Source organism: Glycine soja, chromosome 2 (genome assembly GCF_004193775.1).
Source record: "Glycine soja cultivar W05 chromosome 2, ASM419377v2, whole genome shotgun sequence".
Classification (NCBI taxonomy): Eukaryota; Viridiplantae; Streptophyta; class Magnoliopsida; order Fabales; family Fabaceae; genus Glycine; species Glycine soja.
This window is the reverse complement of record NC_041003.1, coordinates 28393590-28465678: the sequence shown is the minus strand read 5'-3', so window position 1 is coordinate 28465678 and position 72089 is coordinate 28393590. Positions and strand designations below refer to the sequence as shown.

Below are 72089 nucleotides of genomic sequence, written 5' to 3'. Positions count from 1 at the left end.
GAAATTATGATGTACCCAATGTATAGAACGATTTAGTCATTTTAATGCGCATTATGTTAGTTTAATCTATATATTTATTTAGTCTATTATGTTTGGTAATGTCACATGAACCAAGTGAGAGAATGTAAAAATTAATGTCTCATCAAGGAACTTCTCTTATATATTGTTTCACTAAACATAACCTTTTGAATCTTTACAAAATTAGAAAAACTTGTCCTGTATGGTTTGTTCCTCTCCATATCCTTATATGGAAGGGAAAAAAATGGTATACATAATAACTGCATCTAGTTCTTGCTTTCAGCTAAACTCATTGAATATAACTAAATAAATGACTTGTTGTTTACCTATGGTCTCTTCTGCTGATTCTGATACTGTTTCAACAGAAGTTCGGCATAAAGAATCTCATTCCATGCATCTGGAACACCAGGGAGGCACCAGTGGCTGCAGTCTTGGTACCTCAATGGAGATTTCCTCTCTTCTGGTGATAGGTTTTGCTTCCTATATATCGAGGGATGACCATCCTTTCTGAAATCTGTCATTTTAGTGACATTTAGGTAGGTGACATGGGCTTTCATGTTCTTCAAAACCTTTTCCAATACCCTCATCTTAGGGGGGTATTCCCTCAAGTACTTCTCATTCTTGATAGGCACGGTTTCACTGTCACATTGTCCACCAGAATTCCATTGTCCCCCACTGCAGTATGATAGAATTAGAAACAAATGTTTATGAGTCAGTCTTCTAGTTCTATGATAATAATGTGCTTAAGGAAAATTCAATGTCAAAGTGAATGATATTGAAACTGAAAACTGAAGTAATGTGAGACCAAAATTAACACAATAAGCACCAATTCATTTGTAGTGTGTTTGGATTTACATCGGATCATCCAACATCATATGATGAAATACTAGTTAAGATGATTTTAGGTAAATGTTGATATGCTTGGTCTCACATTGAGAAATTGATTTTGAGTTGTTGCAATTTTAGATAGCTTTTGTGTTGGATAAATTGCTTTTAGTATAAAAATATCCACCACATATTACTTCACCTCAAAATCAATTTTGCAAACATTCACCCAAACACGAGTATTGTACCTGAAATGTGAAGCAGAATAGCCTCTGAAGAATACCATAGACTTCGATTGATTTATGTTGGCATCAATCCATCTACTCCAAGTTGTTATAGCCCTTCGAAATGCCTCCAAAACATTCAGTTCATCATAGACATGGCTACCCTCTTGGTAATAGTCCTTCCTAGAAATTTTCATGGACAAGTTAGTTAACAAGGTTTTGGCTTGTAATCTTAGAAAACAGAATTAGAATAAGAAGGTTGAGAATGAAGAGCCAGAACTGCAATCACATCTAAGAGAAATTGTAATGCATTTACCCTTTAGAAGTTTTATCATGAGTCCACCAGTGGCCAGTGTTGAAGATGATTATATCCGCATTTTTATATTGAACTGAAGATTTACCAACTAAATCAAGACGAAGTGTTTCCTTCTTTGTTCCATTCTTGACTTGAACTTCCCATTCCTGAACTAAGAAAGGGGATACGAAAAGCTCCACGGAGAAGTTATAATCCTAGCAAGCAATTGATACTATTATTAAAAAAACACCATGAAAAAGAAAAATTGAACACTACAGCATAGAAGAACTTGGTATTTACTTTGAATATGAATGAATAAGAGGCTTCTCCTCTGAAATGGACTCTTCCATTTGCTTCATAAACTTTGCTTTTGTCTTTCACAGCGTTTCTCAGGATGCAAATTAGAGATTCCCACATATTCCTATTGATGGAATCACCAACAAAGATAAGCCTCTTGCCTCTCAACATATCCAGCATTCGATGTCCATCCAACCTATTAGCAAATACATGAACAAATATTATAGCAAATCAACAAACTAGGATCCAAAGAAACAAAGAGAATGGATCAATTAAGGCAAAATACCAAAGAAACATTCACAAAGCAACTTTGAAGATCATCATAACAAGACACCAACATTAATATGAAAAACAAAATATTACCAATTGCCAAATCTGGACAGAACAAGAGCACTCATGAAATGTAAAACCTTAAAAATTGAAGGATAAAACTCAAGTGCAATTCTATAGGTGTTTTTTGTATTGTTATCTAATCGTAATTGAAGTTATAACTAGGAAACTAATATTGATATTAAATGGCCAACTTCACTATGCATATGATTGAGGTGAAATTCCAATTTCAATTCAACCAAATCAAAATTGGACAAAACTCAGTTGCAGTTTCTTAATCAAAACTAGTGTTTCACCTCAGCAATCTGCACAATAAAGATTTGCATTAAATGTCAACTTATATTGCTGTGATAAAAGTCAATTCTGATTAGAGAACAATACCATCATGTTCTAGAACAACATAAATTCACCAAGTTCTCGTATACCTTGGGAGGCTGCACCCCTTTGGCTTCCACTTATATTTCTGAAAGGCTTTATCAGGCCTTCCATTTTGGATACAATTGAATTGTTCATCGATAATATTGCAAGAACCAGGTTCATAGAGAGGATATGAATCCTCCTTGATCCATTCCCCATCAAAAAATTCACACTTGATCAAAGACTCCATGAATTCATCCTTCACCCTTGAATCCGTTTCATTGCTCCCATTCTTCTGCTTCTTCGACCAAGAAACCGTGTAATTACTATGCCCAACACCCTTCTCTGTGCCCCCTCCATTCACCAAAGAACTCAAATTCTTATTCGGACTATGCCCAACACCATTAGAAGATTGATTTGTCTTCTTTACAGCTTTATCCTCATCAGAAACTTGGGTATGATTGTTACCACTCGATGGTTCCTTATTTACAACATGATCAGGTGGTTTTGCAGTGTGATGATCACTTGGTATCTTGCTTCTGGTTGGAGGAGTAGTTTGAGTTTGGTTTTCAAAAGGGGTGGTTTTGAATGTCTTTTTACTTGTTTGAGGAGATTGAGAAGTGCTATTGCTAGATCTAGTGGTGTCGGTGTGAAGAGTAGCACTTGATGAAATTGTGGTGTTGGGGAAGAAGAAAGAGAAAATGGAAGAGAGTTGGGACTTGTAGGAGCTGGCAGAGGAAGCGGTGGTGGCAGTGGAGGAGAATATGCTGGTGAAGAAGGGAGAGGAGGTGTTTGGAGAGGGGCAAAACGCAAGGAAAACAGTGAGAGCAACAAAGGCAAAGGTGAAGCAATAAGCAACAGTGAGTGTTTTTCTGGCTTTGAGAATGGGGAAGAGGGTGTTGAGGTGTGAGTTGAGGGTTGTGCCTGTGCCACCTATGGGAATGTACTTGGTGGAATCAGCCATTACATGAGGGTGAAAGGTTTTGTTTTGTTTTTTGAGTTTGAGTCCCTATTTTAGATGAGAGAGAGAGAGAGAGAAAGGAAGAACATGTGGACTTATTATAAAGATGTTGGAAACAGGGGTACTTCAACTTACAAAGTGTGAAATGAAGGAAGAGATAGTGGTGTTGTGACTGTTTGGTTTGGCCGGTGGTGAATCGAAAAGACAACAGAGGAAAGGAAGATTTTTGGTTCCTTCCTGAAATAGTGGATACCGACGAATTTGGGTGTTATGATTATGATTATACGATCTAGTCGATGTATTAACAAGTAAGGTTATGAATGGAATGTTTCATATGATTGAGCTTAAAATTAGATTAAGCTATATGTTTTTTTAAGAGAGTTTAAGCTATATGTTTGGTCATTTTCATGATTGAGAATAAATTTTGTTTTTTATAAATAACATATTGAATAGTTTTGTAAATTTTAATATAAATATGCATTAATTTTAGTATTCGATTTGGATTTTAAAAAAAATACTTAGATATAAATTTTTTGTAATTTTTAAAAGATTATAAGTTTAAATATGTTTTTAGTTATTGTAATATATTGTTTTTTTTTCTTATAAAATTATTTTTTCAAAAAAATCCTTGTATATATTTTTTATTTTGATCTTTGTTGACGTTTTGTTTTAGTCTTTGTAATTTTTTGTCTTTTTTTATCCTTATAATATACCATTCATTTATTTTTAGTTTTTTACTTTATAAAATTAAAAGATTTAAAATGATCCCATGATTTTAGCAAACATTAAAAGTTATATGATTTTTACAAGATAGATAAAAATTATGGAGAATTTTTTTTACTCGGTATCATATATGTATTAGATATTTATATATTGATTTTAATTCCATATCAAAATCATTAATGAACTATCTTATAAAATATGTATAACGATCTATTTTTTTTTTTTGCCACATGTATATAAATCTCTGATTTTGACCCACCTCACAAAATAACAACTTGGATAAGATATTTTAATTATTTTTTAAATTTTTTTATTAGTTGAACTTTTTTTTAATTTTTCAATAAATAATATTTTTTAATAATTTTTTAGTAGTTTTCAACATTTTTTGAAATGCTAAGAGGAACATTTTTTAAAATGCTGGCTTTTAGCTTCTAGTTTCTTAAATTTATTTTTCATTTTTATTCTCAATATATTTATTTAATTTTTTAGTTATTATTTTTAAATAAATCATGATTTATTATTTTTTTATTCTTTTACATTTTTCAGTTACTTTAACGGTTAATTTTATCAAATACTTATAATTTAATAAACTAACTTTTTTACATTTAACTATCAATTAAGTTTTCAACTAGTTTTACCCAATATTATCTAAATAAGGTAAATACTTTTTCATAATGTAGACCAAAATGTCTTCGTAATAATGGTTTGAATAGGAATGGAATTAAAAAGGCAATAAAAATGAAAAATGGTGACTTAATCAATGTAATTGTGTTTAAAAAAACACATTAAGGCAAATATTCCTACAATAGAACTAATTTACAATACACTCTTTATAAAGTAGAATATTGTATTTAGGCATTTTGATCAAGTAGAGAAAAAAAGGTCAAGTATCTAAAAGATTTTATGCGTTTTTTATATTATCTTTTTGGTGACACACCCAATGAATTTATTAAAGAAAAATAAAATGGATTAATTACCTTATTGTAAAGAATGTGAGTAGAATTGGAAGACACATATGGAATGACCAACATCTTAATTGTTTTCATAAAAAGATAAGAAATTATGTGCATGTGGTGAAAAAAGAAAAGTATAACAACTATAAAAAAAATGAATGAAAGAGTATTAAAGTTTTAAAGTAGAATTGTTGGATGGGCGTGATATTTTTACATTATAAAAAATACAAATATATGCTTTAAAATATTTTTTATTTTTTACTTTATTTAACATCTTGCTATATAAGCATTATTAAAGTTAATGTTTGATTTTTGATAACCAACTAACGGCGGATCAAAATTATTTATTTTAAAAATGTGAAGACTAAATATCTTAATTTAAAAATATAAAAATCAAAATCATAAATTTAAAATTATAGAAAAACTAAAATTACAATTTAACATTTTTTATTTAGAAAAGAAATCCCACCTAAATACATCTCAATAAAAAATAATTTATTTACAATATCCTAAGGAGTATAAATATTTTTTACCTTGGCATTCAATCACACATTCACATATCAAGAAATTATTAATCACAGTAAAAATCAATTCAAATTCCTAAAGTAAAATATTAGATAGAAAAAATATAACTTTTTTTAAGGAGAAAACATATAATTAGAGTAAAAATTTCACTAAAAAGTGATTCCTCTCATTCTTAACAAAGATGAATCATTAATAAAATTCCTTAATATTTCATACTTATAATATGTTTCTTATTTTTTATAATACAACAACAACAACAACAACAACGCCTTATCCCACTAGGTGGGGTCGGCTACATGGATCAACTTCCGCCATAATGTTCTATCAAGTACCATACTTCTATCCAAACCATTAATTTCGAGATCCTTTTTTATAACCTCTCTTATAGTCTTTTTGGGTCTTCCTCTGCCTCGAATTGTTTGTCTTCTCTCCATCTGGTCTACTCTCCTCACTACAGAGTCTACCGGTCTTCTCTCTACATGCCCAAACCACCTAAGTCTATTTTCCACCATCTTCTCTACAATAGGCGCTACTCCAACCCTCTCTCTAATAGCTTCGTTTCTAATTTTATCCTGTCGAGTCTTACCACACATCCACCGCAACATCCTCATCTCCGCTACACCGACTTTATTCTCATGTTGGCTCTTGACCGCCCAACATTCTGTTCCGTACAAAATCGCCGGTCTTACCGCAGTCCGATAAAACTTTCCCTTTAGCTTGATCGGTACCTTTGCATCACATAACACCCCCGATGCTTTTCTCCATTTCATCCATCCTGCTTGAATGCGATGATTCACATCCCCTTCAATTTCCCCATCATCCTGTATTACAGACCCAAGATATTTAAACCGTGTGACTTGAGGGATAATATGGTCTCCTATTTTCACCTCTGAGTTAGAAACCCTCCTTCTTTTGTTGAACTTACATTCCATATACTCCGATTTGCTTCTGCTTAGGCGAAAGCCATGTGTTTCTAGAGCTCGTCTCCAAGTTTCCAACCTCTCATTCAATTCCTCCCTCGACTCTCCAAGGAGGACTATGTCATCTGCAAAAAGCATGCATCTCGGCGCTATCTCTTGGATTTGTTCCGTGAGGACATCCAAAATTAAGGTAAAAAGGTAGGGGCTAAGGGTTGACCCTTGATGTAAACCAATTGTGATGGGAAAATCGTCTGACTCTCCACCCTGTGTCCTAACACTAGTCGATACCCTATCATACATATCTTGGATAGCTCGAATATATGCAACCCTAACCCCTTTCTTCTCTAGAGCTTTCCACAAAATCTCTCTAGGCACTCTATCATACGCTTTCTCCAAGTCAATAAAAATCAAGTGCAAGTCTTGTTGGGCCATGCGATATTGCTCCATCACCCGCCGTAATAAATAAATCGCTTCCATGGTCGACCTTCCCGGCATGAAACCAAATTGATTCTCAGTAACTTGAGTCTCCTTTCTTAATCTCCGTTCGATCACTCTTTCCCATAATTTCATGGTATGACTCATGAGCTTGATTCCCCTATAATTTGCACAATTTTGTATATCCCCCTTGTTCTTATAGATTGGCACTAACGTGCTTCTCCTCCATTCCTCCGGCATGCGTTTTGACCTCATAATTTCGTTAAAGAGTTCGGTGAGCCACTCAAGACCTCTATCTCCAAGAGTTTTCCACACTTCAATAGGTATGTTGTCTGGCCCCACCGCCTTACCATTACTCATTCTTTTCAACGCTTCCTTTACTTCCTGTTTCTGAATCCGACGATAGTACTTATAGTTCCGGTCCTCTTCTCTTGTGTCTAGACTGCTAGAGTCATATCCATATCCATCATTAAATAAGTTGTGGAAATACGCCTTCCACCTTTCCTTGATATCTTTTTCATGCACTAAGACTTTGCCTTCTTCATCCTTAACACACTTTACTTGATCCAAATCTCTAGTCTTCCTCTCTCTACCCTTAGCAAGCCTATATATAGATCTTTCTCCGTCCCTGGTTCCTAGAGCTTGGTATAGTCCGTCAAAAGCTTGGGCTCTTGCCTCACTCACCGCCTTCTTGGTTTCATTTCTAGCTATCTTATACTTATCCCAAGTTTCAGAATTTCTACACCTAGACCACTCCTTGAAACACTCCTTTTTTACTCTAACTTTACTCTGAACATTTTCATTCCACCACCACGATTCTTTACCCCTAGGTCCAAAACCTCTAGATTCACCCAACGTCTCTTTAGCCCCTTTAATAATCTCTTGGGACATCTTGTTCCACATATCATTTGCACTTCCTTGTGATTGTCCACACCAACCCTCCCATATCTTTTGTTGGAAGATTCCTTGTTTCTCACCCTTCAAGTGCCACCATTTGATCCTTGGTGCTACCAGAGGACTTCTTCTCTTTGCCCTATCTCTAATTCTTACATCCATAACCAAAACTCTATGTTGGGTAGTCAAGCTCTCTCCCGGGATAACTTTACAGTTCAAGCAATACTTCCTATCAGACTTCCTGATAAGGAAGAAATCTATCTGAGAACATGTCCCTCCACTTTTGTAAGTGATAAGATGTTCCTCTCTTTTCTTAAACCATGTATTGGCTATAGAAAGATCCAAAGCCTCCGAAAACTCCAAGATGGATTTACCCTCCCCATTCATCTCCCCTAGGCCAAAACCCCCATGCACCCCCTCAAAACCTCTAGCCACGCTACCTACATGTCCATTGAGATCCCCTCCTAGGAAAACTTTCTCTCCTTGGGGTATATCCTGAAGTACCCCTTCTAGATCCTCCCAAAATTTTACCTTAAAGTGTTCTGCTAACCCAACCTGAGGTGCGTACCCACTAATAACATTAAAGGTGTCCTGTCCCACTACCAATTTTAAGACTATGATACGATCTCCTACTCTTCTTACATCCACGACATCCTTCTTCCACTCCTTGTCCACAATAATCCCTACCCCATTTCTTGATCTGATTTTTCCCGTATACCACAGCTTAAATCCCGAGTTGTCTAATTCTTTCGCTTTTTCACCTGTCCACTTAGTTTCTTGTAGGCACATAAAATTGATCTTCCTCCTCACCATAACATCCACTATTTCCATAGATTTTCCAGTAAGTGTGCCTATATTCCATGTACCAAAGCGAATCCTCCTGTCATGAACTAGCTTCTTTACCCACACCCGTTCACGAAAATGTGGGAACCCTTGCTTACTTTTCACTACATCCGGGCGGCGATGCAGCGGCTCTTGCTCTTTTGACACTGTACTCGAGCCATACAGCGCGTTGCTTCCGGGCAACGACCTAGCATTCACATTATTACGTAATTGATCCATGTCATAGAGATTCGACAAAGTTTAACGTTGGCTGTCGAAAGCCTAACACAACCCTCTCCTTTTATAATAAATATTTTAAAAATTAATTTAAAATATTTTTATTAATTGATAGTATAAATATGTATTATGTATATAAATTAAACATTTGTAATAAATTTAAGAAACTAAAAGTAAAAATTTGAGTAAAAGTTTTTAAAAAAGGTTAAAATATTAAAATTAAACATTTTTTCAGAAACTAAAATAAATATGTATTATATATATAAATTAAAAATATATGTAACCTTTTTTATTTTATTCTTGGCTAATAGATTCCGTGCCCCCAGACCGATTCAAGTCCACTTCAATGGTGAAAATCAATATCATGACTCATTCCGTTTTAAGGAGATTGAAATACGCCCCGTCACTCTCTCTCTCTCTCCCTTTATTTAAGTGATTATATTTTGGTAATTTTTTTAACATTTAATTAATGCTTTTCTTTCTTTTATCTCTTTTTTTTTCTATTAAATTTCATCATTAATCAAATCAATTACTTATCTTTTATCTTTTTATTTTATTCTGTTGAGAATGGAGATTATGGTCCGTGACGCGTTGCAGTTAGAATGGTAGGGTCACAAATAGCACACCATAGCCGAAAATGATGTGAATTTTATTATAAACTGTGAATAGTTCGAAGAAGGTGATGTTTGGAATCTGAAAACGTGCTGTCCCATTGTTTCTTTTATCCTCTAAGATGAGGCAGTGAGCACTATATTATTCTTGTTTAAGTTATTTTCATTTTTCTTAACAATATGTCTTAATGCATGGATTGAATTTGCATACGTCCTATGATCCACATGGAAACGTGTGTCTCTCTGGAGTATAGCGTAAGAGAAAACAGTAGCGTAATTTTGGGTTTAAGCAGTACTAGTGAAACAAGCTACTGCAAATTAAGAGAGACTGATATGAATCTAGATTGAAGTGTATGAATTTTATATACATATATTTAAAATATTTCAACAAAATAAAAAGAGAACAAAATTGGTCTCCCTTGAGTTATAAAAGCAAAAAAAATACACAAATTTGACTCACTTTATTCAAGTTTAATTTAGACATATGATAATTCTTTCTATTAAGTCTATGTTCGGTTGAAAATTACAAAAGTACTTCTATGAATCTCAATATAAAATTGTACATTCTAATTACAAAAGTACTTTTATGAATTTCAATATAAAGTTTTACATTAATGTATGAATTGAGAAGAAGAAAATTGTTAACTTTTAAATTTTCTTAACTTTAATCCAAACATGCATGAAATAAATTTAATACAGATTGATTTCTAAAACTTAAACTCAAAATTAATAATTAAATTATAATTTATGTTTTCAAAATCTAACTAGATTATTAATGTGGGTGAAATCTCACATGGATAAGAATGAAAAAGTTGAATATTATATCAGTAAAGGACCCATAAATTTGAATTTTAAGGTTTTGAATTAAAGTGTGCTGTTAAGGTTCATTTATATGATTATTCAAGATCGATGGTTTGACTTGGTGATCAACTTAGACGAGTAAAATAGAGGTAGTGGATTCATGGACATGGAGATTTCTTTAATCGAGAGTCTACTTGACAGGTGAGTCCATGCATGGAGGTCAGGTAACAGGTCTCACAAGTACTGCGACGATGTAAGGTATTAGAGCATGTTGGCGGCAATAGTGTTGAGACAACCACAATTAAGTTCTAAGGGTCACCATAAAATACTCATGGATAAAAATGATTTCTGCTCTAGGAAAAGACTATCATGTGAAATGGACTTATATTTGAGAGGAAAATTATTGGAGTATAAGTGTAAGGTGAAGTCTCATATTGATAGGAATGAGAAAGTTAAACACTATATAAGTGAAAAAAAGATCCATAAATTTGAGTTTTAAGATTTTTTGTTAACGTGTGGTATTAGATTCACTTATATGTATGATTGCTCATAACCGATTGTTGAAAATCTTCCTAATATTTAACCCCTTTGATTGCCCAACAAAAACCAATTTAATATTTAGTCAAAATAAACTACAAAATCAACCTAGGGAAAATTGATGAAAAACAATAAAACCCGTAAACACTAACCAAAAATCGGTTTCAAAGAAAATTGGAGAAAAAACCTTAATATGACATCATTTTAACTTTTTCTTAAAAATTAAAACATCGACATATGGTATTTGTCATATTTTTAATCCATATTTAAATTGATATTGATAATCGACATTATTGTCTACTGTTGAAACTTAAACCTAAATATATCATGATATATTTGATTTGGACTTTTGGGTGTATTTTGATTGTTAAGAACTATTAAAATATGTATTTTTTTATATACTTTTTAATGTTAAGAACTATTAAAATATTATGTATGTTTAATATTATTTTATGTACTTCCAACTGCACTTTTCAATTGTGATTCATATTACTAATAAAAATTAGGAAGATAACCTTTAATCATGTTTTTCATTGTCTTTTTATACTTCATATAAATGTTCAAAAACTTTTCCTTCTTCATTTGAAAACTTATTCAATTCAAAAACTTATTCAATTCAAATCCAGGTTAGCTTAAGAAACCTAATTACATCTATGCGCGTAATCAAACATGAGTGCATGATCTAACGGTTCATGCCTATTTATTAAGTGTTAATTGACCCACCTATCATGAAGAGTGATGTAAACTTGAGTAGTAGCGAATCGTTTGTTACAGACTACGCAGATTTGGATGACGTCACTTCCAGTGAAGGAAGATAAGTCAGGGTAGACGCCACAAAGATTACCTTGATAAGTCTTAGATTGGTTCAACAAGGAACTCAGAGAGAAACTCTTACCAACTTTTATCAAATGCCAAAAATCCTTTATTGAAAACAAAAACCAATACTTATAGTGTATTTGAACAAAAAGATAAAAATAGACATGTGCCTTCTAAACAGTTTGGGCCAAAATTACAATAAATAAAAATTATAACTAAAAACATATTTAACTTGAGCCTTTAAATTAGTTTGGGCATTCAGCAACAATTAATAGTTTTGGTAGTGCCTTTGCCTCTGGGCCTTCATCCTTCTCCACTTGGGCCTTTAGCTTGTATTTGACCAGTTTCAGGATTCTCATAGAGTCTTCAATCAGTCGATCCAATTGAATGCAATTATGCCCATCCAGTTGAATGTAATTGTGCCCAAGCATCAAATATCTACTTAACATACATCATATCATCTATAATCCCTCAAGCAATGAACCTGAAGCGCTTAGGCACTTATTATGTTTTACTTAATTAGTGAATTTATTTGGAATTTACTTTCCCTCAATTATTAAGACTGAAAGGCATGGACGTCTGCCAAACTATGTTTTGTCAATCTATTTGGACATTCTTCATAATTGTGACTATGTGGAGAGTCGATCAACATGTTAAATTTATTATAATTATTATCATATGCTTAAAAAGTCACTTTTTACACTTATTTATGGATCTAATGCAGAAAGTACTGACTTTCTGTATTGGTTGATTATCTATTCTTACACAAAAATCAATCTAAAATATTATAAATAACTAATATAAAAAAGTATTTCTTTTAGTAGTATATTTTGCTAAGTTTGAATGCCAGAGAACTTGTAAATTTCTCCCTAACATGCATGCAAGTCCGACATCTTGAACGAGAAAAGAATAAATGAAACTTTAAATGGTTGGGTCTTAGACAAGAAACAAAAATTAGTTCATACAAAATGTGATTCATTTAAATATATCTTAAGTTAGGGAGAAATATATCTTAAGTTATATTTTTTTAAAAAAAAATTGGATTCATTTAAAAATTAGTACATACATACAAAATGAAACTTTCTATATTATTTTTTTCACCTTTTATATTTTTTAAGAAATTTTTTATTTAAAAATATAAATATATCTTAAGTTAACAATTTAACACGGATTAATTTAAATATAATTTCATTAGTTCGAGTTAAATTATTTTATAAGCACCAGACTAGAATATTCACTAAAAAAAAATAGAACCATCTAAATTTTATATGATTTAAATCTGGCCCCTCCCGGCTCAAACTAAGCCGGATTACTTGGGTCTTGGGTGGAACTACTTTAATTTAATTTAATCCCTCCACTGTAGCATGCAACGCATAATTGGATTAATTAGTTAAATTAAATTATTAATGATTTTAATTAATAAATTTGACCGTATAGCTAAAGCACGGACTTAGCTGGACTAGTGTTCTGCATAGAAGAGAATCTCTAGGCCACATGCATGTCGGTATATAGTTGGCTCATATGAACCTTTGCGAAACATTTCATTGGCACCAGTTTTCTGAATAAAATGACACTTGGTTCTTTGAACTTGAAGCCTTTGAAGTTTGAACTGTAATGAATAATAAATAATCTTGAGCTTTTCCCCTCAACAAGCAAAACATGACTGCAAGAAATTCAACTTTTAAAATGATGATGGAAAAGAAGAAAAATAAAAATAAGAAACTTGAACTCCATCACTTATTAGTATAGTTGTGAAATCCGGTTCGGCACGGTCGATCAGACCGGTTCAACTGAGATCCAATAACCTAATTGGATCAGTTTTATATTAGATCGGTCACACAATTGATCTGAGATGATTCGATTAAAATCGATCGGTTAGGTACCGGATCTCAGTTGAACTGGTCCAACTCGATCGATTTTACAAAAAAAAAAAGGATCACCTCTAGGATATCATTTTGATATCTCATTATTATCAATTGTTATTTTAAATTTTGGACTATGGATGAATTTTTCTTACTCTAGCTATATGCTTATATATAATAAATACATATATAATTTTAAATTTTTAATATATACTAGATTAAACCGGATTAATTATTGGCTCACCGATTGGACCAATAACCCATTATCTCACCGAGTTAATGACCAGACTGAAATTGACAACTTTTCTTATTAGTAATGATAATATACTTTAATTATGTTATTTCAGTCAATAATTTTAAAATTACAGTTTTGTTAATACTTATTATTTAAATTATATGAAAAAAGTTTTATATTAATCATATGTTATGGAATACGACACATATAAAATTTTTATAATTTATCTGAAAAATCATTCATAATTAATTTACATAAAATTTCATTGAAAATAAAGTGACTTTTTGCTATTAAAATGGTAAAGTCATTTAAAATTATAAAAATAATTTATATCATACAAAATTAATATTTAACTCAGGTGTATAATAATTTTCACTACAGTATATAATATTTTTAATAAGTAAAATAAATATAACTACTTATTTTATAAAAAATATAAAAAAGTAAAATAAAATTATTAAGCTCATGTACTGCTACAATTACAAATATTATATTATTTTTTATTTTTTAAAATTTTATATAATTTTACTGTAAATTAAAATATTTAACTTTTACTTTTATTTTATATTGATTTTAACATACTTATGACATACAATATTACCTAATATCATTAAAAATAATTAACGAAAAATTAATTGAAATGAACTAAAAAATTCACTCCTTTTGTGAATCGATCTATAACAACTAATATATTATACTATGATTAATTATATTGTATGATTATTTAAGGAGAAAAAAATACCCGTATCAAAGAAATAATTAGTACATTTTATTATCACAACTAATAATATTAAACACCTATAACAACTCATCTTACAAAGTGTTAATGAAATATTATTTGTCCATTAATAATTTATTTAAATTATTATTCGATTTTAATAGTTTTCTCTTGACTTTTATATTTTAAATTATTCGGATGAACAACTCTTTGGATGAAGGATCTAAAGAAGAATATTACGAGAATGATGAGTTGACTTTCATCTTGAGAAAAATTAGGAAAATATAGAATAACAAGAGTGGTTCATATGGAAGAACTCCTCTAAGAAGGTGTTCAAAGAGAAGAAAAATAGAAAAGAACTCCATTATATGCTATGAGTGTAAGAAACATGGACACTTCAAGTAAGAGTATTCGAAACTTGAGAAGTCCAAGGACAAGTACAAGAGTTACAAGTCCAAGTACAAAAATAACAAATATAATGAAATTGGGTTCAAAAGCTCTCTCTTTAACTTGCTTACTTGAAGCTACTAACTAACTCCTCTTATAGGAGTGTACAAATAACAAAATAACCGAAAAAAAGTTACAACTAGATAAAAGAGATACAACACAGAACATTGTTAATGAACCATCTAAATAAATTAACTAAACATACTGGATGATACATAGGTAGACTAGACTAGATGTGCTGGACAAAAGACAAATTCCAACATAGAGGGCAAGACTGGATGATACAAACAGTGTCATCCAATCAACTCTTTCAGAGTTGTCCACTCATTCTTCTAACAATCTCCACCTTGGTTGAATAAAAATTTTGAATTAGAAGTAACACAATTTTATTTCCAGTAATCTACATTAAGTAGATCCAAACAGTGTATGAACTTGCTTCAAGGAACACACTTTGTGAGCATATTGGTTGGATTCTCCTTCGCATCAACTTTCTAGACTGTAATCCTCTTCTCAGTTTGAATGAATTGGTTTTTGATGTCAATATGTTTAATCCTTTCATGATAGACTTGATCCTTGGCTAAACAAATTACACTTAAACTGTCATAGAAAATGATAGCTTTATCCTATAGAAACCTGAGATTTCTAATAAGACCTTTCAACAATACCTTCCTTTGTTGCTTCTGCCAGAGCCATGCATGCAGCCTTTGAAGTGGAAAAGGAAACTACGAGCTGAAGTGTAGCCTTCCAACTGACAAGAGAATTGCCAATTGTGAATGCATAGCCTGTCACAACTCATCTTGCATCCAAATTTGCAACGTAGTCAGAATTTGAATATCCAGCAAGGCCACAAGATTTGTCACCTTGGCCTTGATAGACCAATCCAATATCTGTTGTACCCTTAAGGTACCTGAATATACGTTTTATAGCTTGCTAGTGTTCCTTCCTAGGTTTACCCATATACCTACTCACCACGTCGACTACTTGTGCTAGTTATTTGAAAACATGAGACTACCTACAACACTTGCATAAGGAACACAAGCGATGTATTTCCTTTCTAATTCTTACTAAGTGGCATTAACTTTAGTGAGATGAATGGACACTGTCAAAGGAGTACAAACTAGTTTTGCATATGTCATCCCAAAATGATTCAACACTTTTTTGAATGTATTCCTTCTGACATAAGAAAATCTTCTGACATAAGTACAAACTACCTAAAGTAAAATAACATGTTCGGAACATCATGCAACTAAAACAGAAACCCATACCCCACTGCCACATCCTATCAGAGCATTGTGTCCCGACGTCCTCCAACACGAGGTTCCTTAAAGCAATTCACCTAGCCATCTCCTCTAACAAACACAAGGTTTGAGATCATCATAGGATCCAAACACAAAGAACACACAGGGAATGAGTTATCAAATTTCTAAATAAAATACGAGTAAACAAAGACATAAGCAAAATACATTATGAAAATATTTATCACATAATTCAACTTAATACAATCCATGTCACTTCACCACTTTATCATTTAAAATTCATTTTTCAATCACCAATCACATTACACATGAATCACACACTTGACTCAAGACATAACAACACTCACCAATTTCATAATAAATAATTCACATGCGTTATGCAACAATTATACTAAGACTCAAGCCTATATGCAATGTGGTACCATGTCAGTGAAAAACAACACTAGGGTGCCTAGGAGTACATAACAAGATATGCCTCATAATGGGTATGTCAGGTTACTCTTACTAAGTGAAATCATAAGGTGACCAGTCAGGGTCACTCTGTTTTGCGAGAATGCTCCAACCATATAAGATCAACATAGACTTAAAGGAGTACTCAAACTGAGTGTATTTACCCCCAAAGCCTAGACCCCGAAGAATCCGTTAGGGTCTCACCTTTCTGATTAAAGTCCAACCCCTAAAACAACTTTTGAATGAATACATTGCTCATGAATTATAGAATACCCATGACCTTAGACTTGTTTTCAAACACGTTTAACATATTATGCTACAATTTAACACTTCAGGTTCCTAACTTCACTTATTTACAATCATATCGCATGTCCATAATTTAATATCTCACAATGTCAGAATTCACTGTCACATGTTCACGTGTATCTCACAAATTAAGACATGCTCAACTTGCTACTTATACTCAATCTCAATCACAATTTCATAATCCAAAAATGACATGTCATTACGCCTCAAGAATCATATACACATCACACAATAGTAATATATACATGGCATAAAACATATATATATATATATATATATATATATATATATATATATATATATATATATATATATCATACAATAACAATCTTTCAACATTTAAGGCATATAATTATTCACTTATTCATTCGGTTGATAGCAACCACACATACATGTATAGTAAAAAGGTATATCCTTACATTTCCTCCTAAGTTACTACGAACTTTGTAGAGTAAACTTACAAGTACTGAGGATGTAGTAGCCCTATTAAGTTCATACTTATCTTGTTTGAAAGCTAAGGGTGTGTTTGGTTTACATTTTCATTTTTTGTTTTCATTTTCAAAAGATTAGAATTCTGAAAGCATGTTTGGTTTGACTTCTTGTTTTCTGCTTTCAAGAAATGAAAACACTGAAAATGTATTTTTAGACCTCAAAATTAACCCCAATTTGATCCTTTAAGGATCCCTATACATGTTCACTCTAACTCCAATTGTGATAAACTCATCCCTTACCTCTAAGTGGGCTTAAGTGTATATTCCAGCAGTGATATCGGTATCTCTAGCAGTTTCCTAAGATTTCTCAAGCTTTTCCTCTAGTTGCTTTGCTAAGGTTTCCAAGCGTTAGAGAGAAGGAGAAGGGATTGGAGCATGAGGGCCATTTTTATCTCTACAAACATAATTTTGCAAATTCCAACGGTAGGAATGTGGGTACATGAGTGCTGAAGGTGATGTCTAAATTTTAGGATGATCCAATAGTTAATAGTTCCAGGATCATAGTTTTACTAGGACAAATTTGGGTGTATGTGAGAAAAGAGAGGGTTTTGGGAGAAGAAGAAGGGAAAACAAATTTGGGAGGAAGAAAGAGTGTAGAGACGCATCGTAATTATAAAAATTGACCTAGTATGTCTTTATTTATAATTAGGTAATCTGAGCCTATTATCTACTATATTTTTCTTTATTTTATTATTTTATAAAAATGAACTCTATTTTACTCTTTCCTTAAATAAATATCCACTTAAAATATCCATTTATTTTCTAAAATATCATTTTATTCTATTTATTTTCTAATACTACTAAACATTTATTTTAATTAACAAAAACTATTTCCTCTCATTTATTTAATTTCTAAAAATCCTATTAATTTTTAAATAATTTTTTTTATTTTATGAAAAATGGGGTGTTACAGTAATAAATATATGTGGTAACCATCCTCCACCTTACTTTGATAGACATATGAATCATAGGGACTTATATTGTACCTATGAGAAACAATGAACTCATCCAATCTCTTGTACCACTAGTGTTGAGTTCAGATGTTGACGTTGCATTTGAAGTTCCTAATCAGTCTCATCAAGTGCTTCAAATAGTTTTTTATCACTCAAGTTTCTGATTATTGGGCTCTCAAACTCCACTTTCTTAGTGACATCATTAGCCTTGTTCGAATCTTCTTCAGATTTGGAATGCAACATAGAGAGTTAATGAAAGATGATATCTTTACTCATAATGATCTTTCTTTCTGACAGAGACCAGATTCTGAATCCTTTGATTCCATCTTCATACTCCATAAAGACATTCTTCTTGGCTTTGGGATCCAGCTTACCTTCACTTGCGTGATAGTATGTTGGACAACCAAACACCTTTAACATTGAGTATTCAATAGTTTCGTTAGATCATACCTCAATAGAGGTCCTAAAACCTAAAACAATGAATGGGGAACAATTCACGAGATAACATGTTGTATTGATTGCCTTAACCCAGAAACTCCTATTCAACCCTGAATTGGATAACATGCATTTGGAATTTTCCAACAAGGTTATGTTCATTCTTTCAACTACTCTATTCTGTTGCATAGTATAGTGTACAATATGTTGTCTTGCAATGTCTTCATCTTTACAAAATTCATTGAATTTTGTAGAATAGAATTCCAAGTCATTGTTAGTGCTAAGACACTTCATTGTCTTTCCTATTTGATTCTTCATAAGAATCGTCCAATGCTTGAAACATTTGAAAGCTTCAAATTTATGCTTCATCATGAGCCTCCATGTCATCCTAGAGTAATCATCAATGATGGAAAGTAAGTACCTTGCCCCTCCCAATGATGAAACTCTTGAAGGCCTCTAACAGTCAAAATGGATGTAAATCAATATGCCCTTTGTAGTGTGTGCAACCTTTGGAAATTTCATCCAATGTTGTTTCCCACAGACACAATGCTCATAAAACTAAAGAGGTTCCGCCTTATGATTTCCAAGTAAGCCTTACTTGCTCAGAATTTCCAGTCTTTTTTTCACTCATGTGGCCCAGACGCAGATGCCATAGAGAATTATTATTGGACGCATGGTTGCCAACTTGTGAAACAGTTGAGATAGAGCCTATCATAGCTGGCCCTTGAAGGATGTACATATTTCCTTCCTTGGTCCCCTGCATTACCACAAACTTTCCTTTCCCTCTGATTTGCATAACTTCACCTTCAACCCAATAAGAAAAACCTTTTGAATCCATGGAACCCACAAAGACTAGATTTTTCTTAAGCTCTAGAACATGAAGAACCTCAATTAAAGTTCTAACAATCCCATTGTGCACTCTAATCTATGCAGAACCTATACCGACTGACTTGCAAGGAGCATTATTACCCATAAGAACATTACCACTAGACTTTTCCTCATATGTTACAAACCAACTTTTGTGTGAACACATATGATAAGAACACTCTGAGCCCATTACCCATTGTTTAGAATGTTGTTGAGGTTGTTCACCAAAAACTAGAACCAAATCATTTTCTAATGAGAAATTATTCTAAACCACGACAACAACATAATCTTTCTTTGCAATAAATATAGATGTCCTTTGAATCAACTTTCTCTTCTTGCTACCTTTTTCTTTCTTCTTCTTCTTCTTCTGCCCTCTAGCCGAATGAGCCACCAATAATTTGGACGCAGAGGCTTCATCACCATTTCTAGATGTTTTCAGTCAAAACTCTCTTGAATAGAGACTAGACTTGACTTCTTCAAGTGTAATGGAGTCTTTTCCAACACTAAGATAACTCACAAAATTCTCATAGAAAGAAGCGAGAGAGGCTAACAGAAACATTTCTAGATTTTCATCTTCTATCTTGACATCAATGTCATAAAGCTCCATCAGAACAGAGTTTAACTCATCAAGATGTTCTTGTATTGGCATACATTTTCTCATTCGAAGGCCAAACAAACATTATTTTAAAAAAAACTTGTTGTAGATAGATTTCTTCATGAAGAGTTTCTCCAGCTTGAGCCATAACGCAAAAAAGGTTTTTTTTTTTAATTCATAAAGAACTTCATAAGATAGTGACAAGAGAATCAACAAGTGAGCTTTTTTTTTTATCTTGCAACTGAAGAACTAACTTATCAACCTTTGATGGTTGACTAGAGAGAGCTGCCCAGATTCCCTATTTTTTCAACAAGGCACACATCTAAATGCGCCAATTGTTGAAGTTATTCTTCCCAGTGAATTTCTTAATCTTGATTATGTTGACCATCTTATTGATAAAATATTGAAGATGTAGCACAAGTAGGACATAATGGTTGATCTCTGATGACTTAGACCCACCATGAAACAGATGCAGAGCTGATCTGAACCAAAGCTTTGATACCAATTTGTTGGGCTTAAGACTGAGAAATACACAAATAGATAGGGAAAACAAATGATAGAAGGACAAGAGAGATGTACAAAAATGGAAGTTCCATTTCAAATTATAGAAATAAAAAATACAATGAAATTGGGTTTAGAAGCTTTCTTTCTAACTTGAACCATGTTAACTAACTTCTCTTATAGCAACTTACAAATAACAAAATAACCGAAAATGGTTACAATTGGATAAAACAGTTACAACATAGAACATTGTTAATGAACCATCTATTGAACTTAAAGAAGTCCATCAATTTAGAGATATCAGTTCTTTGACACAAACTACTCAAAGCAGTAAAGCTTATGAAACCCTTAAAAAGGAAATTTGTCTGAAAAATGAAAAAGTTTCCAAAGAACAAGATACTCTAATGAAGGACTTTCATATTTTGGAATGTAAAATTAAATTTATACAAAAGTAGTAAAAAGGACTTAATAAACTTCAATATCACCTTACTAAAGAGAGGTATGATCTCTGGAAAGAATGCGCATAAGCTCACCAAGATTGCATGGACTTGAAAAGGAGTAAACATGATCTTTAGATAGAGTGTGAAAATCACAAAAAGTATGTGAAATTCTTAAATAATAATCTTTTAAAGAATGAAGTCTTAAAGGATCAACCTCAAGATGTTATAAAACTTAATGAGGAGATTGGTACTTTAAAGACAACCTTAGCCAAATTCATTGGAGGAATTGAAAATCTTTATAATTAGTTAAGATACAATAGATGTCCTACAGATAAATCTGGTCATAGGTATGAGGGAGAAATGTATGTTCATGATGAGGATACTATTGTTTTTTTTTTTTTTTATGTTTGTGGCAAAGTAGGACATATGACATCCAGGTTCAAGGACTTACCTAAGAAGGATGCATCAAATGCATTCAGAACTAACAAGAAAGGACCCACGAATATTTGGGTACCTAAGGACAAGATAATTCTTGTTGCAGATGTCCATGATAGCAAGAAAGATACACCTATCGTGGTACCTAGACAGTGGTTTCTCACAACACATGAAAAGAGAAAGGTGTATGTTCTAATGTCTCTCCCTATGCATGGTGGAACTGTAACTTTCAAAGGGAATAAAAAAGGGATAATAACAACAATGGGTAAGATAAGTGTACCTCTATATCCACCTATTGATAATGTTTCATTTGTGGAAGGGTTAAAACACAATCTATTGAGCATAAGTCAATTATGAGACAATGGATATCATGTTTCCTTTAACAAGGATAAGTGTATAATCTAGAACAATGATGCATCCTTACTCTTTTCTACCAAGAAGAAAGGTAATCATTACAAGATTAGACTAGGTCAGCTATCAAATCAAAAAGTATCGTTTTTGTTGTCTATCAAAGAAGATAACTAGGTATGGCATAAAAAACATGGTCATGCTAGCTTGAGGTTAATCTCAAAGCTACAAAAGCATAACCTTGCAAGAGGCATACCAAGTATGTCATACAAAGATGATTTACTTTGTGAAGCTAGTCAAAAGGGGAAACAAGTTAAAAATTCCTTTTCTAGCAAAAACATTATTTCCACCTCAAGACCATTAAATCTGGTACATCTTGATTTGTTTGGCCCAACTAGAATTGACTCTGTAAGTGGTAAAAGGTATAGAATGGTCATAGTGGACGATAACTCTAGATGGACTTGGGTTATGTTCCTAGCCCACAAGGATGAGTCCTTCGGTGTCTTCTTTAAATTTTGTAACCATGGAGGAGAATTTGAAAATGAAAATTTTCAACTGTTTTGTGAGGAAAATGGTATTCTTTAGAACTTCTCGACTTCAAGAACACCTTAACAGAATGGTGTAATTGAGAGAAAGAACATATCATTACAAGAAATGGCTAGGACCATGATTAATGATAATTCTACTCTTGTTATTTAAAAAATAGAATTTACATAAGACCTATTCTGAAAAAGACTCCCTCTGAATTGTGGAAAGGCCAAAAAACCAACATATCATATTTCCTTCCCTTTAGATGTCAATGTTTCATCTAAAACACTAAGGAAAACTTAGGAAAGTTTGATTCTAAGAGTGATGATGGAATGTTGTTTAGGTACTCTAAAACATCCAAGGCATATAGAAGTTGTAACTCTAGAACCTTAGCAGTTGAAGAAGCTATCCATATAAGGTTTAATGACACCAAAGCTGATTAGGAACTATCAGAGCTAGACAAGTCCTTTGTAGATTTAAGATTGGAAGATGGAATAAAAAATTGTGTAATCTAGTCACAACATAGAAGCTACAACGTCCAATTCACCACGAATGGTCCTCAAGAAGAGATAAGAGAACCAACTGGATGCAACATGAGAAAAAAAAATCTAGGAAGTCAAATCATTAATGATCCAACATAAAGAATCCAAACCAGAACACCTCTTAGGCTTCAAGGGCATACTACTCTAATATCAGATGTTGAGCCCAAACACATAGATAAAGCCATGCAAGATGAAAACTGGTTTGACACCATACAAAAAGAGCTTGACCAGTTCCAAAAAAATGAAGTACAAAATATTGTAGAGCTACCCAAAAACAAGTAGGTTGTTGGAGCAAAGTGGGTGTTTAGAAATAAATTAGACGAGAATGGTAAGATAGTGAGAAATAAGGCAAAGTTAGTTTCCAAAGGTTACTTTCAACAAGAAGACTGAGTTTGAAAAGAGTATGATGGGAGAACTAAAATTCTTCCTTGGTCTACAAATCAAGAAAAGAACCAAAGCTATATACATTCATTAGACTAAGTATGTGAAGGAACTATTGAAAAAATTCAATATAAACGATGTAAAGGAAATGAATACCCCAATGCATCCAACCATATATCTTGGATTGGACGAGGAATCTATGCAGGTGGATGGAACCCAAAACAGGGCTATGATTAGGTCTCTGTTGTATCTTACTGCATCTAGACCTGACATTATGTTCAGTGCTTGCTTGTGTGAAGTATTTAAGAAAAAACCAAGGGAAGTTCACTTAATTGTTGTTAAAAGAATCTTTAGATTTCTTATTGGTACTTCTAATCTTGGTTTTTGCTTTAAGAAAAAGAATGATTTCAAATTGATAGGATATTGTGATGTTGATTATGCTAGAGACAAACTTGAAAGAAAGAGCACCAGTGGAAACTACCATTTTATTGGTGGTAACTTGGATATGTAAAAAACAAGGATCAACTGCACTATCCACTACTAAAGTAGAATACATATCAGCTACAAGTTGTTGTGCTTATTTGCTTTGGGTAAAGAATCAACTAGAAGATTACAACAACAGTGAGAGTAACATTCCTATCTTCTGTGATAACAAAGTTGCCATTAGTCTTTCTAAAAATCCCATATTGCATTAAAGGGCAAAAAATATAGAGATTAAGCATCAGTTTATAAGAGACCATGTTCAGATAGTGATAGTGGACTTACAATGATGCAATCCTACCCCGCAAGGGAATTGGATAAAAGACTTTAAGAAGATTGGGTCAGAGATGTAGGAGAAGGCCCTAGGGTTATTGATGTAAGCTCCATTGGAGCTTGTAGGCCTAGGATCTTCTTCATCAATGGATTCCTTTGCTTCTTGGAAGATAAATGGCAGCGGAATGGATAAGACGCCACTTCAAGGAGAAGATGAGTCTAGAAGAAGCTCACCACCATAGGAGGCCATGGATAAGAGCTTTGAGGAAGAAGGAGATGAATGAAGGGAGAGGGAGAGAAGAGCACGAAATTTTGTGCTCTAAAAGAGCTATGAAATCTGAAGTTAATATTCAAATGATCAAAGTTGAAAAAAATGCACGCACAAGGCCTCTATTTATAGCCTAAGTGTCACACAAAATTGGAGGGAAATTTGAATTTCTATTCAAATTTCACTTGAATTTGAAATTGAATTTGTGGAGCCAAACTTTGGAGCCAAAATTTCACTAACTATGATTAGTGAATTTTATCTATGGTTCAGCCCACTAAATTCAAGATCAAGTCCAAGATTCTCCACTAAGTATGCTTAGGTGGCATGAGGCATGTAAAGCGTGAAGCACATGCACAAAGTGTGACTATATGATGTGGCAATGAGGTGTAGCAAGCAAATGCTCACCTCCCCCTCTAAAATTTAATTGGATTGGGCTTCTCCCAATTCAATTAAATTTATTTTCCAACACACATCAAATATTCACTTAATGCATGTGAAATTACAAAACTACCCTTAATACAAAAACTAGTCTAGGTGCCCTAAAATACAAGGACTGGAAAATCCTACATTTCTAGGCTACCTTACCTACATTATGGAGCCCTAAATACAAGGCCCAAAAATAATGAAACCTTAATCTAATATGTACTAAGATAAGTGGGCTCATACTTAGCCCATGAGCCCGAAATCTACCCTATGGCTCATGAGAACCCTATGGCCTTCTCTTGCATCTCTCTGGCTCAATCTTCTTGGAGTTTTCTATCCAATGCCCTGGCGGGGTAGGATTGCATAAGTTATCATGAGCCTTAGGGTAGATTTTGGGCCCATGAGCTAAGTATGAGCCACTTTTCTTTGTAAATATTAGAATAGGTTTTCCTTCTTTTGGGCCTTGTATTTTGGCCATTCTAGTAGTATAGGGTTTTAGCCATGTATTTTGAGGGCCTTTTGAGTAGTCTTTGTAGTAAGGATTTTTTTTTTGTATTTTTGTGTATTTTGGCATGGGTGTCAGTTTAGCTATTGGAGGGGTGTGTGTAGTTTTCCACCCTTTGGCATATTCTTGTGGCATATTCCTTTCTCATGTGCTAGAGTCACATCTTTCATTCTTGTGGCATCTAAAGGGAATATGCTAAGATGCCTTTGGCATATCCTTAGAATATTCCTCTTAGATTCACATGAAATGAAAATTAAATTCACAAAGTGAATTTGATTTAGTTAGTGACCTTGGCTATAAATAAAAACATGTGTAACACTTGTCACAACTTTGATGAATGAGAGTTTTGTGAGACACACTTCAAAGTTCAACTTGTATCCCTTTGTTCCTTCAATTTTTCATGCCACTTTCTCCTTCTCTCCCTCATTCTCTTCCTCCATTGAAGCTTCCACTCTAAGCTTCTTATCCAAGACACTCTCTTGGTGGTGAAGCTCCTCCTTCCATGGCTTATTCCCTTGTGGATGCCGTATTCTGTCACCTCTTCTCCTTTATCTTCCGCTGCATATCCATGGTTGAAAATCACCATTGAAGGACCTCATTGAAGCTCAAAGATCTAGCCTCCATAAAAGCTTCTCAAGCAAGCTTCCATCAAGTCCCATCAAGTGGTAATCAAAGCACAAGAGCTTCAAGTAGATGCTCCTTAAACCTCCATTGTTGCTTATTCATTTTTTATTCATGTATTTCCTCACATATCCTGTGTTGAATGTTGTTAACAAGATTATGTAGAATTTCCACTGATTTAACTTGCTATAGAAGCTAGATTTGATTTTCTATGATTCAAATTTTTTGTTTTTGTTCTTGAACCATGAATTGTGTTGAGTTTAGGTTCCTTTGAGTTTTTTTTTCTTGTTATTTTTTTGTGACTGAAACCTAAACCATAAAATTCTTACAAAATCATTAAAGTAGAAGTAAATTTCAAAAATCTAGAGTGACATGTTCACCTATTGTAGTTTTGTCATAGAAGTCATGTCTAGATGAAACTTGTCACAAAAGATTTCTTATGTTGTGTTGAATTTTATTTTTTCCTTTTTCTTTATCTAACTCATTTGTTCATGAGTGTATGAAATTTTTTTAGCCTATTTTTTGATTTGAGTCAAATCTTGCATGTTAATTAGTCCTTAACATGTTCATACAAAATTCTTAGAGAGTCTTTGATTATGAACCTTTTCTTGAATTTTAGGTTTTCTTATGATTGTGTCTACTGTGAATTTGAGTTTTGGTGATTGAATTGCTGGCTGAAATTTCGATCCTAAGTGTATATTGAACTCCTAAAACTTTGTTAAACAAGCCTAGTGAGTTTAACATACATAGGAAAGTTGAAAGTAAGTAAGGAAATCAATATACCATTCTTAGCAAATTCGAAGCCTGAAATTGCTGGTGCTGACAGCTTGAACATACGAACTTGTAAAAATTACTGGGAATTGGTCACTGTGAATTTTTGTAGAAGCAAATATATCATGAAGTTTTGATGATGCCAAAGAAACGCTCTTCTCATGTTTGATCCAAGAAAAGACTCCAAGAAATCCAAGATAAATGATGAATTTAGTCTCTAGAGTCTTAGAAAGAGTTTCTAAATTGATGATGCACAAGGTTTGGCCAAAGGATTTTTTTCAAAAGTTTTTAAGATTTTATAAAACTTCAATTTACTCTCTAGTAATCGATTACCAGAGAATTACAATGGCCAAAGTGCTTTCTAGAATGCTTTAAAATGTTTTTGAAAGCTTGTAATCAATTACCAAAAGTTTTGACCGTTTTAAAACAACCTTTAGAAATTTGAATTTAAATTTCAAAGTCTATAATCGATTACAGAGTGTATATAATTGATTACCAGAGTTAAAATTCAAATTTCAAATATGAAGAGTCACAACTCTTTAGAAAACAACTGTGTAATCGATTACACCATTTTGGTAATCGATTACTAGTGAGGAATTTTCGAAAATAACTCCCAACAGTCACATATTTTCAAATGTTTTTGAATGGCCATCAAAGGCCTATATATATGTGACTTGGGACACGAATTTCTAGAGAGAGTTTTTCTGAACTGAAATGTCTTATCCTCTCAAAAAGATTCCTTGGTCAAACACTTGCATATTCAATAAGGAATCTTGATTGATCTTCAATTGTAATATCCTTCTCTTAAAGTGAAAAACTTATTCTTCTTCTTATTCAAAGAGATTGATTAAGGGACTGAGGGTCTCTTAAGTTGTAAGGATTTCAAACACAAGGAAAAAGTTGTCCCTGTGTGGTTCAGACTTTGCAAAAGGCATTTTACAAGATAGTGGAAATCCCAAGAGGGTTGCTTGGGGACTGGATGTAGGCACAGGGTGTGGCCGAACCAGTATAAAAACTGAGTTTGCATTCTCTCTTCCTTTAAACTTCTTTTATTTATTGTCATTTATCTTTTACGTTAAAGAAGTTTACTTTGAATTTTCTTTTTAGTAATTCATATTAAGGTTGCATTAATAGTTCAAAAAAAGAGTGAAATTTTTAGTTGGGGAATGGTTTTTTGTTATCTTAATTCAACCCCCCATTCTTAAGATAACCGAGGCCACTTGTTTAACAATTTTGAGCTGAAATGTTTATTGAATTTTATAGACATCTGTAAAAAAAATTCGAAAAAAAGAAACAAGTGATTTGGATAAAAGGAAAAAAAATAATAAAAATCATACAAGTTGGTAGAAAAATCAGTGTCTAGGAAAAATTAAAAAAAAAGTGAAAGGGAAGTGTGCTTGTTGTTTTGGCTCAAAATTTGTTCTATAATTAGTGCCTATTTTAGACCAATCTTAGTTATGAAATTTCAATTGAAAAGTAGTATGAAAACAAGTGCCAAAACTTGAGATTTCTTGAGTTTTTTTTTTGTATTGTTTACTCTACTCTAGAGCCATTCTAGGTTTCTCTTTGAGTCCTAGCTTGCTTTTATGTGTTTTTCATTGCTTTAATTGTTGAATAATCCTTGAAAATTTGTCTTGTTAAAACTCTATTGGTTTAACTTTCATTTCATTTTTGGTCTTTGGTTATTGCTTGTCTCTTTGTTTCCTTGTTTGTGAGTTGCCATGTAGGGAATTGGAAACGAGGATTGGTGCCATCAATTGGAGAATTTGAGTCAAGAAGCAAGGGGCCAACCACCTTAAGAGCTATTGGAATAAGAAGCACTCCAAATTAAGTGAAACACCAAAGAGAGAACAACCACCAAAATTGAGGACTTTTTTGTAATTTTGTAATTGGCAATTTACTTACCTTCATTGCTTTCAAATTTTGTAACAAAAAGGTCTTTCATTGGAAGTGTGTTGGGAGCCTCCAATAGGTTACTTAACTTCCATTTGTGTGTAATAATTTTAGGAAATTTTTTCTTAGGATAGTGAGTGTTTTGTTGGGAACCTTAAATGAGGTCATCTAAACACTCTTAGGATCCGCATAGTTTACATTTCTTGCACTTTAATTTCTTGCTTACCTTCATAGCTTATTTTCTTTACTAGTCATCCCTAGTTTATCTTGTTATTGCATAATACTTTCTTCTTGCTTATCACGCTTATCTTCAGTTCTTTTGAACCCTAGCTTTTACCTTTTGCAAACCCCCAATAAGAAAGAACCACAACTTAGGAACCAACATGAGTCATCATTCATCTAGTATTAATGGTGAGGGTACTATTCATAGGGACCCTCTATCTTGAATCTTAGATGAGTTAAGTTCCCTCAAGTTATGGAAAGAAAAACTAGAAAGAAAAGAAAAAGGAAAAAATAGGGTAAAAATAAATCAAGATGAGAGGGAACAAATAAGGGAAGAAGAAAGAAGGAAAATACTAAAATAGTTAATAAAAGAAAAACATGCCTCCTATAGTAGTCATAACTCTTGCCAGAGCCTAAGTGAAGAACTTCGTGACTATTGTGAAGGAAGACATAGGTCACATCTTAGACCTCACTCGCATAGGAAAGAAAAATAAATAAATCCTCAAGATTCTAACATTAACCTCCCATACTTCCATGGGAAGGACAATGTAGAGGCTTATTTAGATTAGGAAATGAAGATTGAGCAACTCTTTGCTTGCCATCATACAAGTGAGGAAAGGAAGGTTCCTTTGGCTACCCTTAGCTTCCAAGGGTATGCCCTCTATTGGTGGACTTCCCTTGTTATGGAAAGAATGATTCATAGGGATCTTCTAGTAAAGTATTGGAATGACTTGAAAAGTGCCCTTAGGAAGAGGCACATCCCTTCCTACTATGAAATTGAGCTTATGGACAAGCTCCAAAGGCTTTGATAAGGGAGTATGAGTGTTGAAGAGTATAGGCAACAAATGGAACTACTCCTTTTGAGAGCTAGGCTTAGGGAGGAGGAAAGAATAAGTATTGCTAGGTTCCTTAGTGGACTTAATATGGAAGTGAGGGACAAGGTTGAGCTCCTTCCATATAGGGACCTAGATGACCTAGTCCAACTTTGCATAAGGGTAGAGCAACAACTTAAAAGAAAGCCTACTTCAAAATCTTATGGCTCTCACTCTTATCCAAAGAAAGACCAAGGTCAAGGCATCTTAGGGGCTGGACCTTCTAAGCCCAAAGATGATAAGAGGGATGGGGAAGAAAAACTAGAAAAACAAAAGAAAAAGAAGGATAGTAAGACCTTGTCTTCAAAGGCCAAGGCGGAGGAAAAAGAGGAAAAGGATTCCTCCAAGAAGATTGTTAAGAAGGAAAATCATTTTGCAACAAAAGGTGATATCAAAATAACAATCCTTCGTAAACAATCCTTCTACCTTCTCCTATCAAGGGAAACCTCCCTTAGCACTACCATACCTCTTGAGCTTGAGGTTATTCCTTAAGTAAAGGAGTTGTTGGATGAGGGTTTGGTTCGTAAGAGCTTAAACCCTTGTGCTTTGTTGGTGTCCAAAATAGGTATTATGATGCACCAAATTCCTATGATAGGTGGTATGATGAATATGTTGAATGGTGTAATCCTCTTTTGTAAAATCACCAATGCATCCAATATCTTCATGATTCATATATATAGGGACTCATTAGGTAGGTTTGTTCTTATTTTTGGTTTCAATACAAACCAAGATGCTCATATGGGACACCTTAGGTTCGTCATACTTTTTGATAGGAGTAATCAACATGAAAATATAGAGAAAGGTATGTTATATTACATTACTTTCCTTAATTTTGTAAATAATGATCAAGGGGACCGTAAGAGAATAAAGGTCATTCCCGAGTGGCCCACTCCACCAAGTATAAGGGAAATTTGGGGCTTCCATGACTTAACAAACTTTTACAAAAGGTTTGTCCCATATTTTTCTATACTTGTAGCACCACTCATTGAGTTGGTGAGGAACCATGTTCTCTCATGGGAAAATGCTCTGGAAAGGGGTTTTCAGGTCTTACCCTACTCTAACATACTCAACACCACTAATATATATGTTTTTAGTCCTTTCACAGGTGTTGAGGGAAGAAGCCCAGAGTTTTAAGAACCTCTGAATTTGAGGACAAATCCTTTTCAAGGAGGAGGGAATAATGAAATCCTATCCCGCAAGGGGATTGGATAGATGACTCTAAGAAGATTGGCTATAGATGTAGGAGAAGGCCCTAGGGTTCTCATGAGCCTTATGGTAGATTTTGGGTCCATTGGCTAAGTATGAGCCCACTTTTCTTTGTAAATATTAGAATAGGTTTTCCTCCTTTTGGGCCTTGTATTTTGACCATTCTAGTAGTATAAGATTTTAACCTTGTATTTCAGGGCATTTTGAGTAGTCTTTGTAGTAGGGATTTTTTTTTTGTATTTTCGTGTATTTTGGCATAGGTGTGAGTTTAGCTATTGGAGGGGTGTGTGTAGTTTTCCACCCTTTGGCATATTCTTGAAATATTCCTTTGGCATATTCTTATAATATTCCTTTGGCATATTCTTGTGACATATTCCTTTCCTATGTGCTAAAGTCACACCTTTCATTCTTGTGGCATCTAAAGGGAATATGCTAAGATGCCGTTGGCATATTCTTAGATTATTTTAAGATGCCTTTAGAATATCCTTAGAATATTCCTCTTAGATTCACATAAAATGAAAATGAAATTCACATTTTAGTTAGTGACCTAGGCTATAAATAGAAACATGTGTAACACTTGTCACAACTTTGATGAATGAAAGTCTTATGAGACACATTTCAAAGTTCAACTTCTGTCCCTTTCTTCCTTCAATTTTCCATGCCACTTTCTCTCTCTCTCTCTCTCTCTCTCTCTCATTCTCTTCCTCCATTGAAGCTTCCTCTCTAAGCTTCTTATCCAAGACACTTTCTTGGTAGTGAAGCTTCTCCATCCATGGCTTATTCCCTTGTGGATGGTGCCTCCTCTCTCCTCTTCTCCTTTACCTTCCGCTGCATCTCAATGGTGGAAAATCACCATTGAAGGAGCTCATTGAAGCTTAAAGATCCAACCTCTATAGAAGCTTCTCAAGCAAGCTTCCATCATACAATTTGTACCCACTAATGATCAACTTGTTGTCATTTACAAAACCCCTAACTAAAGAAAGGTTGATTTTGCTAAAGAATAAAATTGGAATGGACTTTATAAAAGAATGAGTTAATGTTTATATGTCCTACAATCTAACTTAGTGTCTAGAGGACCCATCATCCAATGAATCTAAGTTGATAGATGCACATCATTTATATATTATGTGTGCCCAATGTATGAATATTTTCATATCATCAACATTGTGTTATTTAAGATGAAATGTAGTGTCTTGGGTAAGATAATGTTATTGTGCTTTTGATGAGTCACCCTTTGATTGGTGGACCTTATGATTGCATTTCAAAAAGCCCAAAAAATGGGTTCATCTTCAAGAATCAAAACAACCATCCCTTCTCTTATCAAACCCTTCAATTACAAAAATTCCCCACTTTCTTTCTCATTTTTATTCTCTCTCTGAACCCTAAACACAAACCCTAATCCTAGAAAGCTTCAACCTTGCATCATGTCAAGTGGAAGCAAACGATCCACATTCAACCCAACCATTCCCAAGATAGAGACAACCACCATTCTTACTAAAAATAAAGCTACCATCCATATCGAGCATTTCTTTGATATCAACTACCTTGAAGGCATCAGCTTGAAAATCTAAATGAAGAACGCTATGTTGTGGCATAAGAGGTTTTTACAATGACTGTTAGACCATTCATCCATAACTCATCAAAAGGTTTTGGCGCAATGCTAAGTTCAAGACTACTCACACCATCGCCTCCAATGTTCTTGGCAGGAAGGCCACCTTATCCATGGAGATCATTGCTCAAGTCACTGGATGCATAAGAGTATTCTAATCACTCAAATAATTTTTACACAATAAGCTTAAATACAACAAAATTCACTAACTTAGAAAAGCTAAGATTTATTCAATTCAGCCTAGTTTCCTTCATCCAGTAAAATGATAGCGTTACAACACTTTTGTTTGTTTGTCTTAGATTATTCTCTTGTAATTTGACAACCTTTACACAAATATCTTCAAGCTTTATATAGACTTCATAGCTTCAATTCGTTAAGAGATCCTAACTAGCTGTTGTCTAATAGCTTTGATGCTTGACACGAGGCCGCTCTATGCAAAGAAAGAGTGGAGACCACAAACACTTTCTGTAGCATATCTTTAGAGAAGTACAATTTTACACTATTGCCAATGGCTCAGAGCTTACTTATAGCTTAAAAATCAAAAGAAACGTTAACATCATAAGACAAAATGAATTAAGAATGTCAAGAAAAGACAATTTAAATCTTTCTTTTTGTGTGCTATGACATAAGTTGCTTATTGAACCTATGGACGTTACTCTCTGATGATTGTTTTCAGTACTTGAGGATCAAGTAACTATTCCATTGCTTTTGTACTGGAAGCCATGTGCTAAAGCACTTGTCTTCTCAAGACTAGACGTTGAGACAATATCGTCCAATGACTAATACTTTGCCTATCATCCAGAGCATTTATGTTCATGCTTTTCTGCTTGTATCTCATAGAGATAGATGAACATGTAGCTTAAGCATGAAAGGTTAATACTTGAAATTTATACCTTTTTAACATCAAAACCTTAGGGATTTAATTATTTGGTACAATTCAATGTGACTTAGACGCAACCAGACTTAGCAATCTCCTCTTTTTTTATGATGACAAACAATATAAATTTTGATACTAAAAGGATAAGATGAGGAGATTAAGATCAAGGTATCAGAGCAGTTTAGAATGTACTGTCTCACACCACTTACTCTTGGGTTATGTATATGAGGAATATAACTTTGATATACAACAAACTTGTTAATCATCAGAGCATAAGGAGATATTTCAAAGACATAATCAGAGCAAATATTACATAGTTAGAGCAAATATGTGATCGAGACCGTACCTGAATCAAATAAACATTAAAAATGCAGTATCTAGGAAGTGATCTTAGGTCGTCTCCCAACGAGCAATGGTCAACCAAACATTCATATTAGATAGTAATAAAACAGTAACGAATTGGAGGGGTTTGTTTGTTTTTGTAAATTAAACAACAAACAAATTCGAATTATAGAAATAACATAATTAAAACATGTTGTTTCCGCTTGATTCACAAGCAAGTCTCTTATCCTAGGTTACGAGGATTTATCCCTAACCAGTTCAACCACTTAATCCAATCTTAAATTAAATTACTAAGCGAAAATTAACATAAGGCTGTCATTATGTGATTAAGCAACACATACACCAATTAATCATGAATGAAACTGATCATTAAGCATGAACATAAATTAAGCGCAAAGACAATTAATCAAGCACTAAGCATGCATGGATTAATAGCAACAAATACAGAGTAATTGGTGAAGAGGAAAAATTGATCAGAATTCAATAGTAATAATAAAACCTCAAAGAGAGCTGTGCTTTATCCTCAAGAGAAAATAACTCTGGAGACTTAGCCTTCCATTAATTATTAGAAAACGAAATTGTAGATTGAAGCAGAAACGAAATTGCAGAAAAAAAAATTTATTCTACGTGAACAGTGTGCATGAACAGTAAAAACTGGAATTCTAAAACCCTAGAATTATTCTCTTGTCCAAAAAAAACTCCCTAAACTAAAACCTTGGTGCTGTTATATAGGTCCTCAGCCCCAAAGCTTGTAAATCTATTTTAAGTCCAAGCCCATAAACGAAATAAAATAAAATCTGGACAAGATAAGATAAGATTGGATGAAATAAAATCTGGAAGAAATAAAATCTAGATGAAATAAAATCTGGATAAGATAAGATTTGATAAAATAAAATTGTCTGCTCTCTTCAAGTCCAAACCCAATTCCGGATTCAAGCCCAATTGCTTATAATTCTCCTAAAATTAAATTAAAAACACAAAATTAGTCAAGTAGGCCCAAATAATAAAACTGCATAATTAATTTGACAATTAAGGCTAATCAGTAATTAAAATGGTGACAAAAAGGGTTATGAAATAGGAGAAAATAATGACACATCAATATGTTATTAGAATGAATGAGTAAATTATGTGAGGATTAAGGATACTCTCCTTAAGTTCTTTACCTTATGCATGTATCAGAGAATATGTGTAGGAAAATTTAAAAAGCATGAAAACACACATATGTGACCACCAAAACACTTGTTTTATTATAAAGTCAAATGAGTACAAGTGTTTTATAAATCAAAATTCCTTTTCTACTTTCTCCCCATTTGTCATTATCGAAAGATACGGTTTGAAGAGAAAAAGGAAATGACTTTGGCCATCATGGCCAACCTTTAGTGGACAAAGGTTGAGGGATAGTTGGTGGTGACTTTGGTGGTGAAGATGGAGGTGGAGGCACAGGCACAAGATTCACAGTGGTTACAAGTGCAGGAATAGAGGTTGGTGGCGGCGGAAGTGGCTGGATGGACAGAGGTAGCCTTTGTTGCATTAATAAGTTCATATTGAAAAGCACAAAGTCATTGAAGGAATTGAGTGAGGACTCCAAAGTGTTTTTTTTTTTTTACAGAAAATTGGTTTCCATGCGTTCAATAAGGAACCTTCTTTCCATTATTTCTTCCAGGTTGGCCTATTGAAGGTGCAACAAATCTTGAATTCTCTCCTTAGACACACTCGTTGGAGCAAAGGTGGTCAATGGAGTTATCTCACGAGGAGTAATGGAAGTGCTGACCATGGCTAATTCATCTTCAACGATGGGTTGAGGTTGTGAAGTGACTTTAACCAGTGGAGGTTCAACAACATCGACCTGAAGTCCAAGATATGCATGAAGATTGTTGAAAAACTCTTTAGATTTGAGCTTCTTCTGTTGTTGCTTGGTTTCAGGCACTTTTTGCATCTCCATTAGCTGGCGGTTGAGTTTGAGTTGTTTTCTCTAAAGTTCAGCAGCCATGCCTTGTCTTGGAACCCAAGGGTTTTGATCAAGAGAGAATAAATGCTTTTTGAGTGTGGGAAACCTTGCCCAAGCAGTTACAATTGCTCTTCTCATTGCAGCTTCTGAATACTTGTGCAAATTAAAGACAAACTAGGAACAAAGAGGAGGAATATCATGGATGAGTCATTGATTGAACTCGTTATCTCCTTCTTGCCTCAGGAAGCACATCTACCAATCATTGAATCTATAAATCTTGGCTGGATGCAGGATTTGCACCATACGCATGTCATTGGATGTGTCTTCCTTGTCATACTCTGAAGTGGACGCAAGATGAGAGTATTCATACATGTCTTTAAAATAAAAAAGCATGGTACCATTTTGATCAAACTCAACATCTAGCTTCAGAGCAATAATCTTCTTAGCAACATCCCTGGTGAAGTTCCTACTCCAATCGTAAGGAATTGGATGCAAGGCAATAGTGTCCTTTGGACCAGGATGAAGCATAGGCTTGTTGTAAGGAGGAACCTTGCCTTTCTTCTTTTTGAGGTCAAATTGAGGCAAGCTCGGAGTGATGCAATCTAGCATGGACTTTTTGGTAATGGTGGGTCTAATATGAATTCCAGGAGGATAGCTTGGCCACTGGTTAGTCAGCCTACATTGCATCATAATAATCCCAACATTAAAGATGTCATCCTTAGTCAAAGGAAAAGCTTAATGACAATAGACTAAAGGAACAAACTTGGACATGGGAGTGAAGAGTTGGATGTGCTTTGGAAGCAGATATTCCAGCAGTGTTCTATATCAGCTTGGGGTCTTAGCCCAGTTGGGTTCCTGTAAGGAGTGCCCAATGTGGTCCTCAAGTTCATCTCCCTAGTTGTTCACAAACTTGGTTATGCGACGCTTGCAGCCAATGGCTTGAGCAATCATCTCAGTAGTCAACTTTACTAATATCCCTAGAACTTTTCCAACAAAGTGGCCTCCATTGTCTTCGTTGCTATACACCTTGGGGTCTTCACGGAAGTGAAGGATGACACACAACATGAGGTGGGCTTTGATGATGTAGCCAACGTTTTCCAATGAGTCGATATCAAAGTAGTGTTCGATATGAACTCGTGGTTCCTTATCTTTCATTGTGGCTTTCGCAACAAGGATAGTCACAGGTGCAGGTCTTGTCATACGAACTAGGGAACTATCCTTGGATGAAGAAAATGGAGGGTTGTTTCCAAAGTTAGGTGTGGCTTGGACAGCTTGGGTCTCGGGAAGTTTCTAAGAGGAAGAAAGGTTAGGGTGCAGAGAGGTTTTTGAGAGAGAGAATTTGCAGAAGTTTTTGATAGTGAAAGGTCGTAATGATGAGTGATGGTAATGGTTAAGTGTTTAGCGTGAAGAGAGAGAAAGATGTCGTAAGGGAAGTTGAAAAGATATGGGTTTTTTATTTAAAAAAAAAATCTAACCCGCTTTAGGTGACTCAACACAAGTGTACTCAAAACATTGCGTTTAACTAAACTTGTGTCCAGGGTCACAATCCATACATTGGATGCATGTGTGCAGTGCACCAATATTGACTAAGCTCATTGGACAATAGGTCCTCTGGATGCTTAGTGATTTGTTAAGGCTTCAAACATGGATTTGAAACTTCATTCCACAGGGAACATGCCAAGCCTTTCTCTTAAAGAGATTAGCCTATCCTTAGTAAAAGGAACTGTAATTCCACAGTACCCTTCTGAATGTGATCCCTTATGAAATGATGTTTTATTTTTGTGTTTGGCACGTGAATGTATGATGGGATTTTTAGAAAAATCTATGGGAGCAGTATTATCTCAAAGGATAGGAACTTTACTCTCAAACAAGTTGTAATTCTTAAGTTGATGTTTTATTCACATGAGTTGAGAACAACAACTTACAGCTGATATATACTTTGCCTCTGCTGTCAATAGAGCTATTGTCCCTTGTTTCTTGCTTGTCTAAGAAACTAAGCATCCACCAACGAAGTGACAACCTCCACTGGTGCTTTTTCTTTCCACTATATCTCTAGCAAAATCTGCATTGCAGTAACCAAGCAACCTGTATTCCTTTTCTCTCTTAAAGCACAAACCAAGGTTAGGAGTTCCAATAAAATATCTAAATATGTGTTTCACATAAAATAAATGAACTTCCCTTGGTTCCTTTTGGAATCTTGCACAAAGACATACTGAACATAATGTCAGGTCTGGATGCTGTGAGATATAGAAGTGATTCTATCATTCCTCTGTATGTCTTTTCGTCCACCTACTTTGATTCTTTGCCCAGTCCAAGTACAGTGGTTGGATGCGTAGGGGTTTTCATTTGCTTTGCATCGTCCATCTTAAACTTCTTCAGAAGTTCCTTCATGTGCTTGGTTTGATGTATGTATATGCCTTCGTCTATTTGCTTGATTTGAAGTCCAAGGAAGAACTTCAATTCTCTCATCATAGTCATCTCAAACTCTGCTTGCATAAGCTTTGAAAAATCCTCAAACAGAGAGTTATTAGTAGCACCAAATATGATATCATCCACATATATCTAGATGATTAGGAATTGACTTCTATAATCTTTACGAAATAGAGTAGTATCTACCTTTCCATAATCTTTGCTTTAAACCATACAAGGCTTTATTAAGTTTGAATACATGATGAGGGTAGATAGAACTCTCAAACCTAGGGGGTTGTTCCACATAGACTTCTTCCTTGATAAGTCCATTAAGGAACACACTTTTTACGTCCATTTGATATAACATTATACCATGATGAGCAACAAAGGATAGTAAAATGTGTATCGCCTCTAGACGAGTAACAAGAACAAAGGTTTCACTATAATCTATACCTTCTTGTTGTGAGTAAATTTTGGCCAAGTGCCTAGCCTTGTTCCTCATAACCTTACCTGTTTCATCTAGCTTGTTTCTAAACACCCATTCTACAAGCTTCCAGGCATCATTCTTCATTAACTTGTCCAGCTTTTCTTGCATTGCTTTGACCCAGTATTCATCAGACATGGGATCATCTATGTGCTTTGGCTTGATCTTGGAAAGTAGCACTGTGTGCTTGAGAGAGTTCCTTGTTTGGAATTTGTACTTAGGATCACCAATGATCTGGGACTCTGATGATGATTCCTCAGCAAGCATCCAATTGGTTCTCTGACTTATTCAGGTTGATCGTCCACTGGCGAGCTGGACAAAAGTTGGTTCTGATTGGACATAGCAGCAGACTTAACAATATCTTCTATTTTCATCTCCACAAAGGACTCATCCAGCTCTGACATTGTGATGTCAGGCTTGTTGTCATTAAATTTTACATGACTGGCCTATTCCACACTCAAGGTTTTGGAGTTATACACTCTATATGCCTTGGACGATTTAGAGTATCCAAGTAAGATTACAAAATCACATCCAAGTAAAATTGCAGAATCAAAATTTCCAAGATTATCCTTGGTGTTTAAAATGAAACACTGACATCCAAATGGGTGGAAATAAGAGATGTTGGGTTTACGTCCCTTCCATAATTCATAGCGAGTCTTCTTTAAGATTGGCCTTATATAAATTTTGTTATATAAGTAATAGGTAGGAGTTGAGTGATTGCTAAGCATGGTCCTAGCCATTTCTTGAAGAGTTCTATTTTTCCTTTTAACAACTCGATTTTGTTGTGGTGTTCTTGGAGTAGAAAAATTATGATAAATACCATTCTCTTCACATAATTTTTCAAAAAGATCATTTCAAACTCCCCCATGATCATTTTTGATTGAAGAGATACAAATACCTTTTTCATTTTGAATCTTTCTACTGAATTTATAGAAGGTATCAAAAGACTCATCCCTGTGAGTTAGGAACCTGACCCATATCCATCTGGTGCAATCATCGACTATGACCAGACTATATCTACATCTAGAGATGGATGCAGTCATGGTTGGTCCAAACAAATCAAGGTGTAGAAGCTCTAAAGGCCTCAAAGTATAAACAACTTTTTTGGCTTTAGAAGAACTTTTTACTTGTTTTTCTTCCTGGCAAGCTTTACAAATAGAATCATCTTGATATGACTGTTTTGGAAGTCCTCTTACGAGGCTATGCTTTTGAAGCTTTGAGATTAACCTCCAGCTAGCATGGTCAAACTTCTTATTCCATACCCAGTAATGCTCTTTGACTAAAAGTAAGCATGACACCTTTTGATTGGATAGATCACCAAGTTTAATCTTATAGTGATTTCCTTGTCTCTTAGTAGACAAGAGTAAAGAGTTGTCCTTGTTTTGGATGATACACATATCCTTGTTAAAGTTAAAGGTGACATTGTATCCACTATCACACAATTGACTTATGCTCAACAAATTATGCTTCAATCCTTTAACAAGTAAAACATTATTGATAGAAGGATAATAAGGAATACAAACCTTACCTACACCTATTATTAGACCTTTCTGATTCCCTCTGAAAGTGACCATCCCACCAGACATAGGGCTTAGGGATTGGAACATAGACTTTTCACCTATCATGTGTCGTGAGTAGCCACTGTCTAGGTACCATGGCTAGTGCTTCTTTCTTGCTATCAAAGAGGTCTGCAACATGAATTATTTTGCCCTTAGGTGCCCAAATCTTTTTGGGTCTTTTTTTCTTTGTTAGCTTGTAGGTGTTGATAAGCACTGGATGGACCCTTTGATGGGTTGCTCTTTTTAGGGAGGTCCTTGCATTATGAGTCTCATGACCCACTTTTCCACAAAAATAGAAAATAGTGACTTCTTCACCATGCATAATCTTTTTTCCTTTGAAACCATGGCCAGCACCTTAATAATAGAAAATAGTGACTTCTTCACCATGCACAATCTTTTTTCCTCTTTGGGGTTTCTTTGCACCTTAATAATTTTATTAAGGGCTTCATGACTTCCAACAAATTTGTCTAGGTTATCTTTAAAGGTTTCTATCTCCGTATAGAGTTTTTCAATCTCAAGAGGTAGTTCCTTTAAGACCTCATGTCCTCTAAGCTTATAGTTTAAATCAAAATAGATCTTTTTATAATGTTGTCACTTTGTGCTCTTTTTATGAATCTTCAAGAGTTGTGGTTAAGGATTTCCCCCTTTCTTCTAAGTCTTGAAAATCCTTAAGAATATTTTTCGTCCACTAGATACCTTTTTGTTTAGTAATGCCTTGACCTCCTCACAAACAAATGTGTCTTGTACATCACTAGTTGAAGTGGTTTCCAAGAAAAAATCAACTAAATGAGCTTGATGAGTTTTCTTAAGATCCCTATGCTCTCTTTCAAGATGTTGAAAACTTGTTTAGTTTTCTATAAGCTTTAGAGACGTGAGCATATACAGATAAAAGTTGATTGTACCCTTTAATTAAATATTTTCTAGATTCAAATATTATCTCTTCACCATCAAAGTTGATAGTGTCATCAAGATGGTGATCTTCATCATCTGAACTTGTGTCTAATGCTGATTCAGCTTTACTGGTGGACGCATAAGCCATTAGACATAGATTGGCTTCTTCCTCACTGTCTTCACTAGACGATGAATCGTCTAGGTCCTCCTAAGTGCTCATGAGGCTTTTCTTTTTGGACTCAAAGAATTTCCTCTTCTTATCCTTTGGCTTTTGAAGGTAAGGACATTCTGGCTTGAAGTGCCCAGGATTCTTGCACTCATAACAAATTATTGGACTTTTCTCTTTCTTGTAGAAGGATCTTTTGGATGAATTGTTGAACCTAGAGGAGTTCTTGTTTTTTCACATCTTTCTGATCTTTTTGGTGATCAGACTTAGCTCATCATCTTGTTCATTAGAGTCATCATCGTCGTATTCTTCTTCTGAAACATCGTTAACTACAAGGGCCTTGGACGATGACTCTTTGGACGCAGAGTTGCATTTTGGTCTTTCAACTATAAGGGCTAGCGACTTCCCTTTCTTTGTTCCTTAATCTTGAGGAAGATTTTTCTCATGGACTTTAAACATCCCAACAAACTCTTCAAGAGTCATTGAATCAAGATTCTTGATGGCTCTTAGTGTTGTAACCCGCGGTCTCCACTTTCTAGAAAAACTTCGTAAGATTTTATCAATGTGATCATAATTATCATAGTGTCTACCTAGAGAGCAAAGCTCATTCATAATGGTTTGGAAGCGTCCAAACATGGTTTGGATGTCTTCTCCCTCTTCTATATTGAAGAGTTCATACTTACATGTCAGATTGATCAATTTTTTACGTTTTACCTCAGAGGACCCTTCGTAGGTAATGGCTAAGGTGTAACGCACCTGTTTGGCAGTTCTAGAGCTATAAACTTTGGAATATTCTTCTTGTGATAGAGCGCAAAGTAGTGCGTTCCTTGCACATGAATTAAGAAGAAACCTGGACTTGTGATCATTTGTCAATTTGTCCCTGGGGATCTCGCTCTTCTAAGCATCTAAAGGAGTGTTGATAAATGAAAAATTTATTGGATTTTCATATGCATTTTGTGACATTTGTCTGATATTTTATTTAACTTTAGGCCTTGTTTTGAATAAAATAAGCTTTAAATTTAGTTTTTACTTTGTCTTAGGTAGAATTTTATGCTTTAGTTATTTTTAATGAATTTTTGATAGTTTTCCAGCAAAAACTGGTCATTATGGTCAGATTTCCAAAGGCCCAAATCAACATAAAGTTTTGGAAGGAGAAATTGCAAAAATTGAAGATAAATGCTAGGAAAATCAAGAACAAGATATTTTTTTAAGGATAAATCAATTGAATAAGAAGATAATTACTTGAATTAATTAGAGATATTATTTGTTTTTAACTTCTTGTGATTATCTCCTTAATTAAGCCTAGCTACAATTCTATAAATAGGAGGTTAGGCATTCATTGTGAAAGGGGTAGAAATCTCGAGCAGTTTTTAGAATTATATTTTAGAGTTCCACCTACTAGATACCTCCATTATTCCATTAGACACTCTAGATTTCATTGTATTATTTTTATGAGTGCAATTCCTTCCACCTAGGAGAGGAAAGGATGAACCTTGTTTTGTTTTAATTCTATCAATTCAAATGCTTCATCTTGAGTTCTTTATTTGTTTATGTACTTAATGTTTTTATTTGATTGATCATCTTATAGATGAATTTAGGAATTGACTTGTGCTTAGGCGAGCCTTGTTGGAAGCCGAACATGAATCAAGTACTTAATTGAGATTATCTCTAGGGATAGAATAATGTTGGTTAAGTCTTGCTAATTCTCGACCATTAATGTTAAAATCTTGTGTTAGTATGTCCAAGGGATTGAGTATCGGGCAAGAAGTTTAGAATCTACGATCATGCGAGAGTTAGGGTAGAATACATTAGTGAATTAGGGATGATCAAGAGAGAAGAGTAGAGGATTGTGAAGTTACAGTTGATCAAGAGAATTCCAAGTCCAAACCTACACATTCATTCATCAAGATCGACATTACCATCTAAGTCTAGTATTTTTATCTTTACTTAATTAATTTATCGTCATTAATTTTTATTGCAATTTATTTTATGTTATTTATTTCATGACAATTACAAAACAAAAATACAAAAACCTAATTCTTAGTTAAATAATTACATGAAATCCCTCCTTTTATTCCTTTGGAAGACGACCTAGACGATAGTTCAGTTACTACATCATGATTGGGTTACACGTGACCTATAAGTTGAATCTAACGTGAAATAAAACCCTAACAAATGTGATTTCCTTTTTCTACAACATCCCACATATCAATGTGAGTGGATTCAAAGAAAGCAATTATTCTTTCCTCCCATTAGTTATAGTTGGCTCCCTTGAACACAGGAAGGCTTGCTCATAGCATATCCTTCTTCCATCGTTTTAGGAATTTTCTTTCCTCTACTCTATCAAGAGCTTAACTCAGAGGCCAAGCTCTATTACCAGCTAAAGTTCCTGAAACACACTAGAAGGGAGGGTTGAATAGTCTGATGGATAAAAACTTAATCTTTCAAAAACTTTTGAAAGCTTTTCTCAAATAAATATTAATGGACGAGGGGTTTCGTCCAAGGGGTTTGAAATCATGTTGTGCTTAAGAAATCAGTTCACAAAACTTGGATACAGTAGTGTAAAAGTAACTTATAGAAAATAACGAGTTATATAGAAGCAATAAAGAAGACACAAAGGTTTGATATTAGTTCACCCCAACTTTCAGGCTACGTCCAGTTCTCCTTCAAACCTTGAAGGATTCAACTAATCAATTCTTTGATTACAACCAAGTATTTTCTATTCCACTTATGGCTGTAATGAGTACTCTCTAGGCCACCCCTGGCACTATCCTTAATCTCTCATTGAGATTAAGACCCAAGTATTCTTTGTCACTAAGTCACTCTTGGCTTTCACAAACAATATATGTTTGATAGAAAATGTAATCTAATCACTCAAAGAGTGTTTGCACAATAAACTCGAATACAATGAAAATCGCTAACTTAGCAAAGCTAAGATTCACTTAATTCGCTCAAGTTTCCTTCCTCGAGCAAATTGACAACGTTACAACACTTTTGTTCGTTTTGTCTTAGATTATTCTCTTGTAATTCGACAACCTTAACGCAAACATCTTCAAGCTTTATATAGACTTTAGAGCTTTGATCCGTTTAGAGGTCCCAGCTAGCCGTTGTCTAATAGCTTTGGTGCTTGACACAAGGCCGCTATTTTGCAGAGAGAGAGAGAAAGAGAGTGGGGACCACAAACACTTTCTGCAACATATCTTTAGAGAAGTACAATCTGCAAGTGTCGCCTAGTGCTTAGAGTGAACTTTCAATGTACAAATCAAAAGAAACATTAACAACATAAGACAAAAGGAATTAAGAATGCCAATACAATACAATTTAAATTATGGATGTTACTTATTGAACATATGGACATTACTTTCTGATGATTGTTTTTAGTACTTAAGGATCGAGTAACAATTCTGTTGCTTTTTTACTGTGAACCAAGTGCTAAAGCACTTGTCTTCTAACGATTGGATGTTGAGACAATATCGTCCAATGACTAATACTTTGCCTATCGTCCATAGCCTTTCTGTTCTTACTTTTCTGCTTGTATCTCATAGAAATAGATGTACCTATAGCTTAAGCATGAAAGGTTAATACATGAAATTTATACTTTGCTAACATCAAAACCTTAGGGATTCAATTGTTTGGTATAGTCCAATGTGACTTGGACATAGGCAGACTTAACAAAAACCGACCAAAGAAAGTAGTCAAGTTTGTTGAAGAAAGGTTTCCAATGGCATTCTTTATAGAGAACAAACAAAGCAAGTACAATAGGTATGCTATCATAGAGATAAATCTTCATGAACTCATCCAACATCGTGAATTGATAACTTTTACTCCACCAACATGGATAAGGTATGAGTATGAACTCACTCCATCTGAAAGCCTTCAAAGCTTTTCCATCAAATGCTATTGTAGCTTTGGATACTCCTTCCTAGATGCGACCAATGTATTCTAACCTTGTCATGATGAAACCTCATTGGTTGATCCATAGAACACAATAATGTGTGTCCAACTTTAAAAGAAGAAGGAGTGGAAGCAAAAAGAGAAAAGCAAGAGAATAAAAAGAAGAACAAGAACACTTAAGATTACATCATTTTCTTTACTTTTGACAAAAGAAAAATGGATCCATCAATGGAATGCCAGCCTCCACAGATCAAATGGAAAAAAAATTAATATATGGATGCCCATCACCAGGTTTCTTTCAGTCAATCCTGTTGATCTGATTCTATCTCCCACAAAGCTATCAGTCATTGGTGGGATTTTTTCTCAAATGTATATATTCAATCAGGCCATAGCCTATCCCCAAAGTCTTCACATCGGTAGAGCCACCGATATAAAGATGGTGTCTAAACGTCCTAATTCCACGAATCATTTTGGACCAATAGCATATGCATTAATTGTTTTGTGAAACAAATGAATACTACTCCCATTCGTCTTAGCACCTAAAAAAAAACAAGTATAATTTTGTCATAGAATCACATTTAACATTTGGTCATAGTCAGAACCAATGAATTAGAAGATAATCATTAATGTCCAATAACCACTAAATTTGTTAAGTTAGGCAATCATAACATCCTAGCTTCCCCTGATCCCCCTCCAAAGAGAAAAAAGGGAAATCATGATCTGATATCTTTTCTTTTTAGTTGGTCCATCATGATCATATATCTAGACGTATAAATCAATTATCCTGATCCCCCTTCGAGCAAGGGGACATTTCTATGACACAAGTATCCGAAACAAAAACATCTAGAAAAAGGAAAAAAAGTGTTTTTTTTCTTTTCTAACCAAAGGGAGTCCAAATTCAAAAGACGAAAGAAGAGATAACTGAAAATGGAAAAATGGGATTTGAAGAAAAGAAGCAAAGTATGAAACTTGCATTGCAATCTGCTAAAGGAGATCACCTAGCCATAATGCCAAAGAAGGAGGGAAGAGAAAGATGCGTTAAGTGGGGATGAGTTGTGAGTATTTTAAGTGGAAGCGGATTAGGACCCACCCACTGTTGACTGAAAATCCTTTTCGCCTACGACTCTACCTTTATCACCATCCTCTCCGGAGACGTCGACATCGACTACGAAACTGTCCCCAGCTTCCAACACCCGAAGAGAACACCACGCTCATCAAAGCCTTCATCCTCAGCTCATGCCATGCGCTCCAAAGCAACGAAGCCTCATGCTTGAAGTCCAACATGAAGAGCTTAGCACAGCGGATGTCATTCCCCTGTTCGAAGGGGACATCAATGACAGTGCCATGAATGCAATTTTCGATTGGTGGTTTGAGAAGATGGTGGTGATTTTGAAAGGTCTGGAAAGCTATGATAATGATGATGGTGAGGAATGTGGCATCGTTTCGAGTTCCAAAGATGAGTGTGTGAGAGAGAGATAGACAAATGGATTCAATTCGCTCTTATCTTTTAAATAATTTCAAAAGCATTCCACGACGGTTATATTATTAATCATCGTGGAACGCTACTTTCTAAGACAACCTCTACAAAATCATCATTGTCAAAGTTATTTATAGTATAGAATTGCCACCGCAAAAATATTATAAGACGATTTTTGAGAATCATCATAGTTTCACTGTCATAGAACCCCCTCACTCGTTACCTTAGAAACCCTATATTCATAAAGCACATGATACATCACAAACAAGTGACATCAACAAAAAGCCTAACACTAGTGAGCTACACCGATGCAAGCTGTTGGACACATAAGCCAGGAAGAAAGAGGATAGACAAACCCCTTCATTCTTCCCTTTAACCATTCCCATGAAGATAATTTGACTGCATAAAAAATATCAGCTACCCGAACAGGATGACCTTTAATAATTATTTAAATGTTTAAGTTTTAATAAATAATTATTTAATAAATAAAAAATAATTTTAAAAAGTATTTATTATTAATTTTATGAAAAAATTAGAGATATCATATGATCAACTATTAGAATTTTTTTAACAAATATCAACTTAAAAACATATTTTTTATATAGATTTTCTTTTATTAATATTTTATTTTTATTTTTATTTTTGTATATATACACAAATGTTCCTGAGGGCCCTTGCCCCCCTTGGATACGTCCCAACTGGTTGCAGGTTGCACATGCCGGCAAATTGCCCACTTTGGGGCACTTTTACAAACTATTTCCCCAAATAGGGTTGTTTTCAAAGTTTTTCTTGCATGGGTCTACTTTCAACGTAAAGGGCATGCATGCAGAAGCAAACCGCCAGTTCCATTGGCGAGTTTGTTGTGTCCGTACTGGACTCGCCAGCCCTATTGGCGATTTTGCCATGCATGGGGAGTAGCCAGTCAGACTGGCGAGTTCCAGCACAAGAGGTGTAGGCTCAACCTTTCAGGCTTTTCAGTTGGCAGGCGCTTTTGGCAGGCTAAAGGGAAGTAGCCTCTGCCATTGGCGAGTTAGGCTAAATTGGAGTAGCCACTGGCATTGGAGAGTTAGGAAAATGGGAATAGCCAGTGGCTTTGGCGATTTAGGCTCTTTATATATGTCCTGCGTCTTCAAAATTGCTTCAGTGTGTGTGTTGAAAGCAAAATTTCAGTATTTTCAAAACTTCTGAGGTCAAAATTTGCTTCTTCAGGTTTAAATTTGTCAGCCATAAGGTTCAAAATTTGCTGGTTGAGGTTTAAATTTGTCAGTCATAAGGTTCGAAATTTCCAGTCAAATAATTTGTGGCATCAAATTTTTTTTTGAAGTAATTTTTTAGACCATTATAAGTTTGAATGTGAATTTTTTATTCATTTTTTAATTAAATTAGCTTTGTATTTCATATGCTTGTTCGTGTGTATCTAAAATAAAAGAAATTTGTGCCATCATGTTTATTTGAAGAAAATATTTTGAGTCCGAAAAAAATATTTTGAATATGAAGTTTTTAGTATATTTTTAATTAGATTAGGTTGGTGTTGATGCTTTGTTAGTGTGTTAAAAATTGATGAACCGTGTACTTTTAAAAGTGTTTAAAACTAAAAAATTTTGTAGCATCATATTTATTTGAAGTATTTTGAGTGTGGAAATTTTTTTTAATATGAAGTTGTAGTAATTTTTTAATTAGATTAGGTTGATGTTCATGGTTTGTTGGTGTGTGTTAAAAATTTATGAGTGTTCAACGTGAACGATATTTAAAATAAAATTTTTTTTGGCATTATATTTATTTGAAGTAAGTATGTTTAGTGCGGAAAAAAATTTCAATATGAAGTGTGTAGTATGTAATTAAAATGTGTACTTTGAAAGTGTTGTTTAGTTCTGCGTTTTTAAATTTATACTTTTAAGTTTCTGGCATCATATTTATTTTAATGTATTTGTAGTAATTTTGTAATGACCTTTTTTTATTTTGAAGTTCTTATTGTTAAGATTAATTATTTATAATACTAACTTTGGTTATGGTTTATTTTTCCTTTAAAATTACTACCTTGGAATCGTTTATGTTTTTTAAGTGTCTACCATTATATTTATTTAAAGTTAATAATTTTTTTTATAGAATAAAGTTTTAATCTCAAGTTCCAATAAAAGGACTTTTTGTGATTACATTTTATTATTTTGAATTTATTATGATTAATTATTTAAAATATTTTTTTGTAGGTACATCGTGAATTCAGTTATAACAGTGATGTATTTCAATGGAAGGGTATATAAAGAGAATGATGGTGTAATATTTGAAGGCAGTAAAAAAGCGATTCAGATTAAACGTGAAATTAGTTTCAATGCTTTGAAGAAAAAAATTGGAGATAAGGTAAAGTTAGAAAATAATGAAATTATTTGTGCTATCGGTTGTAGATTCTTAGTGTCTGGAAAATATGTTGCGTTACAAATTTGTGATGACAAAGTTGTTGAAATCATGCTCGAAAGTTTTCAACAACAGGATCAAATGTCAGTTCTGGAATTGTACATAGAAAAGGATGTGGCTGGTGGTTCTATGTTTCATTCTGCAAATTCTCTTACATCATTTGGAAATAACTTATCTAATAATGAGGCGCAACCGCCAAGAAATGTGAGCAATTTACATGGTGATGAAGATGATGATGATGATGATTATCTTGTGTCTAACTCATACGTGGAAGAGTCTTTAGACGAAGATGATAGTATTGACGGTATATCTGATACAGATGATGAAGTCACCGACATGATTCAACCAGTAAGAATTGTTCACCCAGCAAAAGGTATAATTTCCTCTAAAAAAAATAGGTGAATACATTTATCATTTGATGACAATTGTATTTAATGCTAACTAAGTATCATTTGAATTTTTTTTTGGACTATTAGGTGTACAAGGAATTCAAAATCCATTTTGGAATGATGCTTTTCATTATAATAATATCAACCGAAGTCATCCTGATGAGGAGGACATTTGTGGTTTGGAGATGCCATCGAGTTTTAATGTTGGCCAAGAATTATATGTTGGCATGGATTTTAATAGTAAAGATGCGGTCAATAATGCAGTCAAACAATATGTTATGAAGGTGCATCAAAGTTTCAAAGTTCTTGAAAGCAAATCGAACAAGTATGTTGTTTGTTGCTTGAATAAAAGCGTAGAGTGTCCTTGCCCTTTCTATATGAGGCAATTTTATCTTAAAAAACTTATTAATGGAAAGTCACACAATGGGATGGACCACACATATGTCTCAATATGACCATGACACAAGATCACGAGAAGCTTGATTCAGATTTAATTGCCACTTGTGTAGTAGGTACGTATTTTATGTTCATATTATGCTACTTTTGTGTTAATTGTCATTTAAATTTTGTTATTTTATTGACAGGCACAATCAGAGAAGATCCATCAATAAAAGTTTCTTTGATTCAAGAGAGGATTAACAGTGAATTTGCCTACAAGGTGTCGTACAAAAAAGCTTGGTTGGCGAAACAAAAAGTTATTGCAATAGAATATGGCGATTGGGAAGAGTCATATGCGAAACTTTCGTCGTGGCTAACACACATGCAAAATCATTCTCCTGGATCATATTTTCAAATACTACATGACAAATTTATTATTGGGAATATGGTTAGTCATGAACACCGTCAGTTTCATAGAGTGTTTTGGACTTTTGGTCAATGTAAAGAGGCTTTCAAGTATTGTAAGCCAATAATACAAGTTGATGACACACATTTGTACGGAAAATACCATGGGACCCTCTTAATGGCCACATCACAAGATGGAAATGGTGGTGTCCTTCCTTTAGCATTCGCTGTGGTCGAAGGTGAGATGTTAACAGCGTGGTCGTGGTTTTTGGCACACTTGCGTGAACACGTCACAAATAAAAATGGTATTTGTCTCATATATGATCTTCACGCGAGTATAAAGTCTGTTGTGACTAATGAAGCACTTGGTTGGCAACCTCCCCACGGTTATCATGTTTACTGCGTCTGACACATAGCAAGCAATTTCAATAATGCCAAACAAAAAGAAATGTTGAAGAAATTGGGTAAGATTTCATTTATGATGGTCACGTTAATTTAAGTTTCATATATACTTAAAATTGTTGTTGCTAACTAATTTTATGCAGGATACACTCCTTGCAAGCACATTCTTGATCAAAATTTAGAAAAATTTCGTCAACTGAGTCCAGCCATAGCAACATGGATTGATCGCATTTCAAAGGAAAAATGGACGATGGCTTATGATAGAGAAGGACGTCGATATAGCCACATGACAACCAACCTCTCAGAATGTATAAATAAGGTTTTGAATGATTGTCGCAACATACCGATAACAACGTTGGTCAAATCAACATATAGTAGGTGTCGAAAATACTTTGTTGATCATGGTCGCTAAGCCCAAAGACAGTTAAATGAAGGACAAGTATATTGTTCTAAGATTGTTAAAGAACTTAGAAAAAATCAAGAACAAGCTTGTTCGCACATCGTTCGTGTGTATGATATCCACTCCACAAGGTTTGAAGTAGAGGAGACCTTCAATCCTATAACGCAACGTGGCAGACAAAAGTGGGTAGTTAACTTGAATGGTCATTATTGTCAATGCGGAAAGTATTCTGTGCTTCACTATCCATGTTCACACATTATTGCAACTTGTGGTTACGTGAGCATGAACTACTATCAATATATAGATGTTGTTTACACAAATAAGCACATCTTAAAAGCTTACTCCGCACAATGGTGCAAAAGGTCAGCCAAAATCAACAAGGATAAGGAATGAGATGGATTGGCTCGAACCATCCGAGCACCGACAAAAATGTAGTAGATGTGGAGCAGAAGGGCACAACAAGCGTCGATGTCCAATGCAATATGACCGTGGGAGTTATTCATTTAATTGATTTATGTATGCTACACGAGTGACTTGTATTGGTTTAAGTTCTCTTGAATGTATTTACTTTGTGGTCTTCAATGAAATTGTTAGTTAGAAACATTACTTATTTTGGTTTGTGTAGTTTAGTTATTTTTTTAACATTACTTATTTTGGAATGTAACAGTCTTTTAATGGCTTGTGTAGTTTAACCCTACACCCTAAACCCCAACCCCAAACCCTAAACCCTAAACCCTAAACACTAACCCCATAAACCCTAACTCTAATCCCTAAACCCTAACCCTAACCCCTAAACCTAAGCCGTAACCCCTAAATCGTAAACACTAACCCTCGAAATCTATGTTGCTTCTGATGATGAACCTTATAATTTGAGCAAATAGGTAGGTGGAAAATGTCGAGACTGATGCATCTAATGAAATAAAATTACATTTAGAAGTTGAAATAAATTCTTTCGATCAATCCAGGTTGAGTGAGTGAGGAGTCCAATGAAGTATTTGAATCATAGTGCACATATGACATTGGTATTCATCGTTAGTTAGTACCATTAGTTATTTTCGTTTGTCTACTTTTGGTTTTTTTAAACTTTATTTATTATTATAGTTTGATACGTGACATAAACTGTATCCATTAGTAAGCCTTAATAAATGAGATACGATAGATTAACTGTCAAATTCAAATGACAAACATACAACAAAAAATTTAAACAGAGACATGAAAGTCATTCATTATGATGTCCGTGATGACGTGAGGATGTGCCACATGGTCGATCCCATCTTCGCCCTTGATGATCAGGATTTCTTCTTCCACGATGCCTCCCCGCTTCTACTTGCTCAACCTTAGCAGAAAACTTGTGACGCAAATCAAAACCTAATAAGTCACCCATATCAGGTATTGCTCTGGGTACATTCCATTGTGGAGCTAATGGGGCGTTAGGTGTTGCCATTGGGGCATCATGTTGCTATGAAGGGGTCATAGTCGGCCATGAAAAATGAGGATATGTTTCCACAACACCACCGAACGAATGTTTGCTTGCAGACATATCAGTGTGATGACCTTCGAAAGGATACTGATACATTTGTGAAAGATATTGAGAAAATGTTGGTGGCGTGTAATACATTCCATGGTCACGCTCCTCCATTTGTTGGGATATTTCTTCCACTTCAACAGCCTCCCTTTGTCTACCAAAACCCCGAGTTTCAACACTTGACTGAAGAATGTGAAACTCTTGTGCTGGAAATCGACGCTCTGATGCTGGACCATGTGCCACAGGCTCAGTGATTCTCTCTTGCTCTTCAGATAAAATCATTATCTTCTCCACATAAGGCACGAGATCATCAATGTCCATGTGTTCCTCCCTTGTAGTGACACCATATACTTTAATGTCTTCACAACTTCAGCCTACAATTATTAGGGTGAGGAAATTAATGGCGATGCTTTAAAAAATAATTTGAAGTTAAATATTGAAAAAGAAATAAAGACCAATGTAGCTGTGTTTGCATTCTTCGGGTTGACAAAAATCTTCGTTTTTTGCCTATACCAGACCATGTAGTCGGAGTTAAAACTCAATAGGCCCTCTTGTCAAGGATAAACGTCGACCCTAAACTCAGCTCGATTGTTCCATTGACTGATCATTGGGGCTAACAGTTGTCCCCAATTTTCATCTTGTTTGCCTTTCAGCGTCTTGCCATGGATATTCAGTGGTTGCGAAGGACACTTGGAAATAGGTTGTTGCATTCCAAATTGTCGCAACACTCTACCGCGCACCACGCTACACTTCCAATCAAACAAATTGGAGGCAACGCTAACATAACAATTGTTGTGTAAGGCTCCCACAGAAACTGCATACAACAACACAGTTGTTAATTTTCACTGAAACATGACATATTATTTATTATTTAACCAATACATTACGATCTTCTTACCTCATGTCGTTTCATGATATCCAATTTGCGATGAAAAACTATCAGATCATCATTGCCAATATGCTGATTTCCACGTCGCAGTCACCTATAAAATAATATGAGATCATCAGTGCCGACGTGTTACATTATTAATTATTTTCAAATGAAATCTTATTTTTTAAACAACTAACCTGTGTCCGAGTGATTTATTTTCTATTACGGGAGGAGTCCTCTTTGGAGCCAAAGTCGTGCATCGTTTCCATGCCTACATTTGGATTAAGATGCACATACCTCCGATTGATTTAATTCTGTAATCGGTAGCGTTGCACATCTCTTTATATAAAAAAGCAAGCACGGCAGGTCCCCATGCATACGTGATGCATTGTCCAAAGTCATGTAAAAATTGCATGTAACTTAGGAAAACTTTGCTACTGCTTTTGTCAACAAATAGGACACCTCCTATGAATCTAAAGATCCATGCACGGGTAAACTTTTGTAGTTGTTCTACGTTACCATCATGGTTATTTATTTGTGAAAAATGGTGAACCAGCCAACTTAATTTAACCACACTGCCTTGAAGTCCACCTTCCTGTGGTCTGACTCCTAACAATTCTTCACATAAATCAGCCCAATCAAGGTTTGTTGGACCAATTAATAGTGCCCCATCAACACGCAGACCTAATAATACAGAGACATCTTGAAGAGTAATCGTGCACTCTCTGCATCTCATGTGAAACGTATGTGTTTCGGGCCTCCATCTTTCAATCAAGGCAGTAATTAATGACGCATTTATTTTTAGTTAGCCCATCTTCATTATCCAATAAAAACCAGATTGCCGAAGTAAATGAATAATTTCCTCTGGTATTTCTTCTTGACCTTGATAGATGGAGACAGCTCGTCTGATGTGTAATTTTCTGTCTACTTCTCCATTCCAAACATGTTCTTAAACATGCTTAGCGTGCATCCATACAACGTCTCCATCTATTGGACCAGACTTAATTTGTATATTTGATGAACATGACGACGAAGATGTCATTGATACTGTAAAATAAAATATGATACAAAAAATTGACAACAAAAATTTTACATTAAAAAATTTAAGTACACTTACAAAAAATTAATTAAATATACATACCAAATAATTAAAATATGAATAAATAACAAAATACATAAATTTGAACAACATAATATATGATACAAATAATAAAATTTAAATATACTATCCAAATAAATTAAAATACATGCAAAACTTAAAATACTAACTAAAATACTCTACAAATAACAAAATTAAAAATTAAAATACATACATAAATTTAAATAAATGACCAAATTTTTTTTCCAATTAACAAAATTTAAATTAAATAACATATATTATACAAATAAATTAAAATAAATCAAAAAATTACTATGAAAACAAAAATTTAAACAATATATATATATATATAATTAATAACATATCATATATTTCAATAAAAACTTAACATAAATAATACCATACATACCATACAAACCTAAAAAATCTAAAACAAATAATAATAACATACCAACTAAAATTAACGTAAACATATATATAACACAAATAATAACATACAAGTTTAAAAAACCTCAACAAAATCATATTAACAAATCAACTAAAACTAACGTAACGTATAACACAAATAATAAGATATCAACTAAAATTATAACATATACATATAACACAAATAATATTAATATTTGAAGGTACTACTTAAAATTTAAAATTACCACCTAAGATAAACAAACGTAACATATGTATATAACACAACTAATATTATCAAAATCTAAACATATGTAAAACAAATAATACCATACTAATTTACAAAATCTAAACAAAATAATATTATCAAAAACTAATCGAAAGCACAACTAATATTATCAAAATAATATGTACAAATCAACTAAAACTAACCTAACTAATATTATCAAAATAATATTTACAAATCAACTAAAACTAACCTAACATATGTATATAGCACAACTAATAACTTACAACTTATAAAATCTAACCTAAATAATATTAATATGTCAACTGAAATTAACTTAACATATATATATAACACAAAAGTATTTTAAGTTATCAGTAAGAAACACTTACCAAAAGCACGTAGTAGGAAGAGCAACCAAGCAATGTAGGGCAAAGAGGGTAAAAAACTTCACCTAAATAATATTAATATATCAATTAAAATTAACTTAACATGTATATAACACAAAAAAATATTTAAAGTTAACCGTTAAGAAAATACTTACCAAGAACACAAAGCACGTAGTAGGAATAGAAGAAAGGAATGCACTGCAAAGAGGGATCAAAAGTGATGAGGGAGGAACACGAGATGGAGTAAGGGAGCAGCTCAATGTAGTTGTGCAGGTTTTATAAGGGGAATTTTTTTTTTCAAAATGCAACTCGCCAGTGGGAATAGCGAGTTCCCCTACAAGGTGCCAGTGGGAATGACGAGTTCCTGCGTGCAGACTGCAACCCCTGCAAACCTCCCCCTGCCAAGCTTGCCAACTAAAACCCTAAAACCCTAGCCTGCGCCCTCCTGCTTGGAACTCGCCAGTTTGACTGGCTACTCCCCATGCATGGCGAAATCGCCAATGGGGCTGGCGAGTCCAGTACGGACACGGCAAACTCGCCAATGGAACTGGCGGTTTGCTTCTGCATGCATGCCCTTTACGTCGAAAACAGATCCATGCAGGAAAAACTTTGAAAACAACCCCATTTGAAGAAATAGTTTGTAAAAGTACCCCAAAAGGGCAATTTGCCTGCATATGCCATTGTGGACGACCATGATTAAACAACCATCACCAGAATGACCCTTACTAACCTCTCTGATCAAAACTTCTTTACTTTTGTGTCTGCTATGGGCTACGTTTCAAAGCGTAGGGCAATCAGTTTCTATATTTATTTTTCTTGGAGATTAATAGTTTCATGTTCACCTTCGGGTTTTATTTATTTATATTTTTTATTGTTTGTTTGTTCGTTTTTTTAATATTAGAGCATTTGATTTGGGGCGCTCATATCCAGTTAAAATAGTCTGAAACTCCAAGGTAAAATGGCTTGAATTTTTCTTCATCTTTTATTTTTTGGTTGTTTTGCTTAAGCAATAAAGAACTTTGTTGCTTCCTCTTGTTGGAATCATGTTCTGCATCTCCGTGGTGCTGCTGTTTGCAATTGCTATAATGTAATTCACAACTGATTATTAAATTTCCATCTACAATTTTGACGTTTCAGTTATTTTCCCTTCTTTATCCTTTTCATATTTATCATATTCTGGTTTGGGGTCTCTCTTTTCCTCTATTTTATGCAAACTATCTTACACAGAGCTTTAAGGTACAATTTTTTCTTACTTTTCTATGCATATGTTAGTTTTTCTTTTCTACTGATTTTGGCAAACTTTGATAGTTATCAAATTGAAAAACAGAGCTTGCAGTAAGAAAATGAAAATAAAGGTAAGAGGATAAAATATCTATTATAATTATTTACGGTTTTTCATTTTCTGCCAAAGCAATTGTTATTTTGTTGGCATGTTTCTAATATTGTTATTAATTTATATTTTTTCCTATTTTACCTTTAGAATGCATAGATAAAAGGTGTTGACAGGCAAGGCCTGCTTGAGTTTGATTTTATAATTTTTTGTTTTATTATGGCAGGTGATGTCTGCCTCACTATAAAAGTGTAACAAAAATGATGGTAAACATAGTGTTGTGAAACATAATTCAGCCACTGACTTGTATACATTTCTTATTCTTATGATACTAGGTATTTGAATACGATGATATATTATTTCAGTTGATCCTCAACAAACTGGATTAAAATTAAAATTGATTATTGATTTTACCATTACATTACGTAATGGCTATAATGATTGATAGCAAAAAAAGCCAACTTTAGCAATCGATCAATTATATAACTATGATTCAGGTGGGGTAGCTCATGGTTTGGATTGAAATTACAGTTAATATTTGTACTTCATTGTGTTTATATGTTTCAATTCTGAGATGAATTCTTTATAAATATAAAATGCCAAGATGTGAGCAAATGATTCATGCTGATTTTTTTTTCTAACTATGATGGCCGAATTGTATGTTGATTTTTACTGTTTAATTGTTTTCATGATGGAGGCTGACTGCAGGACTTCAAATGTTTATATTTTTTTATTTTTGAAAGAAGAAAACAAAGCAACATGTATATTCTTCCAAGTATCATATTCCTCTCTTTGTTTTCCTTTATCTGCCAACTTCTTTCATTATCTTTATATGATTGGAAATTGAAAATACTAGATTTCCTTTTTTGATATCTTCGACTTTTCAGCTCAGTTTTTAATTCTTAAAGTTTAGAAATTGAATATTTCCATATTTGAAGAATCTCAACTCCACTTCAGTAAGAAGGCTACGAATAAAGTGAAATACATTTTCAGCCTCCCCAAGTATTATGTTCAATGTCATTTGATATCTTAAATTAGATCTTGGTTATATAATAATTCTCAGGAAAGAGTTTTTACCAAAATTTCTTGCAGATGCAATTTCATGTACTTTATTTTATTATTTTCTCATCTGGGTGTGGTGGCTCTTGGTTCAAATTATTACTTGTGTTCAAATTCCCGTTCTATAACTGCTATTATTTTCTATCACATGTAGTTGTTTTATCTAGGTGCACTTCAATGATATTATGTTTTTGCTTTTTTTAAAAAAATACCAAATTTTACTGTTCTGATATACATGATGCAAAATTCATTATTCCAATTTTATTTTGAATTGTTCATATTCCAATATTTTGGTTACGAGTATAAACAACTGGAATAAAACAGAATACTTGGACCTAATTGATTATTATATTAATACAATATAAATTATAAATTTTTGTGTTAAATCTAGATAAATTTAATTTTTATCTTATATGTTGATATTATAATTGTATATTTATTAATATGTAAATATTAATATATAGATTATACTATATATATCATGTATAAAATCAAACTCTTGAAATGAACATTCTTTCATTAAAGCAATAAGGATAATTTATACTTAACTTACAGGAAGGAACAATTATTGAAAATTACATTAACATTTAAATTATTAGAGTTAAATTCATATTTTTAAATTTATTGTTATTATAGTTAATATAAATTAAAATTCTCTTAATCGCTAACATGTCACTTAACTAATTAACTTATTGAATATATTGTTTCATCTAACATGGGATGAATATTTTCTTGTAAAATGAAACATGAGAATTTATGAAACCATATGTTTCATGTATGATTTACGGTAAAATTTTATATTATTTATAGACTTTGGCAAGAAATTTTTACATTAAGTATTTACATTGTTTTGACATTTAAAAAAACATTCTTTATTACTATTACGATATTATATTATTCAAACTCTTGGAAAACTTACACTTAATTCATATGAAGGAACAATTTACTTATAATTGTACTAACAATGGGGGGAAATTATTTTTTAATTTATTTTTATTATACTTTTAATATAATATAATAAAATTTTTATTGCTTACTAACATGAGACTTAACTATTTTAGTGAATATGTTATTTTATCTAACATGAGATCTTATGAGATGAAGAAGGAAGATATTTATAAAAATATATAGACTCAATGCATGATTTATTGTAAAAATTTACATTATCTTATAAATATGGGCAATAAGCTTTTTCATTAAGAATTTAAATTGTTTAGGCATTTAAAAAGCATTTTTTATTGCAAATACAATTTTATAAATTTATAAAAGCATGGGCTCTTTTTTTTTTTTTTTTACAGAATAAAAGCATAGATTTGATGCATGATTTATTGTAATTTTAAGATAAACTAATTACTATAAGGAAATTATTTAAGTACATATTATTTAAAAAATTTACAATTTTTTTTAAATTTTGTATATATGTATTTGAAAAATAAAAATTATTTATATTTTATTGAATTATATACATAAAAATGATCAAAATAGTACACATGGGTACAAAAACTAGAATAACACACATGAACATGAAGGTTGAAGAGCTATGCTATGAAAACGAGATTCATCATCAACTTAATCTAAGCGATGAATTAATGAGTCAATAATCAAATTAATGTGTCATTTATTGACCCGATTTGACCCATATATATTAAAAAATTTAATACATATATAGCTAACATAATTTGACCAATTTATAATCTAAATTTAAATTTTTTTGTTATGATAAAGCACCTAATATCCTAACATAATTTGAAGAATCTGAATAAATTACCTAATAATATAGCTAAAAAATTTGATAAATCCATATTCCAATTTTAATTAAATATGCAAAATTAAATAACTTTTAAATATTTATTTTACCCCTTCATAACAAAACAAAAACTTTTTTTGAATAAATTACCTAATAATATAGCTAAAGAATTTGATAAATCCATATTCCAATTTTAATTAAATATGCAAAATTAAATAACTTTTAAATATTTATTTTACCCCTTCATAACAAAACAAAATCTTTTTTATTTTATTTTATTTTTATTGGTTTATAATTATTTTTTAAAACGTGAACTGTCATTATTATTATTATTATTCAAAAGTATATTAATATTATGTTCGTTAAGATATTTCATTCGATAAGATATTTTAGTTAATTTTTAATTTTTTTACTAATTAAAAAATTTATTTGATTATTCGATAAATATTTTTTTAATAACTTTTAATATATTTTAAAATTTTAATATTTTTTAAAATTGATTCTTGAAATAGTATTTTTTAAAACACTAATTTCTAATTTTTTATATTTTTTTTCTTTTTATCCTTAATGTATTTATCAAATTTTATGATTATATTTCTTTTTCTAACATGGGTTGTTTTGGTGTTTAGGTGATTCGATTAGAGTTTGAAGGTGACAGGTTTTAAATGTGCTGTTGGGTTTGTGACAGCATTAATGAGTTTGAGATGATGATTCAGATTTTTTTTCTTAAAAGAAAGCTCAACCCGGTCTGGTTTATCAAAACTCAAATAGGTCACCTAGGTTTAAGCAAAACCAAAACCGATCAGGTTAATTTGGTTGGTTTGGATGCACAACCAATGTGAAAGCTAATCCAGACCAGTAAGGAGACAGGATCCCGATCAGATTGGCCGGTCCGAACCAATTTTTATAACACAGTCGGTGGTTCACGGCAGTTACCCTCAAGACCCATTTGAATATCCAATTTCAACGTAACTAAAATCACTATGCGCTGGAAATTCGTAATCACAGTCTTCATTTAGTAAACATGGGAATGGGAGCAATTTAGCTCCAACTGAATTTGTAACCCTTTCAGTATGACATGGACAATGAGATCACATTGATAAATGATGACAGATCACATTTCTAACTAGAGATACAGCCAGCAAGATCATTAAATTGAGCATGAGACACTTCGTCTTTCACAAGAAATTGCCAATCCAATAATCTTTCCTTGCTGAAAAGAAAACAAAATTCCTTAAGAAAAAATAAAATTGTACAACACATAAATAGTATGAGGAAAAGCTCAAATTCCAAAACCAAACGCAGTCCGTATCCTTTGGAAAATGAGATCCCGCCATCCCCTCTCTGTGTTCTCCACCACAGTTGCATTTCCATATCTGCATTTGCAAGCAAGCAAGCAACCACATATCCTCAGTAACTCGATTGAGCAAAACCAATTCCAAACCCAAACCGAAACGATTAAACACCGACTCACCTGTCTTCTTCAGGGACATCACTATGTGTGAGCTTAACAACAGTGACTCCATCTTCAGGCTCCTCAAACACAATCCTCACCTGCAAAATTCACACCATTCAGAAACAAACCCTACATAAAAGAGCACAACACCACAACCACAGCACTTTCAGTATGGTGAAGCAAACATTTAATAAGCTTAGACATCAGGAAGAGCTTCTAGATAACATATTTAGGCTTATAAAAATAGCATACCTCTTATAAACTCTTTTAGTTTATTTCCATAAATTTCTTGATAGAACATATCAAAATAAACCTTTTTCTGTATATCAATAAATCTCATGATTAAATTTACTACATAAACTCACACATGATAAGAATTTAACAAACAGTCACTTAATTAAACTTAATACCCAAAAGCATTGAAGATCTTGCATGATAAGCTCAAACTTCCCAAAAGAGTACCATTCTATTACAAAATCCCCATTAACACTCACCATTGTTCTTTATCTCTATCTTAGCATCATATCATCTATCATACCTACACTTTTCTCTTTGTTATCTCTTAATCTCTCTAGGTGCTAAGAAAAATCATTTGACAAGTTTTATTGTAAAACTTACAAAGCAAACTTTTGAAAGAACTTGATCAAAGTTTCATGAGATAGTTCTTCAAAATATAATTTTATTGGAATACATTGACTCCACAATCCGATTATAAGTTATCATATAATTAAAAACCATTAAGTCATATCTAATCTGATATTAATCAACATTCAATCATTTGCAAGTATAAAATCTCAAAATCTTTTGACCCTAGGTGTATCAAAACTATAGTCATCAGAATAAATTCTTTTTAACTATCAAACTCAATTTGTTTTTTGATCCCCTACAAGTATTTTCTTTCAAAGGCAATCCCTTTTAAATACACTATCAGACACTAAATGTTGTCACATCACACAACAAAAATTCAAACCTTAATCAGCTAGATACTAAGAAACTAACTCCTTCCGCTAAACCCAATCCTATTTATTGGTCTTTTTTTTTTATGTGATGTGTACCCTATTGGCCTATCAAACTTAGCTTTAGAATATGTTCTTACACCACTCTTACTATCAAATCCTGATTCTTACAAGAACATACATCACTCTCCAAAACCAATCCAAAAACAGTACACAGAAAAATCACAACCCACCATCCTAAACACTCAAATAAATTCACAAGCTTCATAATTCTTACCATGGATTCAATCCCATCCGGCCAGCTCCCAAACCTCCATCCCTGCACAATCAGCTTCCCTTCATCCAACTCCAAATTCTTCCCGGTCACCGACCCATCAAAAATACTAAACTCTCCTCCAACCTCCTTGCTTATCCTTGCATTGCTCTGCGTAAACCCCCTCCATCTATTCTCATCCATCAGAATCTCAAACAAATCCCTGGCCCTACAATTAAACTTCTCAATCAAACTAATCACCTTAAACCCCTTCTTCCCCTCATTCTTCTTAACCTCTTCCTTCTTAACATTGTTATCACCATTACTACTATTGTTGTTATTGTTGTTGTTGTTCTTGTGAGGAACAGCCACCTTCTTCGCTTCGAGCTCGTCCTTCACGGGCCCACCCTTCGCCATGCTCTCCACCCAAACCCTAACCTTCTCCAAAACCACCACCTTCCCCTTCTTCAACATCACCTCCATCAATTTAATCCCAAGTTCGCCATTTTCCTTCACCGAAACCCTAATTTCCGGATCCTCGCCGGCGTTCTCGTCAGAGATGTACGGGATCTCGACGGCGCCGTCGACTCTCTTCAGAACCTTTCCGTCGGCGTCACGCGCCTCGCCCTCCCAAGCGAGCCTCACGCTGATCTCGTACCCGGGGATCACCTTCCCCTTGCGGACGTTGACATAGGCCTCGCCGTCGAGCTTCTCCACCTTCTTGATCGTGACAGTGGCATCGCCGTCACCGACGGCGACGTTGGTGAAACTGTTGTTGAAAAAGGTTCTGGACCACTCGAGGCAGTTGGTCTCGGCCCAGTGCCAGTTGTGCACGTTGGTGCCGTCGGGGCGCTCAGCCACGATCCACCGCTTGTCACCCTCGCCGAACTTCGCCATCGAATTTCAAATGAGCAAAGATCCACGCGGGAGTTTTTTCTGCCAAAATATTCTTTTAAGATCTCAATCCAATACACTCGCGAGTGGGGGTGGCAATAATAATGGTAGTTGAGGATGGGTATGGAGAGTTTAGAAGGTTCCAGAATCAATGTGACTATATATGGGAAATTCCAGCGAAGTGGGAAAACAAAAAAATAAAAGGGAAACGTGAAAGTGGTTTCGGGGTGGACCGAGGGAAGGATCTAGAAGACAGGGGAAACAAGTTGGGAGTTTCGTTGGATACAGTAACTTACCGTTGCAGGCCAGGTAAAGCCGCCAAAGGCCCACGGCTTTGGCTTCATTCATTCATTCACTTAAATTTCAGTTACCAGACCAACTAAGGGTGAGTTTATCTATGTGAAACAGAAAAGAATGAAAAAAATATATTAAAAAAATATTCAAATTAAGATCAATTGATCTATTTAATCTTTTATTTTATTTTTTGGTTCAATTTATTTTTTTTAAAAAAGTTCATTTTGGTCCCATATCTTTTTAAATTAATTTAAAATAGTCCTCCCATCAATTTAAAATTGAAATCATTAATCAAATAAAAGTATTGACAACTAAAAATAATCACAAAATTTAAGTTTTTTTTTTCATCTTCCCCCTTCTCTTCTTCTCTCTTCTCCTTCCTCCTCTCTCTTTAGACCTCAAGCTCCAAAACCTCCCCCTCCTCCTCGAGAGTGCCAACAACCTCAAGGTCTCCGACCTCAACCTCTCTCCCCACAAGCACAACAAATTCCTCTACTTCGCCATGGATGATGGAATCAGCTAGGCGGCTAGCACACCACAACCAACTATGCACGACCATTGCACCACCACCCCAACCTCAACCCAAACCCTATCACACCATAAACCTAATTGCCCAAATATGGCTTCTCCCATCTTGATCTTGAAGTTGGAAACGCTACACCAAATATGAGAATGCAACACCAAATATGGATTCTTACATCTTGATCTTGAAGTAAAAAATGCATTAAGGAACAACAAACTCTAGATGAAGATTCAAATGTGCAAATGCTCTAAATTTGTGAACGTTGTGGATATGAAAAAAAAAAGTTTGACAACATTAGGAAAAGGGGAATAAAGGAAGGTAGCAGTGGTAAGGAAGGAGACAGGCGCATGACGTCGGAGAAGGGTGTGGAAATAGTGGAGGCGAAGGTGGAGGAGGTTGACGTGCGATGGAAAGAGGAGGGAGTAGAGGGAGATCTAAAGAGGGAGAGAGAGGAGGAGGAGGAAGGAGAAGAGAGAAAAAGAGAAGGGGAAAGATCAAGAAAAAACTTACATTTTGTGATGATTTTTAGTCATCTATACTTTTATTTAATTAATGACATTAATTTTATATGGATGACAGGACTTTTTTGAATCATTTTAAAAGAATTAAAATGAATTATTTAAATGAAAAAAATCAAACTGAAAAAAAAAAGATAAAAAAACAAATAAATCATTTGACTTTAAATTAAAATAAAGAGAAATAGATATGAGATCCACACATAATTTTAAAATTTTCTCCCCCTTTTCTTCCTATTTCTTCATGCCCACTAAGCTAGACCATTTTAGTGCGACACAATAAGGTATAATAAGATAGACGTTGGCTAGCGTGGGGATTCCACAGTGCAAGAAATTTTAGATGTAGAATAAGAGTTCTTTTTGGGATAAGTGCATGACTATAGTAGAAATGTTGACACTAGATTTCTTTTTTTTTAAAAAAAAAAAAAGAAAGAAAACCTCTCTTCTCCGTTCTTTTTCCATGCGCTGCTTCTATCTCCATTGACTTGGAAGTACCAATCCTCACCAATAACGACTCCACAGTCTCTGTTTTACGGTCAATGAGCTTCTCCACCAACATTATCTAGCTCTCTACTACCACGAAAACAAACATCGTCAACTTCTCGAGCCCCTTTTTCAACGTTGTAGTGCCTTAAATATTACCCTTAGAACGACGTCGCATTCTTGCTGTCAACTTATGCCAGGTGGTGCAGTCGTGTGGTTGTGGTGACGATAAAGTGAAGACCATGATAGGACTTGCGGAGGCATGATCGTACATCATTGAGTGAATAAAAAAGGACAAAATCTAGTATAAGAGAGTTGGGAATTGGAAGAAAAGAATACGTGTTCTGTTTGGGATTTTAGGGATCTTAATAAAATACTAATAATCACCGAAAACATATTACCTTAGATTATCAAGAGGGGTTGTGAAAAATACCTGGATCCATGATAAGTAGCCGAATTTATGAGTCTAAGGAACTACTGGTTTTGTGTTCTTCCTTAACCAAATCACCGTTTTCCTTTTGGGACCTTATGTTTCTCGTCAGATGGGGATAAGAGAATACAATTTCTGATTTGGTGTATTGGGGACCACAACCTTACTTTAGGTTTTAGCCTGTTAGAGTTCTCATTATTCCTTAATGGGTCAAACTAGTTTCCGCTTATCAAGCCCATATTAATTTATGATGATAGTCCAATAGGCTCACCAAATTAAATCACTTTTATTGAGCCCATAAATGTAAATAACTAATATAAATAATAAATATAATATGTAGTCCACACTAATTAATTAATTAGGAATTATAAAATTCCTAACAATCTCTCACTTGAGCTTCATATTAACCTTAATCATTTATATTACGAAAGTCTTTAGGCGCGTAACCGTATGTTATTTACTTTTAGACTTTCCTTAAACAATCTGGTCCATCCTATATAGTAACACAAAACCATTGCAGTTTTCCTCAAAATCCAACGTGATTGAGCCACAATGATCACCAATGTCACATATACTTGATGACATAGATCAAATATGGATAAGCAACATGAAAATAACATGCAATGTGATCTCATTCATGTTCATTTCCAACTAGTCCAAACTTTATTCTGTATAGAGATCAATCCAAACACAATATAAATATTACAAACAAAACAATCTCAGAATGAAATGATAACCTTCAAATTTATTTTATAGAAAATCAATCTATACAAATATCTGAAAAACAAAAGGCATATATAGAACATAAATGGGACTACCACTAAACTAAGGTACTATAAGGAATCAATCCCATATTAGCAGTGTGCTCATGAAAAACTTTAGGTACCAAACCTTTCGTAAGTAGGTCAGCTAGCATATCATTAGTCCTTAAATGTTCTATGGAAATCTATCTATTCTGAACTCCTTCTTTAACAACCAAAAACTTGATGTCAATAAGCTTTGATTTGGTTGCACTCCTATTGTTGTTGGAGTAAAGAACTATTGAGTTATTGTCACAATAAATCTTTAATGGTCTTTCGATGTCGTCAACCACATGCAAACCAGTAACAAAATTTCTTAGTCATATCCCATGGTTGGATGCCTCAAAACAAGCAATGAACTCCACAACCATGGTTGAAGAAGCTATGAGAGTCTGTTTAGCAAACTTCCAAGAGATAGCTCCAATAGCCAACATAAATATGTATCCAGATGTGGAGCGTTTGCTATCTTGACATCCAGCAAAATTAGAGTCTGAGTACCCAATGATCTCCAAATTCTCAGACTTCTGATAAGTGAGCATGTATATTTTGTTCTCTTTAGGTAACACATCACATATTTTGCTGCTTTCCAATGCTGCATTCCAGGATTACTTGAATATCTGCCCAGAACTCCTGCTACAAATGCTATATCGGGACGAGTGCAAACTTGAGCGTACATTAGACTTCCTATTGCTGATGCATAAGGAATCTTTTGCATCTCTATTCTTTCAAGGTCATTATTGGGGCATTGTTTGAGACTAAATTTGTCTCCTTTAGCTATCGGGGTATCTCCTAGTTTACTATCTTTCATGCCAAATCTATTTAGGACCTTATCGATATAACTTCTTGTGATAACCTTAGGATACCTTGAGAGTGATCTCTTAGTATCTTGATTCCTAATACAAAAGAGGCTTCCCTAAGATCTTTCATCTCAAAATTTTTCATCAAAAATTTCTTAGTCTCTTGTAAAAAGCTTATACCGTTGCTAGCAAGCAGTATATCATCGACATATAACACTAAGAATGAGTATTTAGTCCCACTAAACTTGTGGTATACACAATCATCAACTATATTTGCCTCAAAACCATATGAGGTAATGACTTGATAGAACTTGTAATACCATTGACGGGAAGCTTGTTTCAAACCATAAATGGATTTATTTAGTTTGCAAACCATAGACTTTGAGTCACCTGATACAAAGTTTTCTGGTTACATCATATAAATTGTTTCTTCAATGTCACCATTTAGAAATGCAATCTTAACATCCATCTAATGTAGCTCTAAATCATAATGAGCTACCAGTGCCATTATTGTTTTAAAAGAATCCTTTGAAGATACTGGAGAAAAGGTTTCTTTATAGTTAATGCCTTCCTTTTGGGTAAATCCTTTAGCGACTAGACGAGCCTTATATCTCTCGACATTGCCCTTTGAATCCCTTTTGGTTTTAAATATCCATTTGCAACCAATAGGTTTCACACTTTCAGGCAATTCGACGAGATCCCAAACATCATTGTCTTGCATAGATTTCATCTCATCCTTCATGGCATTGATCTAGTTTTGAGAGTTAGAACTAGGCATGACTTGACAGAAGTTAATCGGATCATCCTCTGTTAAACCAATGCCATCCTCATGTTCTTGGAGAAAGATAATATAATCCTCAGGGATTGCACTTCTCCTCTCTCTAACAGATCTCCTTAATGACACTTCTTAAGGTTGTTGAGGTTTTTGAGGAAGAACCTCATCGTTGTCTTGTTCTTGAACAATGTCATCAACAATAGTTTGAACATTGTTTTCTGTTACTAGAGTTGTTTCTTGAACAACAATAAGTATGAGGACTTGAGCACTGTCAATAAAAGGTTCTTCCTCAAAGACAACTTTCCTTATGTTCTCTTCCTTCCCAAACTCAACTTCCTCAAGAAATATTGCATTTCCCGTTTCAAATATTGATCTTAAAGTGGGATCATAAAACTTATAGCCCCGAGAGCGTTCAGGGTAGCTAACAAAATAGCAACTAATTGTTCTTGAATCCAACTTTCCTTCATGTGGCCTATAAGGTCGCGCCTCAGCCGGACAACCCTAAATATGCAAATTCTTAATGCTTGGCTTTTTGCCAGTCCAAAGTTCATAAGGGGTTTTATTAACTGCTTTACTTGGAACCCTATTAAGGATGTAAGCTGTGGTCTTTAAGGCTTCTCCCCAAAGTGAATCTGGCAAAGAGGAATGACTAACCATACTTCTCACCATATCCTTAAGAGTTCGATTTCATCGTTCTGCAACACCATTCATGCTAGGTTTTCCTGGCATAGTGTATTGTGGAACAATTCCACACTCTTTGAGAAAAAGCACAAAAGGTCCTGGATGTTGTTCTCCTGATCCATCATATCTACCATAGTACTCACCACCACGGTCAGATTTGACAGTCTTAATTTTATTTCCAAGTTGAAGTTCAACTTCAGCCTTGAAACTCTTAAAAACGTCTAGGGATTTAGACTTCTCATGTATCAAATAAAGGTAACCGTATCTAGAGTAGTCATCTATGAACGAGATAAAGTATTGTTGCCTATTCTAAGAAGGTGTTGGAAAAGGACCACAAATGTCCGTATGTACCAGTTCAAAGATGTCTTTAGCTCTTTTGGCACCTAATTTTCTTATATTTATTCATTTTACCTTTATGCATTCAACATAGACTTCAAATTCTGATAAATCTAAAGGTTCAAGAATTTCATCCGACACAAGTCTCTGAATTCTCTATTTAGAGATATGACCTAAGTGTTTGTGCCATAAAGTGGCTGAATTCTCTTTTAATTTCCTTTTTGTACCACGTCAATTTGTTTGTAGTATTTCATTATAGGAACAATTAACATCCAACATATATAGATTATCAATTAAGGAACCAGAACCAATCAAGTTCGAATTCTGGTAGAGACTAACTTTATTATTTCCAAATGAACAAGAAAAACCAAATTTGTTCAAACTAGAAATAGAAAATAAATTCCGTCTAAAAGACGGTACAACAAAATTCCCAAACAAATCCAAGCAAAATCCAATCTTTATCTGTAATCTAAAAGTTCCTATAGCCTCCACCGCAACCTTTTTGCCATCGCCAACAAATATGAATCTTTCATCATCACTTGGCAGTCGACTCCACAGGCAACCCTGCATGGTTACACTTATGTGAGTAGTAGCACCAGAATATACCCACCAAGTATCTTTAGGTACGAAAGCTAAATTAACTTCAGAACAAATAAGAGCAAGAAATTTACCTTTCTTTACACGCCATGTGTCGTACTTGAGACACTTTTTCTTCATGTGTCCAGACTTCTTGCAGAAGTAACAGGTAAATTCCTCATCCTTCTTTGGTTTCTTTTGCTGAGAAGGTCTTTCAGCAGCACCCTTAGTTTTCTTTCTTTTCTTATTCTAAGAGGTGGAACTTAAATGAGCACTTTCATATTTGTCTCTCTACAACCTCTCTTCCTCTTACACACAGTGAGATATAAGCTCATTAAGGGACCATTTGTCCTTTTGAGTGTTATGACTCACTTTGAATTGCCCAAAGTGTGCAGGAAGTGAGATCAAAACTAAATGCACGAGCAGGTCTTCACCAAGCTCTAACTTAAGTGCTTTTAGTTTAGATGCCAAGTGAGACATTTCCATCATGTACTCCCTTATATTACTTTTTCCCTTATACTTCATGGAGATGAGTTTAACCAAAAGGTTACTCATCTCCGCCTTCTCATTTTTGGCAGAGTACTGTTCAATTTCATCAATAAATTTCTTTGCATTTCCACCCTCAGAAATAGAACCCCGAAACGCTTCTGGAATAGAGCGCTTCATGATCATAATGCACATTCGATTGGAACGATCCCATTTCTCAATTTTTACCTCATTGGAGGCTTCTGGAGTGGAAGTGGGTCGTTCCGTTCTTAGTGCCAAATCCAAATCCATACAGCCGAGAACAATTTCTACGGCTTCCTTCCAGACCTTAAAAATTGTCCCATTCAACAGAGGGATACTGTTCACTTGAGCATATACATTTGTAGTACTAGCAACAAAAACTGAATAATAATAAAAATAAAAATAATTACATGCTCACAAATAAACCAATAAGTTATATATATATATATATATATATATATATATATATATATATATATATATATATATGTATGTATGTATGTATGTATGTATAACAAGACATGTGCAAAATAGTTCGCATAACAAACTCATCACAAGATATCCAACACAACATTAATTCATAGTCTTTGGACAGAGAAATTAATTTGCAATTGGTACTCTCAATGCAATGATCAAATATTGACAATAAATTCTGTCAAATTATAGTCTTTCTTTGGATTGACTATAATTCACATGAAAATACCTTATAATTGTCACACATTTATCATCACAAGTACAAAATTATTTGGCCAAATTGTGTCTTCCTTTGGGCTGAGCACAATTCTCATAAATAATTTTATACTAATATCTATGCAATTTTAATTAAATTAATTTACACAATAGAGATTGCTTTGACAATATATTATTTCAATCAAATCAATCAAAATTACCAGACATAAAAAAGGAATAATTTTGAGGGTTTGTAATTTCTGAATTTACACCAAAACATAATGGGAATCACCAATTAATACACATAATTCACAAATAAAAACAAGGAAAACAAAAATAAAATGCAAAAGCCAGATTGCATTTAACAATATGCAACAAAGGTTTTCTTATGATGATATAATAAAGCCAAAGATTACGTACCACATGTATATCATGTCATGGCATGTATGACATGGATTCATGGCATGCATAAGAAAACAAAACCAACAACCATAAAAAAAACAAACACGTGAACGAGAAACAAAAATGGATGACTATTCTGGAGCGAGAAAAAAAAAATTTCTCATGGAATCCGAACACAAAACATGAACGCGCATATGATGATTATTATATCATGATCAAAAAGAAAAAAAAATTCCAAACTTGCAATCATAATTATAATTGCAAAGATAAAATCCCAAAATAAAATTAGGGTTCATGTAACAAAATAATACAGGTATAACATAAACCAAATAACTTTAATTCCCAATAATCTAACAATAATGGTGGCTCTGATATCACTTGTTTGGGATTTTAGGGATCTTAATAAAATACCAATAATCACCGGAAACACATTACGTTAGATTATCAAGAGGGGTTGTGAAAAATACCTGGATCCATGATAAGCAGCCAAATTGATGAGTCTAAGGAACTACTGGTTTTGTGTTCTTCCTCAACCAAATCACTATTTTCCTTTTGGGACCTTAGGTTTCTCGTGAGATGGGAAGAAGAGAATACAATTTCTGATTTGGTGTATTGGGGACCACAACCTTGCTTTAGGTTTTAACCTGTTAGAGTTTCCATTGTTCCCTAACGGGCCAAACTGGTTTTTGCTTATCAAGCCCATATTAACTTTTGTTGATAGTCCAATAGGCTCACCAAATTAGATCACTTTTATTGAGCCCATAAATGTAAATAACTAATATAAATGATAAATATAATATGCAGCCCACGCTAATTAATTAATTAGGAATTATAAAATTCCTAACATGTTCTTCTAGCTTTGATTTTCTTTTTCTTTTTTCTCTTATTTTGGGAATTGAAAAAAATTATGAAAATAAGGATATTGATGTATGTGGGTGTTCTTACCAATCAATCCTCCATGGCGGCACGATAGAAATAGAGCAGGTTCGGTAATGGGAAAAGGGAACGGATGCAAAGCAATTTTTTTTTAAAAAAAAATCCAGTGTAGGCACTACTATGGTAGTCCAACACTTATCCCAACAAAAAGCACATATTCTACGGTTGAAATTACTTTCCCACCATGGGGACATGATCAGGTCCCCAC

General features: G+C 33.9%; 3 protein-coding genes across 4 annotated transcripts; all 3 read right to left on the bottom strand.

The window, feature by feature from the left end:
- Window positions 1-125: 125 nt before the first annotated feature.
- LOC114392063 (protein trichome birefringence-like) lies at window positions 126-3555 on the bottom strand. The gene is made up of 5 exons (XM_028353099.1): window positions 2415-3555; window positions 1663-1855; window positions 1384-1577; window positions 1092-1250; window positions 126-693 (listed from the first exon to the last, which is right to left on the bottom strand). The coding sequence occupies exons 1-5, from the start codon at window positions 3308-3310 to the stop codon at window positions 345-347; spliced, it is 1791 nt and encodes a 596-aa protein (XP_028208900.1). The 5' UTR covers window positions 3311-3555; the 3' UTR covers window positions 126-344.
- Window positions 3556-35096: 31541 nt separating this feature from the next.
- Window positions 35097-35675, bottom strand: LOC114374503 (probable pathogenesis-related protein ARB_02861). The gene is made up of 2 exons (XM_028332161.1): window positions 35419-35675; window positions 35097-35253 (listed from the first exon to the last, which is right to left on the bottom strand). Exons 1-2 carry the CDS (start codon window positions 35673-35675, stop codon window positions 35097-35099), a joined length of 414 nt encoding a protein of 137 aa, XP_028187962.1.
- A 24918-nt stretch (window positions 35676-60593) lies between these two features.
- Window positions 60594-63498, bottom strand: LOC114392047 (activator of 90 kDa heat shock protein ATPase homolog). Of its 2 annotated transcripts, XM_028353086.1 has the most exons (4): window positions 62288-63498; window positions 61073-61152; window positions 60895-60974; window positions 60594-60811 (listed from the first exon to the last, which is right to left on the bottom strand). In XM_028353086.1, the coding sequence occupies exons 1-4, from the start codon at window positions 63158-63160 to the stop codon at window positions 60777-60779; spliced, it is 1068 nt and encodes a 355-aa protein (XP_028208887.1). In that variant the 5' UTR covers window positions 63161-63498; the 3' UTR covers window positions 60594-60776. The 2 variants fall into 2 exon arrangements, with proteins under 2 accessions (XP_028208887.1, XP_028208894.1); XM_028353093.1 differs by having other exon boundaries at window positions 60594-60974; window positions 62288-63497.
- Between the last annotated feature and the right edge of the window lie 8591 nt (window positions 63499-72089).

Coding starts and splice junctions, on each gene's coding strand:
- LOC114392063 (XM_028353099.1), bottom strand. CDS start 3,310: ATGGCTGATTCCACCAAGTACATTCCCATAGGTGGCACAGGCACAACC. Junction 1,856..2,414: donor AAGGGGTGCAGCCTCCCAAG/GTATACGAGAAC, acceptor ATTTGCTAATAG/GTTGGATGGACATCGAATGC. Junction 1,251..1,383: donor CATGATAAAACTTCTAAAGG/GTAAATGCATTA, acceptor GAAAATTTCTAG/GAAGGACTATTACCAAGAGG.
- LOC114374503 (XM_028332161.1), bottom strand. CDS start 35,675: ATGGAGATGCAAAAAGTGCCTGAAACCAAGCAACAACAGAAGAAGCTC. Junction 35,254..35,418: donor AAGGAGAGAATTCAAGATTT/GTTGCACCTTCA, acceptor AATGCAACAAAG/GCTACCTCTGTCCATCCAGC.
- LOC114392047 (XM_028353086.1), bottom strand. CDS start 63,160: ATGGCGAAGTTCGGCGAGGGTGACAAGCGGTGGATCGTGGCTGAGCGC. Junction 61,153..62,287: donor CGGATGGGATTGAATCCATG/GTAAGAATTATG, acceptor TGAATTTTGCAG/GTGAGGATTGTGTTTGAGGA. Junction 60,975..61,072: donor GATGTCCCTGAAGAAGACAG/GTGAGTCGGTGT, acceptor TTGCAAATGCAG/ATATGGAAATGCAACTGTGG.